The following is a 72,089-nucleotide window of genomic DNA, read 5'->3' as shown; positions in this document are numbered from 1 at the left end:
AGTTAAATGGTGTTTGAAATAATTAACATTGTATAGCTGCCCTAACTGAAACTATGAACACAGGACAGATTTATAAAGAGAACTTTAATTGATCTGTGGGCAGAGGATCAGAGGTGCTGGGCATGCAACGTGCAACAGACTGAGCATGGTTTACAGTTTCTCCATACCCGAACGACTGCTTTCACTTCCATGTATCTTTAGATACTAATTTTAAAATCTTTTAAGATACTTTTACCTTTAGTATCCCCATTATACAAAACATCAGTTCTTAGTTATTCATATCATTTTAATGAATTACTGGCTTTTAACTAATAATAATAGTGAACTTTCATTTCTTTTTCTGATTTTATGTTAGTGTTAGTAATTTTGTATTAATACTTATTTTTCTTTTTGTAGTTATTGGGTACTTCCCTATTGGGTATACTTTCAAAATGTTATGTTTAACAAAGTTGAAAACTAATTAGTGACATGCCCTCCACCACTAACACACATCAATCGATGCTATTTTCACATGACATGAATATGAATCTTGTGTGCATGAAAGCCATTGAAACACCACAAGGCTATTTAAGCTACACTTTTAATTACATGATATTGTAAAGTGTTAAAAAGCACATACATTATGTAATCTACTAACACATGTGATTGAATTCTGTTATCACTGTTATTTTTTAAAATACTTATTGCTACAGAAATATTCAAGAAATTTTTTTTTTTTAATTTAGTTGGATGAATTCACTAAAAAAATCTGGAATGCTCCAACATTTATGTCAGTTAACTTAATCGTTGAACGCACTTGAATATGACGCTATGCATGCATTTTCTAACTTGTTTCTTATTAAACTTCTCACATATAATTCATTTAAAAATATAATTATTTAAAAAATGTATCCATTACTGGATTCTGTTACATTGTAGTACAGAAAATATCTTTATCATTTAATTACAACATTACATTTTTTTATTTCCTCAACAAAAACTTGTCACCATAAAAAAACTCTTTATGAAATCACAATGTGAAAATAACGGGTTATTGTTTCCTTCTCGGTTTCAAACAAAACACTGCTCTCGAACATTTGTCCGAAACTGAGCAATTACATTGCTTGCTCTGTATGTTAAATGAATAATTTTAAGATTTTTTATTCTTAAGGTATTCATTTTTGGGTAAATTCATGACCTATTTCCATGTTGTGTTTCTGCATGAAGGAGAGCTACTCCTGCATGCCTTTTTAAAAACGTGTTTGTTTCCACATTTATTATCAGTAATGTTTTAATTAATTTTTATGTTCAGATTCCCTTACATATGTGTAACGAAACCTGTTGGAATTCCGTCAAAAAATAGCGAATTATTTTGTGGCTTCTGGTATCGTATATTTTTCATATAAATTTTGAATAAACATGAAGCTGGCAATTTACCTCACCAACAAAATGCCATTGTTATGCTAGTTTCTGAAAAAATAAGGGTTTGTGATGTCTGGTGCCTATGATTGTACTATTGGTCCATTAGCAGAATACTGTATATTAAACCCTGTTCTAGGAATTTGGGTGTGATATTTGATAGTAACTTCAAGTTGGATAAATGCACAAATATTATGTGATTATGTAGTTATGTGGTATATAAATTATGTGGTTAAAGCTTGATTTGTGTTAACTAAGATTAGGTCCTTTTTGTCTGTTGCTAATCTTGAAAAGGTGACACGTACTTTTATTTCTTCGCACTTGGACTACTGTAACTCATTATACACTGCAGTTACCCAGCAATTCCTTTCTCAGCTAGAACTGGTTCAAAATGCTGCAGCTAGATTTTTGACCATACAGTATGTCTTCTGTTTCAGCCTCCCTTCTTTGGCCTACATGGTTGATTTTAAGGTGCTATCATTTTTGTTTAAGTGAGTAAATGGGTTAGCGTCTTTCTTTCTCTCTTTAACAGCTTTATATTCCATCTCACCAACTTTGGTTGTCTGATCAGACATTTTAAATGTGCTTAATAAATAAATTAAACTATACTAAATTAAACTAGAAGCACAGGAAATAATTGAACACTGGATCTGCATCACACTAGCCATCTTGCCACCAGCGAAAAATTAGATTCTTATATAATCATCCAGGATAATAAGGCTAGTTTATAAAAGTTTGTTTCAATTGAATCTTGTTATAGTCCACATTGCCAAATATCTTAGAAAAGGCATTTACCTCCGATCCTCTCAAAAATCACCAATCATGTGCATCACAAAATAATTTGGAACCAATCAGTGACTGTGATGTCTTCCAGCATCTCTGAGGTGTTTCAGGTTGGCCCAAAATATGAACTGGAACACTGTGGTTTCACCTTCTTCTTAGTGCCATTGAGAAATGTTTTACTTTCATTTCCACATGTCATAACTGCTCATTATAATGAATGATTCAATCAGGAATATCCTTTACAGGTGGTCACCATGTTATGCATTTTGGAACCAGACAGAAGAGCAATTCATTTTTTCAGTGAACAGTTCATGAGAAATCCAAATGAACTATTCATTTCGATCTTAATCTGCAGTTAGTTTATAAAGAATGGCTGCATGTGAGTGAGTGAGGGTCCTGCAATAGACTGGTGCCTTCCACAGCTGCTTTATCCCCTACCCAGAATTGTATTAAGTGAGTTTGAGAATATTATGCTATGTTTTATATGGCTCTCTGACAGATAATGTAAGATGACAATTTTACTTAATTTGTGTATATATTTATTCATTCATTAGCCTGCTTATCCTAGGCCTGGATCGCAGGGAAGCTGGAGGTTATCCCAGCAAATCATAGGGTTCAAGACAAGAACAACACCTGAACAGGTCACCAGTCCATTGCAAGGTGTGTTTGTTTATTTATGTATGCATTTATTTATGCAAGGAGGCTGAAGAGGGACTACTTTGCAGTCAAAAACAATAAAAACATTATTAGGCTTAATTGGCTCACAGGTTTGTTAATAAGGCTCACATGATTAACTTGATTATATGGGTGACGTTGGACAGAAATTGTCCACAGAAAACTTGAGCTCAGTGTGGTCAGGTATTAAAACCTTAGCTGGCCATCATCAGTCAAAAATAACAACCCTGTAAGGGTTTTACCTCCAGCTCTGGTGTAGCAAAAGGGTTTATTGAATATGACTTGAGATTTGAGCAGTTTGATTTTACTGGGCAAGTGCAATGCTTGAAGCAGATGGTTTTGGATGAGGGAGAGGTATTTTTTGGACAGAAGAAAGTAGAGAACATTTTAAGAAAATTAAATTAGAACATTAGAACATTCTAGACGAGAACAGACCATTTAGCCCAACAAAGGGCCAGTTCTATCCACTTAATTCTAAAAAAACATCAAGTTGAGTTTTGAAAGTCCCTAAAGTCTTACTGTCTACCACATTACTTGGTAGCTTGTTTCATATGTATATGGTTCTCTGTGTATAGAAAAATGTCCTACTATTTGTGTAGTGAGAATTCAAACAAAATGACACCTTTTATTGGCTAACTAAAAAGATTACAATATGCAAGCTTTTGAGGCATCCTAGGCTCCTTCTTCTAAAATAAGATCAAGTCTAGTTGGCGCCCCACTACATTCATAATGGCTAACACGGTACAACACCCTAGTACTACTGTTTGTATGCAATTTACCCATAACAAGTTTCAACTGTGTCCCCATGTTTTTGATGAACTACATTTTTAAAATAACAGTCTTGATCCTTTCTACTAACCCCTTCATAATTTTAAACACTTAAGTCATGTCTTCTGTTAATCTCCTTTTGCTTAAACTGTAAAGGACCTTTTGTAGTGCTGCTGTGTCCTTTTTAGCCTGGAGACCAAAACTGTACACAGTATTCCAGATGAGGCCTCAACAGTGTGTTATAAAGCTCGAGCAGAACCTCCTTAGACTTGTACTCTACACATCAAGGCTATATAATCTAGCATTCAAATACCAATACAAATAAAAGTCCTGAGCTAGGCCATCTTAGTGGAATCCTGAAATCCTGTGCAGAGCAGCTCAGCTCAATTTTAAATTTATTTTAAGGTTTCCATTAGAACAGCAGACGGTCCCAAATCTATGGAAACTGGCCACAGTAATTCCAGTAGCTAAAACAAAACCCTAAAACCTTAAACTTACTTCAGACTGGAGGCTCTGACACCACTTGTTATGAAATCACTTGAAAACTTACAAAGCTAATAAGGAAAACTCAAGAGCTATTACATCCATTTCAGTTTGCCTACAGGTCTAATGAAGGAACAGAGAATGCTGTTTTGTCACTTTTCTTCATCTGTTGCATAACCTCTAGGAGGGCGTCAAGATTTACTCCTGTTTGTAGACTTCTCTTCAGCTTTTAACACCATCCAGCCCCACCTTCTTGCAGAGTCTTATAAGATATTTTATTTTGGACTTCAGTTTGGTAGGATGGCTGATTGACTTATTAACAGACAGGACTCAATGAGTGTAAGTCAATTGTTGTTTATCTGAAATGCTGTTCTCATCCTCAGGGCTGTGCTGTTTCACCTGATTTGTACATCCTCTCTGGTTTTCACAGTAAATTTGTAAACATGTTCATCTTCAAATTTCTTGATGACTCAGTGATTGTAAACCTACTGATTGACAAATAAATTAGTCATAGTCAAGTAGTAGATGATATTGTTAACTGGTGTGAGGAGTCTTTTCTACTCCTAAATCTTACAAAACTAAAGAACTAATAATCGATTTCAGAAGAAACACCATTCACCCAAGAGAAACAATGAATTGTTGACAATTATAAATATCTAGGAACAATCATAAACTCAAAACTGATTTTTAATGAAAATACAGAAGCCATCTGCAAAAAGGAATAGTAGCTCCTCTATTATTTAAGCAAGCCAAGTCTTTTGGTGTGAGTCCTACCATTATGTCATTTTTTTATAATGTATTGAGTCATCCTACAACAAGATAATGATCTAAAATCTACTGCTAAGGCAATACATTACTTGTTCAAAGCTAAAAATGAAAGGTTATTGAATGGCCAAGCCAGTCACCTGATTTAAATCTAACTTAGCATGCCTTCCATATGCTGAAGAGAAAACCTAAGAGGATAAGCCCCCAAAACAAGCAGGAGCTGAACATGGCTGCATTAGACACTTGGCAGAGTATCACCAGTGTAGATGTCTATGAATCAGAGTTAGCAAACAGTCATTGCATGCAAGGGATATGTGACAAAGTACTAAATATGACTGTTTTAATAGACCAGTCATTGCTATTTCCCAAACATCATGGTGCCCTTTAATGGGAAGGCTGTGTATAAAGAGTGCTGTCATTTTTACATGGTGGGACCTAAATGTTTCAAATACCTTTAAACGAAAGTCTGCATTGTGCACTTCAATCATGTCTGAATGGTTTGATTTGTAATTTTAAACTTGTGGAGCAGAAGAGGAAGTCAATGAAATATATGTCTTTGTCCCAAACATTATAGAGGGCTTTGTAACTCCATGGAAAGGCCAAACCAATGAGAAGCCTCCAGTGGTAAAGAATGTGAGGGGACTTCTGTCTCATACTCTGTTTAAGGTGGTTATATGATCACACAAGGTCTATTAATAAAAACAAATTGGGTACAGCAGAAGAAATCAGACCAGAAAAATGAGTTTAAAAATTGTGAAACCTTTATACAGTGCCTTTGTGCAGCTTTAAAACATTCTTGTCCTGTCCTGTTTCCTATTGCATATTCATATTCTTACAAGCACTCCACCTGATAAATAAAAGAGTGAATTTAAAGCCAAAAATCTTTGCAACAGGAGGGAAAAAGGGAATTAATGAGAGCTTAGTGAGCGTGGGTATGTCCATGAAAAGGCCCTGTGAGACTAGCTCCCCATCTAGGGTGGGTTTATGGCTTGTGGTAGACAATGCCCAGATAGGATTGGGGCCCTGCAACCCAGAGCTGGAGGAAGTCAGCTTGATAATGGACAGACAGATGGATGTGTCAGGGATTGGGTGGTTGTCACAGATTTATATTTTTCCATTGTTCACTTGTTATGCAAAAACACTCCTTGGGGAGTTTCTGTTTAAAAGCATGAGTCAGAATGTGAGTATTTAGGTCAAACTGTCTTGGCATTCACATTCTCAAAACACACAGATGTTATTTATTCAGTTATTTTTGACATATGACAGCTTAGTGAGTAAGAGAACTGAGAGTGTTGCTACATTTTGGAGGGGCAACATAAAATGAACTATTTTCTTTAGCTCTCAACCTCCATTCTATTTCAGTTGTCTTTTCCAAAGTGTTACAAGTAACCAAGGCAAATATCAGTCAGTCATTCTCCAACCTGCTATATCCTAACACAGGGTCACAGGGGTCTGCTGGAGCCGATCACAGCCAGCACAGGATACAAGGCAGGAACAAATCCCTGGCAGGGTGCCAGCCCACTGCAGGGCACACACACACAGTACACACTAGGAACGATTTAGAATCGCCAATGCACCTGTGACAATGTGGGTTCAGGCTCCACACTCCCATGGCTGTTGGAAGCACTTGAACCCCACACCTTCGATAATGAAACCGAGTGAGCTAGTCAATGGAGGCAAACGGAGCATCTGAGCAAGGGATGGTTGAAAGTGCAACAGTGCTTTTATTAAAAACAGTCAACAAAAAAAAGTGTTCCATGTAAAGTGCAGTTCATGCAATAAATAATCCATTAAAAGAACACGTGGAGGTTAAAATCAATAGAAAAACAATCCTTTAAAACGAGAGATAAAATCTTCTTTAGGAAGCAATCTTTAAAACAATAACAAACCGGTGCATCGCTTCGATTAGCGTCTCACCTGCTTATCCCGTTAGGGCTTAGCAGCAGGCAAGACGCCTCTGCAGCTGCCCTCCTGAAACACACGCATGAGACTGGAGACCTCCCAACCCTGGCTCGTATGGCACTCATCCCAGCCTCGGAGAACTTGGTTTCCACCAACGGCCAGGTCGCCCACGCTGGAGATTCCAACCACCAAGTCTCCCGACTTCCGCTGCCTTCCATGGCCTCTGCGCCAGTCGCCTTCCCTGGTCACTCCCGCTACCTGATCGCCAGCGAGCGACATCCAACTGAAACGCCTGGGTGTTGGCCCAACACCCAGCTTCCTTACAGCTGCCCTAGAGCGCCGATCGCGCCACCACACGCACACACCGCCTGTCCGTCTCTCTTGCACCGCATGCTTCCTCGCCTCCCTGTAACCTCCGGCCCTCTTTCCTCATCTCCTTTCTCCTCTCTCCATTTTTACCACCTCCCCAAAACCGACTCGCTTCTTTTTAAAATGACGCTGGCCATCACAGCTGTAGCATTAGCCACGGAGCAATCACGAATGGGCAGTTCCTCACCTGTGCACACGGTGAGAAACGCCACATCGACGACTGCCCCGCTCGCCACAACATCGCCTCACGGCCGCCTCGGGTGCGGTGATTTTTCAAAACGGCCTTTGCTCAGTGAGCTGTGGACCCATAACACCACAGCACCTAACCTGCATGTCTTTGGACTGCGGGAAGAAACCGAGCACCGGAGGAAACCCACAGGTAGAACATGCAAACTCCACGCAGGGAGGAACCGGGAAGCAAACCCAGGTCTCCTTACTGTGTGTCAAATGTTTCATTCTTTATTCTGTATAGCACCTTTCAAAGCACATCACAGCACAACTGACACAGAAGTGCTCAGTACCTAATAAAAGTTTTTTGGGTGATTGGGGAGGCAGGAAAAGATTATGCCTTCAAATGTCACTTCACAGGTAGTGTCCTACATGACTGTGCTCTACCAAAGCGAAATTCTAGAGGAAGTCAGTCAGTCAGTCATTTTCTAACATGAGGGTTTTGGAGCCAATTCCAGCTAGCACAGGGTACAAGGAAGGAATTCTAGAGGAAGAATGCTCCAAAATTAATTAGGCTTTTACTTGTTAGACACAAAATCCCCTCCACAATTGTTTGCCCTTTCCTGCATTTCCCTTGCAGCAGCCCTTTGAGAGGTCATGACAAGAAACACTTATTCAGCATACCACTAGTATATCAGTTGTTTGTTTGACCTTTCTCTTCACTAATAAATATAAATGCTGCTTTACTTCTCAGCAGTAAAATGCTTCAATTGCCATTTTCACCTAAATTCACCAATACTCCAGCTATATGTCCACCTATCACATCATGCTTCCTTTTTTCTAGTACCAGTGCTAATTACCTTTTCACAGATTTACTTCCATTAGAACCTCTAGGTGGCAGAACTGAGAAATGCCTCATTTAAGGTTTCTATCTGTCACACCAGGGTCTGTATTTTTCAATCGTCCCAGAATTACCCCGAGGAATTACAGTAAAAGTCACACTAGAATAAAAATATGTCCTATTTCAGTCCCACGCCCAGTAAAGAGTTGGAATTCATGTCTGAGAATGACTGATGTCTCGATTTTATGGCATGCCTTGCCATTTGCCATAAATTGACACTTATGATGGTGTTTTGTTGTTTTCTGATACAAATGCTGAGGCCTCACCATAAAGATAACAATAATAATAAAGTAGAGGAAGAAGAAGGAGAAGCATCAATTATTTTATTTTTCAGAGTGCTAGGCATCTGCTTTGAGGAGCACATGGCTGCTGATTGCTGGGACAAGGTCTGAGGAGTCAGAGAATGTATTTAATTGTACTAAACAAAAGCAATACACTAATAGTGGGTAAAATGCTGAAAAGAAAAGTGTTATCTTTAACTTTATGCCTTTTGGTGATCAGTTCATCTACTGCTTACTTAACTATTCACAGTAATAGAAATTTTAACCAAGGGGGCCCAAACACTTGCATGCCACTGTAGATGGTGACCGTGGTTTCCTCAAAGTCCAAAGACATGCAGGTTATGTGGACTGGTGATACTAAACTGGCCCTAATTTGTGTTTTGGGTGTATGTGGGTGTTTGTATGTGTGAGTGTTCAACCAGCAATGAACTGGCACCCTTTCCCGGGTTTGTTCCTGCCTTGTGCCCTTTGCTGACTGGGATTGGCTCCAGCACTCACCTCAACCATGGTCAAAGCAGGTTAAAAAATGTCTGACTGACAAGCACATCCATCCATCCATCATCTAATCCACTATACCCTAACTACAGGGTCACATGAGGTCTGCTGGACCCAATCCCAGCCAACACAGGGCGCAAGGCACGAAATAAACCCTGGGCAGGGCACAAGCCCACCGCAGTGACAAGCACATTACTTTTTAAAATCTATGCACAATATAAGTTATTTAAAAACAGAGAATCCGTAAAGTAAAGAACACAATTACATGTAAAAATGGTGAAAGTAAGATATTGCTGTACAATATCCATCCACTGCAATGGGCTGGCGCCCTGCCCGGGGTTTGTTTCCTGCCTTGCGCCCTGTGTTGGCTGGGATTGACTCCAGCAGACCCCCCGTGACCCTGTAGTTAGGATATAGTGGGTTGGGTAATGGATGGATGGATGGATATCCATCCATTAATTTCTTAACTTGCTTGTTTACTTCAGGGTCATGTTCAATTGGTGCCTATCCTTTCAGTTCTGTATGGCTTGTCAGTCCACACAGAACAAACTTATACGGAATTACGCTGAGCCATCTCAGCTTATGTGGATGTGTTTGAGATGTGTAAGGAAAACTGGCATACCTGGCTGAGAAGATGCAAATTCCATATTATTCCATATTAACGCGCCTGGGAGCTGGAAGATTGTATTTGTAGTTATTATTGTGTTTTCTTAGTAATTTATATGACTATAGTGGAGAAGAGGGTGTTTTGTACACTGTGATTAAATAAAGTCAACTTGAGGACTTTTACCTGGTGTTTGGAGTCGTGGACAGGGGTTCAAGGGAGCGAGAGCGCCCCCTATCTACCACAGTGGCGTAGTTGGCAGGATACTCTAGCGCCATTTGCAGAGGACCTGTATACAAATTTTCTGTGGGCAGTGAACCCAAGAAGACAACGCCAGGACTCACCACAACATCTCCAAACCCAAAAATCAGAATCCAAAATGGGGAAGAGGAAGGGCAAGCAGAGCAATATCGCCAGCGGGAGTGACCTGTGTGTAATGGCCGACGCCGGGAGGAGTTAAGGAGCGGCCTTTCAAGTCCGGAGAAACCTCCAGGATTCAACGAGCGCTCTGAGGTACGTGATGGGAACGTTATAGAGAATCCTTTTGTTATAACTCACTTTGTCCCATGCATGTACCTCGGAGAAGATCACCTGGAGGCTCCGCAGGGAAAAGAAGACTGCCCTGGAGACGACGGTGCGCTCCTGTCGGAACCTGAGCACAGGGGAAAAGACTTCCGCATGACGGCAGCCGACGAGGGACACGGCAGCAAACCTGGTGCTTTCTGGGAAGGAGGAGGTCCACGTCCCGCTGTTTGCGCCTTCAAGCCCGAAGGAACGGACTCGGACATTCCAAAGGGGAAGGGGAGGCGAGCGGAGCACCGCTCACAAATCAAAAAGGTAAGGAGGGTCAGGAAATGGCTGTTCGGGATGTCGTAAAAGAAAATAAGACAGACCACAGTCCGCTGAAGAAAGCGACCTGATCCTCGACCGCAGCCTTAGAGAACTCCAAGTCCAAGAAGCCTCCGGAGACCCGTCAGAGCACGTGCCAGAGGCGGGCTTACTCATTGGCTCTCGGCCAGCAGGGAAGACAGACGAGGAAGTAAGTCTTCTGCCGGTCGAAATAAATAATATTGACTTGCGGGAACTCAAGCGCTTAATCGAGCCCGTAGCAAGTTTTTACAAGTCCTGACGACCATTCAGAAGATCATCGGGAATTGGGAGCTGCAGCCAAAGAGCCGTTGGCAAAGGTGAGGGATTACGTGTGCGATTTGGTGGGGAGCCTCAGTATATCATAAGGTGGCGGTACAGGTATGTGAAACCCGTATCAGTATATAAAACAAGAGGGACGCAGTGTAAACCAGGCCCGCTTTTAATAAATAGCAGGTGCCAGTACACTACGTGCCCTACAAACGAGGTCGGTACGTTAACCGAGTGGTCAGTGGAAGGGCTAATCGATCCGGAGCAGCTAGACAGTGCTGACTCCCGGCGAGGCAGCCCTAAAGATGCCGCCACCGTAATTTGTAAAAGTAAAGGTGTGCAAACAGTAAAGGGTCTCTCTTACTTAATAGAGAGACTCAGACTGTGGACAAGCCCCAGATTAAGTAGGAGATCCGAAAAATAAAACGGGGTCTCCTGACAAAAAAGAAAGAGAGAAAGCACCGTTAGAGGCGGCAGGGGTTTCTCTCCCAGCAAGAGAAGGCGTGGACCTAACATTTCCTTATTGTTTTTAGTCCCGTAGGGGGGGGAATACCAGGAGGACAGAGGCAGTGTTACGGGTGCGAAGGTTGGGCCATATTTGGTGGAACTGTCCTTGGAGAGAGGGGACAAGATGTCGGTTTGGACTAATAGTCCCCTAGGTTCTCCAGGGACCAAGATGTTCAATTAATCAAGGCTCAACCAGAACGTGCTCTTGGAGGAAGACTTCCTCTCGGGGCAGGCCACTCCGAATCATTATAATTCGCCGCTGGGAGGGGAATATTGTGGAGGATGGCGGCCGCTTATCCCGCCAATACCCCCAAGCCGCCAGGTGGAGCCCTCCTTGCAGCATGGAGGTCCCCAGAAGACCAGCAAGGGCATCATGGACAATGTGGTTTTATGCACAGCCCTGCTGGATGCCATGGGGCCACAGGAGGGAGCTGCAGGGAGGACCGAGGATTTCTTCGTGTTCTATGACACGGAAGTTCGTCATAGGACAAGCGGCGGGCTTCGGGTTGAAGAGAAGAGCTTTACCTGACCCGAAATGATTGAGATTCACATGGACTGGGGATTGGGAACACTTCCGGTCAGGAGATATAAAAGGATTGTGGGAGCTCCCAGATGGCGAGCTGAGCTGGGTGGAAGGGTGGCAACGCGTCTGGGAGCTGGAGGATTGTATTTGTAGTTATTATTGTGTTTTCTTAGTGATTTATATGAGTACAGTGAATCCTCGTTTATCACGGTTAATCCGTTCCAGATTCTACCGTGATAAATGAATTTTCGCGAAGTAGGATTCTTTATTTATAAATCGAATATTTTCGCAGAGTATAGAAAACCTGTTTACGACCTTCTAATTACGTTTTGTAACATTATTAGAGCCCTCTAGACATGAAATAACACCCTTTAGTCACCATTACACTCGTATTACCCAATATATTAGACAAAATAAGAGAAAATAAGACATATTAGACGTTACAAATATCATATTACTAGGCGACGCCTTTTAAAGCGACTTTTATCCTCAATTTTTGTGCGCTCCATGTGTACATCAGGCATGTAAGTGTAGAAAATGAGAACATCAAATTGCCCATTCATAACATCTCCCGAAAACCTAAGTTTTTTATCCCCTCAAGTGCCTGTCCAAAGTCGTACAATGTCAGCCTGAATCTGTACCGCTAAAGACGGAGTTTCATGCACTAAATAAGCTATAGATGAGAATAAGCAAGCACCATCTCCTGATATTTACTATGCGGTGAGGCATTTGTACTCCATCAACATTAATTATTTCCAGAGACATAATTTTGTCTATTTTTCCAGCGCATCACGCACAAAAGCAAGGGAACGATGACAGCACCAGAACTCTGCTCACATCGCCGCGCGTACCTCAAGCCGCAAGTAGTAAGTCTGTAATAAGCGGAATACCACTACGCTTTGCACTCACGGGATGGAAGGACAATCCTGAACGCTTTTTTATAGTAGATTATTGTACTGTACATTTAATTGCACACAACCACTAACCTATGAAGGTATGACCTCAGTAGGAGAGTCTTCAGAGGTGGTGCAGTATCTTCAGCAGGTGCATTGTTGTCTTCAGTGAAGAAGTACTAGGAGTAGGCAGTTGGTGTCTGGGTGCGCGCTGAAGAACATCTTGATAGGCAGTTGCTGGCACTGTCTTTTCATATGCGTGAGGAGGCTTTTGTAGGGTATTGCCATCTTTAATCATATCCAAGAGTTTCACCTTCTCCTGGATAGTAAGCATCTTCCTCCGGCGCTTAGTTTTATTGTCAGAAGGCTTAGAAAAAGCAGCATGTTTAGGAGCCATCGTAGGGCTTAGATAAAAGTTCTCAGAAAGCGCATGCGTAGTGACGTAAGCATGTATGAGAAAAAAATCGCGAAAGTCGAAGCGTGATATAGCGAGGGATCACTGTATAGTGGAGGAGAGGGTGTTTTGTACACTGTGGCGATTAAATAAAGTCAAGTTGAGGACTTTTACCTGGTGTTTGGAGTCGTGGACAGGGGTTCAAGAGAGCGAGAGGGCCCCCTATCTACCACAAATATATATATATATGTATATATACTGTATACATATATATATATACTGTATATATATTTTACTTGCTTTAAAATGCAGCTTTCACACCCAACACACAATTTAGTATCATCATTTCTAAATACATATCCAGGCTGAGAAAAAGCCATTGAAGCAGTACAATCATCATCCAGTTCTTCAGTGGAGAATGCTGATAGAGACACTTCTGATGTGGCGGAGTACAGGTGACATTATTCTTGCAGACAGCTTCTGGCTGGTCTCTCACCATTATAAATACTCACACATTTTGCATATTCAGTGAGCTTTTATAAATCTTGCCAGGTATGGGTAACTACCATCTGAGCTATGTTATACTCTATATGGACTGTGCTCTTCTAAGATCCCAACACCACCTTTTTCCTATCGGTGCCCAGTGGCCCTGCTCTAATTAATCATAGCCTCTGCCTGAAAATGATGGGCCAGGCATCAGGTGATGGATCAGGACTGCTTTAATCAACCAAAATCCCGGCCAGAAAGAATTCACAGCCACATCAGCTGTATTAGGCTTACAAATCAAAATGATCAAATAGTTATTTTTCAATTCTGGTTACAGCACTTCACTACTGATTCACCAATCACAACACAGTACCCTCTAGAGTACGCTCACTTCACTTTGTCTGCTGACACTTTTGACAGTGTTCATTTCACTGAGAATTTCATGTTATATGCAATGTCCCTGGAATAGTTCAAGGAAGAAATAACTAAATAGGCACATAAATAAATATGCTGCAAATTTTTTTTAATGAAACATTTAATTATTTATCCTCACATATCAATTTCGTATGTCCTGGGATGACCCTATTTCTCTTATTAATCTTTATTGTATGGACCTGAAAGAAATGCCCCCAAATCCCTGCAGTAGCCCTCATATTTTATTCTACCTTTTATATCCACAACATCAGGCAACAAGATGACATACCGGAACAGGCAGTGAGGAATGTTACACATTTCTGTATTATGTATTATAGATAACATGTCCAAAATATAAACAGAATACAAATATGAGTGTTGGTTAAATAATATTAATAAAACTTGGGTAATAATCAGTTCATTTTTCGTAGACTGCCAGGTGGCTTTTCTGTCTTGGTATGTTGATTGGTCTCTGGTTCACCATGGTCCAACATTACACTCGGATGGAGTGGCATAAAAAGACAGCATGACTTGTCAGAATATGGCAGCTGAAAGTAAGAGAGACCAAGCTTCTTTGTCACCTATGTCTAAATGTTAGTCCATTTTCTTTGATGTACTCCCAGACCAATGGTATATCATAGTGTGCAAGGTGACTCCCTGCCTCATTCCATTCCTGTGTCAGTACCCCCATTCCATCCCCAGACAAATTGCAATTGCCCTTATCGCAGCCCACTTGTATTCCCCCAGGCTAGCTGGCCAGTTGGTTACAACCAAATTAATGCAAAGCCTTAAACCCCCCCAGTCCAGCAATTAACAAAGGTCTTACCTCATCTAATAAATCATAAATGTCCCAGAGCAGGGACAGACTCATACAGTTTCCCTAAATTTGAAAATTGGATGTTAACTTTGGGCGGCACGGTGGCGCAGTGGTAGCGCTGTTGAATCGCAGTTAGGTGACCCGGGTTCGCTTCCCGGGTCTTCCCTGCGTGGAGTTTGCATGTTCTCCCCGTGTCTGCATCGGTTTCCTCCCACAATCCAAAGCCATGCAGGTTAGGTGGATTGGCGATTCTCAATTGGCCCTAGTGTGTGCTTGGTGTGTGGGTGTGTTTGTGTGTGTCCTGCGGTGGGTTGGCACCCTGCCCAGGATTGGTTCTTGCCCTGTGTTGGCTGGGATTGGCTCCAGCAGACCCCGTGACCCTATACACATACATACATACACACACACATTATATATACAGTATACATATCTATATCTATATATATATCTAATATCTATATATATATCTATATCTATATCTCTCTCTATATATCTACACATACATACTGTACATACACACACACACACACACATTATATATATCTATATCTATCTATCTATCTATCTATCTATATATATATATACACACATACACACATTATATATCTATATCTATATCTATATATATATATATATATTGTCACACACGCACGCATGGGAGGCAGCTAAAGGGCTTGAGTGAAGGCAGTTCGGAGGCATGCCGGGTGTGGCAGAGTGCACTGACTCTTTTCTCCCTTGCCTGTAGACCATCCCCGGGATTTCACCTGGATCACCTGACATCACTTCCGGGACTGAGCCAATGGAAGTCGGCCACACCAGCTCCAGTCCCTCTGATGTCACCTCCGGCTACGAGCCAATGGTGGAAGACCACGCGCCGGATCCATACGACCTCACTTCCTGTCTCCCCCTTTAAAACCTGCCCCTTTTCCTTTGTTTCTTCAGTCTTGTTTTGGACTCGGTTGTGTGCACTTCAGTGCTCTGTATTTTGTTAAAAGAAAACGACTTTTGCAGCCAGGATACCACAATATATGGTGGCTGCCCCAACTCTTTATCTGTCAATGTCTCGCTCTTGTGACAATATATATAGCAAAATCCCAGCGCCAGCATGCAAAATACGGCCTTAAAAGTTTTATTAAGAAGACAATTAAACCTTTTTAAACTGAGGGAAAATATACCAATAATTATTTGTTAAGGATCTCTTTGTATACCACATTGTGAGTTCGGCCCTCCGGTTGTAATATGACCAAGCTGTGCGCTGAGCTTACTCTTAAGCATGCAACGTACAGTTGGCCATGTGAACAGTAATCTTGTTTCAAATCTCACAGCTTGGATTGCTGCTGTCATAATCGGTTTGAGTTTCATGGTTTTTTTCAATTGCTTACGACAGTATTTGTAGGACTTGTGTTGAAGAGACATTCAGCATCTGTCAAGCGTTGTAAGTATACAACCAGTTTCATCGATAACTTCACATCCAGCTTTTGAGAGTTTAAACATTCATAAACATCAAAGTGTCCACTACTGAAATCGTCACCTGTGAATCTAAGATGTTTAAGAGGCATTGGCGGTTGTCCAAAGGTGTAAAATATTTGGCCATTTCGGTACACTTGAAAGTGACAACCGAACAATTCAGCGGCAGCCATCAACTCACATGCAGATGCATAGGTGAAGGGCTTAAGCATTTCACTCTTATAGTGCTCCTGTGTAGTATAATTATCTCCTGTACCGTCATCAGTCCACACCTTGAACCTGTCCCAGTCATTCAATACATAAGACACAATGTTCCTCCGGATATCAAGAGTGAGCCTGATATGGCCGTGCAATATGTAACAAAGAGAATGGAAAAGGCAGGTGCCATCTCCGGGCATGGAAACCACTCGGTAAGAGACAGTCCTTTGATCGATGGTGATCACCTCGATAGACATGTTAATGCGGGTGCGGTTGGAATGATAAAGGAAATGGGTACCTGAACAATGTAAAGTAAGTCTAAAATACCTACACAATAACTATAATCGTAATAAATGAATAATAAAACAGCTGAGAAGCCGTGGATTAAATAAAAAGGCTGTAGTTATCAGCAGGGAGATGTGAATCCCGTGGCGAAGCAAGGAAGAAAATGTAGAGACTGGAGCGATGGACAGCCTCATATAGGCAGGCAGCCAACAACGTGGGAGGCGTTGGGATGGGGGACCCAAATGCCGCCTCACCTGGTGACTGAGCTGCAGGCTATGGACGTATATATGTACATAAGTAGGATTCAGTTAGCGTTGGGAACCCGTGTACCAAATTTCTTGAAGATGGGCCCATAAGTAACAAAGACTGTTGAAAAGTTCAATATGGCGGCTGACAGTGGCATCATACCACCGAAATAAGTACCAAATTTCAGCCTTCTACCTACACGGGAATTTGGAGAATTAGTGAAATTTCGTTGGAAAGTTCAATATGGCGGCTGACAGTGGCGAAATAAGTACCATACCACCTACAAATAAGAATTAGTGGCGTTGGACATTGGTTTCGTCATACCACTGAAGTTAGCGCAGGGAAGCCGCCTACCAAATTTCGTAAGAGATGGGACCATAAATAAGAAAGTTCAACATGGCGGACGTTGTTGACCGTTATGACCGTTACGCGTAGAATTTCGAAATGAAACCTGCTTAACTTTTGTAAGTAAGCTGTAAGGAATGAGCATGCCAAATTTCAGCCTTCTACCTACACGGGAAGTTGGAGAATTAGTGACGTTGGAAAGTTCAATATGGTGGCTGACAGTGGCGTCATGCCACTGAAATAAGTATGTACATTGGTTTCGGTTAGCGCAGGGAAGCCGCCTACCAAATTTCGTAAAGATGGGACCATAAATAAGAAAGTTCAACATGGCGGACGTTGTTGACCGTTATGACCGCTACTTGTAGAATTTCGAAATGAAACCTGCTTAACTTTTGTAAAAAAGCTGTAAGGAATGAGCCTGCCAAATTTCAGCCTTCTACCTACACGGGAAGTTGGAGAATTAGTGACGTTTGCAAAAATTCAATATGGCGGCCGACAGTGGCGTCATGCCACCGAAATAAGTATGTACATCGGTTTTGGTTAGAGCAGGTAAGCCACCTACCAAATTTCGTGAAGATGGGGTCAGCCTTCTACCTACACGGAAAGTTGGAGAATTAGTGACGTTGGAAAGTTCAATATGGCGGCCGACAGTGGCGGTACGTAGGTTTCGTTAGCACAGGAAGCCACCTACCAAATTTCGTGAAGATGGGGCCATAAATAAGAAAGTTCAACATGGCGGACGTTGTCGACTGTTATCGACCATTATGACCGTTACGTGTAGAATTTCGAAATGAAACCTGCTTTACTTTTGTAAGTAAGCTGTAAGGAATAAGCCTGCCAAATTTCAGCCTTCTACCTACACGGGAAGTTGGAGAATTAGTGAGTGAGTGAGTGAGTGAGTGAGTGAGTGAGTGAGTGAGTGAGTCAGTGAGTGAGTGAGTGAGTGAGGGCTTTGCCTTTTATTAGTATAGATTCAAAAAATAAATGTGTATGCAGATTACTAAAATACAAATTAAGTTTAAAAGCAAAAATGCATACCAAACATAAGAGCAAAATTCTTTCTTTATATTGTAACTGTTTTAAGTCAACTGTTAACCATTGCTTTAGCCCCTGATAACAGATGTCCAGACCCAGATCTTTGAGAGACCATCTAATGTTCTCAAGTGTAAAGCCCCTGATCTTTGAGAAGCTGGCCCACCTTTCTCCATTTATGTGTTCTGAAGTGCATGAACAAGTCACGTGAAACTCCAAGGACGATCCACCCCCAATCTTCAAAAGTATGAAAACCAAAGGGAGAATTATGCCCACCTCCCAGAAATGTCAAGTGAGAGATTGGGTGCTAAGCCCCTGATAAGTGGTAAAGCTAGTGATGCACCTGCTGTCTACCAGCAGCCATACCACCTGCACTTAAGAACAGGTCATCCACCTGAAGCTGTTCGGGCCTGGCAAGTATTTCGGTGGGAACCCAACCAGGAAAAGCTTGGGTTGCTGTTGGAAGAGGTGTTGGCCTTGGGTTGCTGTTGGAAGAGGTGTTGGTGAGGCCAGCAAGGGAAGCATACCCTGTGGTCTGAATGTGGATGCCCCAGTGCAGCCACAGGGACAATGTGCTGTAAAATCCAGGGTCCTGACTGTCTATGGTCATTAAAGATCCCTGGGCATCTGTCATAAACAGCAGGGTGTGTCAAGATGTCCAGGCTAAATTGTCCACCATGGCTTGATCATTCTATCCCCCTAATCATCTCCTGTCTCTAATTGGCTAACTATCTCTCACCCCTTCACCACCTAATGGCTCATGTGTTGTAAGCATACTCATGAAAAATGGCTGCCATCTCATCATCCAGGTGAATGCTGCGCATTAGTGGTAGTTGAAGTGCCTCCCCACTCTCTATGTAAAGTGCATTGAGTAGTGAGAAAAGCACTATATTAATGTAAATAATTATTATTATTGTTAATATTACTTGTCCCCACCATGGACACTGTGGCATGGACAGGTGTTTACAGTTCAAGCAGAATGCACGTGAGGTCCTTAAATTATTGACGAACACCGGGTAAATAATTAATTACATTTCAATTTCTTTTTTTAACTTATTCAAAATGATTTACATAGACAGTGGAGAGCCACTTCAACCACCACCACCATGTGGTATCCACCAAGATGGTGCTCATTTTTTCCATTAAAGAGGCCTGTCTCAACTTTTTATTGTTTACTCAGTAAATCTACTGTACCTACAAACATCTTCCTTTAATCTCACAATCGTCCTGTGATTTTGTTGTTGTCTTACTTTACTTATGTATTAATGTTGTTCTATTTTATTGTTTTTAACTGTGATACCTTTATCACAAAGCTTTGGGTTTAAGGGGCTTCTTCTTCTTTTGGCTGCTCCTGTTAGAGGCTGCAGCAGATCCATCTAGAGCATATCTCTACTTCTCCAGGGTCTCCTCAACCTGCTCCCTACTATTGCTACAGATCACAATGTCATCCGCAAACATCATAGTCCACAGGTGTATGGGTGTGATGTAACCCTCCCCATTAATTCAGGCTTGGGACCGGCATGAAGAAACACACTGGTTTGTGCACCCCTTGTGACTGGGTTGTTTAAGGGGCTACTTATGGGATATTTTTTATTATAAAGTTTTTTTATGTGGTTATCGTGGACAGTGTTTAATTACTGGGACCTGGGTACTGAATTGTGTTTCTGCATATGGATGTTCAAATGACAATTAAAGATCCTTGATCCCTAAATAAATGTTCTTTCTGGAACCTTCATGTTTATGAGTCTTTTGAAAACCAAAAATGGTTCCTCTATGGCATCACTCTGAGGAATCTTCTGGGCACCTTTATTTTGAGTCTACCTTACTAGATTTACCACCTCCCTGCTGCACGCTGTCTCTTTGCATCATTTTGTGTTGCCCTTCACAGAACACATTATTACAAGGTGCATTACAAAGCAAACAGGAATGTCATCCAATGTGACAAGATGACATATGGGATCATTCACTGATCTATATTGCTAACACTCCAAAAAAAATGAAACGACTACATTTCTATAGATATGGGCCGGGGTTAAAAAGAAGCACCAAATACGACGAAGGCCCCCTTTCGTATTTCTCTTACATGCACAGAGTCCTGTTTATGTATTATTAGTATATCATGTGTGCACACGCAGTCACACCTCCGTACGCGCTTCTTCTCGATATAAACACAACATTCCGCAAGCATGGCTAACAGAATGCGCAGCCCCTCACGTTTGTTGATGGGGTCTGATTGCTTAAACACGAGCAGGCTTTAATCTCCAGGATTTTGACAAGCAAGCTTTACTGATGAGGGTTATACCAATGATAGTCTAGTCTGCCTTTTGTGTACTGCTCCGTCTTTGGTTATCACGTTGATTTTGATGTGTCCGAAATATCGACGTTTTATAACTACAGTACATGCATTAACTGAATCAATCCCATTGTTTGTCTGCCACGTTTTTGGAAATCGCCTGCGGGCGGGGAACAGGAAAGCCAGTCCTATAAACACTGTAAGAGGGCCGTGCCTGAGTGAGCCGCGCTCGCGCCGTAACGCACCCGCAGCAGCCAGACAGCCAGCAAAGAGCGACATGAGGGGCGCCACGGGCAAATCATTCTACTTAGCGGCAATCGCCCTGGAGGATTTTCTTAAAGAACCCCCCTTCGGGTTCACGGTGGAGAAAAGGGGATCTGGTTACCGATTCGTGAAGTACGACCCAGAGAGCTGCTGCGTGTTTATCGATGACGTCCAGACAGCCAAAGGAAAAGTTATTTTCCAGCACTCTCCCGGGAGGTAAAGAGGCCACGACATAGAACAACGCATTCGTTCATTCGCAACTCTCTTCAGCATACTGATGTGGATTTTTGCCTTCGTTTCTCTAGGTCGGTGAAGGTGCGATCTCCGGGAGAGTATACGCAGCTGAGAAAGAGGCTGACGTCCAAACTTATCTTCGTGCTGGTTTCAGCCTGCGGAGGTTCTGCAGGCGGTTCAACGAAACGAAAAGCCAAAGGTACCCATTTTACCCTCAGCTATGTGATTTTTTTTTCATTAAACATCAGAAACTCTAAACAGTATGGGTTTTGTTGTGAAGGAGAAGCAGTGGGGGATGGGGTCTGGAAGACAACGTAAAACTACTGCAGAAATACAATTGGCACTGGCAGTCCCAGGTCAGTTGGTGTCATAGGTGAATATACACAAGCAGCCCCAACACCTTTTATGGATACGTGTGTATTTCATTGTAATACTAATATGAGAACTATAACAAGAACAGTATTGTCTTCTTCATTAGTAGCAATAATAATAATAATATTATAGTGTAATGCAACATGGCAGTCATTAAGTACAAGTACTAACTGCTGTAATTCTACACATCTGAGGAATGTGGCACAGTGCAGGTAGTGATCGATATGTCTGAATAAGTCACTTCACTGGAGGTTCTTTCAGGTGAGTGTAGCACATTGCATGGCAACAAGAACCTACACCATTCAGTTTTACACATGCTTTATAATTACTGCATGACTGCTAGTAAATACCCAGGGTTGTAATGCTGAACATACACACACATCTGAAGACACTTATCGACAGTCAAGGTCCCAAAATGGTACCTGATGGCCCTTTGTTCCTAGGGTCAGAGGTGGGAGCTCCCGCATTTTAATTCTTTTCAGATCGCTGCATTGGCTCCCTGTAATAGAATGTGTTAAGTTCAAGTCCTTGATGCTTGCTTGCTTGCATTAGCACTTATGTGTACTGAGACACTTGGGAGGTCCCATGCTTCTTCTCAACCACTTAGGTCTGCTTATGAGTGGCATCTGGTGATGCAAATTCTATGTGGAGTCAAAGCTCAATCCAGACTTTTTCCATGTGTAGCTGTTAGCTGGTGGAATGAGATGCCCACCACCATTTGAAATTCCGACTCCCTCAATGTCTTTAAGAAGCGTTTGAAGACTGTCTTGTTTGGTAAATTTCTGTCTTACTTTGTAACTAAGGGATTGTAACAGTATTTTATTTTGAGCTCCTCACTTGCAAAGATCATTTTTAGATCCTTGTCCTGTCACGCTTGTTTCCAGACAGTTCCCCAGACTGATGTTACTCAATTATGTTGACCTGCGTTGTAAGTCGTTTGCATCTGCTAAGCAAATAAATGTTTAATGTAATATAAAGAATTATTATAGAAGGACATTTCTTTTTCCTACTAACACACAGCAATTACCTCTGCCTGCAGTGAGGTTATTTCAAAACGCCATTATGGAAGCCAAATAAGAGAGTGCATGGCTGTAATCTTCAGTTAGAGCTAATTAAGTTATATGCCTCTGGACATTCTTCTGCTGAATCAATGCAATCAAGAGGGGTAAAAATAAAACAAATCCACTAACTTTTATAGATTTAACTTTTTACTTCAGGCTGCTTACTTTGATTTATTAGAAAGTTCAGTTACGCTGTAAGTGAGAGGACAAATAACTTTAGATGATGTTAACAAGCTACTGGCCCTACCCTCACTTAGCACTACTGTTACTAATTCAGAAACCTAACATAAAAATATTTGTGATGTCATCTTGACATAACCTACCTTCACCTTATCCCTCTTCTCTTCGTCCTCCTTCTTTTTTTAAAAAAAAAAGGCATAAAATTGCTTTAAAAATGTTGTAATTTTTAATAAAGACATTTGCTCTTTAGTTAACTTTTTTCCCCAATATTTAACCTATTATTATTGAAATTTTACCTAGACTTGTACTGTGTTCCATTTACCACGGAAGTCAGATGTCGATGCTGGGAATGACTTCATAGCAGAGTTGACCAGTAAAACATTCGGAAAAACAATTTGGACACGTCAAAGAAAACCCTTTGTTGTGCTTGCTCTGTCAGAATACAGACAACTACTGAACAATGCATTCTGCCGTATTTTGCGCATTCTTAATACCATAGCAACATGTCCACAGACACAAGTTGGACCGTTCTGTGTGTATGACTGATTTATTGAGACACAAATAGACAGAAGTGTTAATAAACAGCATAATACTACAGCTTACATCATGGTATTACCCTGTCGCTCCAAGGGCTGGTGCTGTTTAATAATGTCTCTTCTCTTCCTCCTGCACTTTCATTGTTTTTTTTTTTATCATGTGTTCCAGAAAGTTTTCAATATGAAATTATTTATATTCACAGTTCAAAATGTCCATTGCTTTGTCTTAGAGTGGCATCTCTCCATTTATGTTATGATGTCCGTCGACATCCATGACTCTGAAAAAATTCTTTATCATCCTGGATATGATTTAATAAATGGCCTGGTCTGAGTGAGTGAGTGAGTGAGTGAGTGTGACTGACTGAACCCTGACATGGTGCCTGGGGTTGGTTTCTGTCTTGCTTCCAGTACTTTTGGACCTTTCAGCCCATCAAGATTTTTTGTTTAGATAATAGCTAAGCTATCCCCAATATCTGAGCCAGGTACTTCATAAAGATTGTCAAGGTTTCTGCTCCAACTACATGTCTTGATAGGGTGCTCCAGATTCCCACAACTCTTTGTGTAAAGAAGTGCTTACTGGATTCCTTCCTAAAGACACATCCACAACTTCACGGAAGAGACTGTAACAATTGACTAGGCCCATAAACCATGACAAATTTGAAAATATTCCTCAGTGCTGGTTTTCCTTGGCATGGGTAAAACTGTAGATCATGGGTGCTCTTATTAACAAGCACAGTGATAATGACAATGTTAATAGATAGATAGATGTTTATTCGTCCAAAGGGAGGTTAAATACACAGAAACTGAGAATATTTTGGCAGTCACTCATGTAGGATCTTTCATTTCCACAGTCCATTAATCACAAGAACCTAACGACTTTAGTAAGCTAAAAGGCAATGGTTCAGGACAGCCCTTGCTAGCAAAGGGCGGAGGAAGTTTTAGTTGTGTTTGCATCAAACCATAGCAATTTAAGAAATTCTTTATAGTAAAATATCTGCTAATTTTTAAAAGGTCTCTTTTTTAATGTCAATAATAACTTCTCTACTTATGTGGAGTCTGCTTAATTACATAAAGTAACATTAATAACCAAGCTTCTCAACCAGCAAAAATATTCAAATTACATTAGCATTGCTTCAGTTAGCAGATTACCAAAACTGAAAGAGCTGCACAGATTTTATTGTGTTATTAAACTGAGATATGGATAGCTCAAGATGGATCAAGTTGTAAAAGTCCGGTCACTTTTGGCATGAGCAGACACCAGTGTGAAACATGGCTAGAAATATATTGTAGTTCCCAATTCCCGGTGTGCACTTAAAAGATGTTTGTGGCTTCATAGGAATATTTTATATAGAAGTGTCTTAGAAAAAAACTAGAGGCGGAAAACAAACCAGTGACCACATTAAATATAATACATTGACTAGAAACCGAACGTGACATCAAATATGGAGGCCAATCAAGACAGGCACAGCTTAACTAAGGATTTTCAGAGTGCTTTGGCCACTAGTGGGATCTTAGCCATGGAAGCTCCTTATGACATACCAGTTTAAGTTTTTAGTGTAGCACTGCTTATGCACGTCTGTCAAGAGGTTTGATGGCTATTAACTCTTCGTTTTTTTTCCCCAAGGAGTGTGTGACATAGATAGAGTCAGTGCGTGTATGTATGTTTCAGCATCACTTCCAAACAGCTGGATTTTCATGAAACACATGTTTCTCATTGGTCGAATAAAAATACCGTAGGGTAAAATTAACCCTAACCCACCCCCTTCTGGGTAGGGTGGGGGGGTGATCTTGTGGTCTTTTATGCATGTTATCATCCAGTTGACACTCAGAACGACCACCAGAGGGCGAACTGGAGATGACTGCCAGCATTTTTTATGTTTGAGCACCTCTGTTGCTTTTGAAATTAATTAGAGTTGGCCGGTTCCAGGCATCAACTGGATGATAACATACATACAAGAACAAGCACATTAGTGAGTCTTCATTGCTTGTTAATTTAGTTTTATTTTTAAAGTTGTTTTTTTTTTATTATATTTTTCTCAAACAGTTAAAAAAAAAAAAACACTTTATTTTCCTCCCGGGCAACGCTGGGTATTTCAGCAAGTTAAGATAAATAGGAAAGACAATATATAAGGCAAATGGCTAGAGTTAAATACAAAGGAACTACACTATAAAAGATCTTGTTTAATAGATACAGTATGTAGTTATTAAAGGCACTATAGTACGATAGGTGAATGCCATGCTTAGAACATTTACAAGTTTGAAATATGAGAGGTGCTAATTTGTCCAAAGTGTTCAAATCTGAATCAGCTGTAGAAGAAGAGGACCAAACCCAAGGCATCACACATGCAAAGCCCCGTACTAAAGTGGGGCTGCTTCTTTTACATGGAACGTGGGAGTTACTTCCGGTGTTACAAGACTGTCCCTCAGAAGTACTTCTGGGTAAGGCTGAAGCCCCACAAAGTTGGGACTGTTAGTCTTTCACGTCCCCCAACAGGTCTGTTCCATGAAACTATAGTTCCCAACATATTCTGTTCGTATCTGTAGAGGTAACATAACCCAGTGGTACTGCTACCTAGCATTTTGGGGAAGAAAATAACCCAAATAAATTGTCTTTCCCTGTCCTTCTATTAAATTTGCCTCGTGGTGGAGCAAGGATGCTTATTCAGTTCCAGCCGAGATGCCAGTCCCTGCTCATCATCCATCACAACTGTGTATTTGTATGTTTGTCCATTCTTTGTAATTTGTTAGTGGACCACACTGATGTTGCTGTGCCCTCCCTCCCTTTATATTGAAATCTGACAGAAGGGTCCAGCAGTGGATCATTGAATTAGAGTCTTGTGAGTATTGCTGTTTATTAGTGTTTTCTGTGATTTATTTGCTTTGTTTTCTGCATTTTGGCCTTTTTATTGTGTTTTGGGATTAGTTCACCTTGGATTGCCTTTTTTGAAAAATCTTTTTTCTTTTGATAATTTTGTTATATTTTTCAAGTTTTTTAGTAAATATCTTTGTTTATAAAGATTCATCACTACATCTTTGTTTACAAGCCAGAGGTTTATGGTTACTCCTTCCCTTGCTGAGGATTGTGGTAAATATTTCTGGTACATTAGTTGCATATTTAACATCAAAGCCAGATCCTGATTTTTGGGCCTGTGTAGGTGGAAGCCTGCAGGTAGTAGATGGGGACTTGCTGACTTGGAGTGAGAATTTTCTGGGTAGAGTGGTGAGGATCCTGGTCTGTTTTCTGGAACATTTCGGAGGCCTCACAGCCCATTCGCCATATATGTAACACAATCCCCTGGATTGACGCTTGCACATCCTATCACTCCTCATTACCCCACATAGGCACTCACTGTGTTTAACAGGTACAATATGTTGGTGTCCCGGGATATAACCGAGATCTAAAGCCTGACACACCTTGGTCCCCAAGAATAACGTATGACACATCTTCACAGGGTCCCCACATGCTATCTAGACCTAAAGGCCGATACATCTTGGTCTCTGAGAATAACGTAGACCAGGGCTTCTTAAGCTTTTTAATCTTAGGACCCAAATAAGAAAATCAATACCATTCTGGGACACGAGGAAAGGTTTACAACCATGATGACAGCAGAGGAATAAACAGACAAATAACAATTGCTTTGTGACAATAAGCAGTAAACGGTGTTGTTTCCTTTCAAGCACATTTCTCACATGACTATAACTGAAATAGAAGTAGAAAACAAACAGATTAATAAAACAATAATTATCATTGAAAACATGGAATAGATTCCTGAGGTGAAGTATATCACTGCCAGAGTAAGTACTTAGTTTATGCTTTTGTAAAGCTGAGAAAAGTTCATTTTTGGGGTTTAGTGTTAGGAGATGACGGTTTTTAAAAGAACAGTATAAAAGGTCACTTCGTCAATTGATTCATGGTGCCGGACAAGGAATAAAGCAATCAAAAAACAATTAATTGATGCAGTTTATTTACCTGGTCTTAAATAACATTTAAAAAGATACAAATTCCATCATTAACAATACGTTTTTCTAAATGAGTTTGCAAATAGTTCAACATATCATGCTTTTCATTTAACACTTCAAAAAACTGAGTAAAAAAGTAGCTCCTAAAAAACATATGCAGTGTTTTATATGGTGACAGGATAAATCTTTATGAATAATTTTTTTGAACGGACTAGTTTGAAACGTTTTCTGTTACTGAGTGAAGTTGTGCTGAATTCCTACAGCTTGTCTCAACCTTTGTATATTTTCTGCCATTCTTATAATTCTCATTGGTCCAACAACCATGTTCTTCACACTACTAGCAGACTGAAATTTATAAAAGCAATTTGTAACAGTGTTGTGAGAAGGCATTTGTATTGGTCGAAGCACAATGAACATAATGCAGAATTGTCTTGCCCCTCTGCTACAGAATTAGATTCAATGTATGTTGTAACAGTGAACATATAATGAAACAACGACCATTTGTCTATGGCCACTGAACCTACTTTTAGTATAAAGCATACAGTATATACCACACATCCTAATCACTTGTAAGTCATGGCATTCTCAGTACTTGTCACATCCTTGTACTGCGGTCCCTTCACCTGTGACATTCTAACATCTCGCCCCTTTTCTTAGAAGTGTCTTTGCTTGTTAGTGTAAGTGCCATCCATGGTGGATGGACTGGTGTCATGACTGGGATAAAAGGTGAATCCTTGCCTGGCCAGGAAGCCGTAATGGAACGAGAACATGAAAGGAGGCACATCCCAGCCAGGATGGTTATTGATTCCTGTCCCAGTTGTGGTAAAAGAATGATAGATGGACTGAGAGATTCGGAATGACTCATACCCCTCAGGTTTGAGTGGGACTTGTAGTTTTGAAGGATGACCCGGTCAGAGTCCTAGAGTGCTGCTGGGGATACTGTACACCTTCCTGGTTTGGGAGGTTTCTGTATGACCTGTGAGTGCTTCCATTATGTGAGGCCATACTTAGTTGGAGGAGGGCTCTGTCCTAAAAGAAAGCCAACTTGCTTCAAGAATTGAGTCAAGATTTGGGAGGCAGCTGGAGGAGCAAAAGAAGGTATTGTGTTCATTGGATATTGTGGCGTGGACTTTGGAAAATAAGAATTACACTATATTGGTGTGATTGTGTCTGGGGGTTGGTGGTGCAACCTGGAGGTTCCATTAGACATCTCAGTTTGATCATTTTGCTGGTTGTGACAGGGTTATTTCTTAACTCCTTGTGATCCGTCAACAGCATTGTTTCTCATAATATTTTCCCATAGTAAACAGTCTGCTAAACAGAGGGAGATGAATCGCTCAACACAGAATTAGTGCTTGGTTAAACTCGGCTACTTTTATTACATAATCATGTGGTGCCCTGTCACATACTTGTCAGTGACCCAATATGGGCTGTGACCCATAGCTTAAAAAACACTGAATTAGATAAATGAAGGCTAATACCTGTATATCTTGGGCAATGACACTTAACCAAGGAATGATGCATTATTCCTATCAAGCTCTCCTCTGTTGGGGTGTTCCCCTCAGCCTGCTGACCATCTATCTATCATTTCAGTCACTCAAGATGTATAAAGTATAGAAAATTAAAAGCAAAGTAGTATTTATGAAGAATACAATAATAGCACAAGAAAAAATCTAAATGAAATAAATCATAGAAATAGAATAAAAAGTAGAAATTAGTAGTTGTTTTATGATGTGGAAACAGAACATTAGCAGTGAAGGAAACATCAGTGACTGAGGGTGTTGTCCCAGTAGCTTGTTTAGTCAGCAGTCGAGCTGATGCATGGAGAGCTTCTTCAGTGCTCAGGTTGATAGTCTCTCTGATGGAATGGAGTCTCTCCTATCCTCTCTCTCTCTATCTCTCTCTCTCTCTTTTCTATCCCTCTTTTGTCTTTATGCCAAATGGCCCTGTGGCCCTCTGCCTAAAAGCTTTTATCATGAAAATTGCTTTATCTGTGGTATCTCCAGTTTCCTTGTGAAAAGAGGTTATCCTGTCTAACATTTGAGTTATGGGCTGTCTGGTTATTCTAATCTAATATTATAATGTGAATTACACACTTGGATAATAATGAATGAATGAAAATGTGCCTAGATTTAGATAACATAAAGAGAAAAATATACAAAATATATTGGATTAAAACAAAGACAGAAAGCATTCCCACAGTGCATTGCGCTGTGCCTGGGGTGTTCATTTACAGGTCATCACAGTCCGTCTGAGCATAAACTTGTCAACAAGTTAGGCTGCAGCTTGCTTTGAATATTGTCCCTGCAGTCCCAAAATGGTGATTGTCCACTCCATAGCACAGTGTTTGGAAAATTATTTAGATATATTTATTGCCATTGGATTACAAGCAGGTTAAGTGACTCACTCTGGCTGACAGCCCAACTGAAAAGCGGAAGCCGAACCAGCAGCCTCATGCTGCTTTGCTTTGCTACGCCAGCGAGTGAGCGATTTAGCACCAAGCCAGCAGACGCTGAGGTCACTCTCTTTGCTCAGCCCTGCCTGCTCTCACTCATTCAATCTAAAATTTACTCGTATTCAGTTTTTAACAATTTCAAGCCTTTCAGTCCATTTTAGGATCATGAAGTAGCGCTAGCTAGGAACCCACACTGGACTGTATGCTAGTCCAACATCAGGTACAAACACGCATTAACTTACAGCAGACCAATTTCAGGTCAGTATTCTGGAACTTTTTGGTTTAACTTTAAAGTCACAGTGTGGCTGTTGTGTTGCCACACAGATTTATTATGGTTGATGTAATTGCTCCTGCCTGGAATAGTCAGGATCAGGTGGCATTGCTGAAATACACTATGAACTCGACAAAGAAGGGAAAGAAAGCTGTGGATGGAAAGAAGTACATGAGAGCTTGTTTCTTTGTGAGTTTGAATCGCTGGAATTCATTCTCTATAGTTTATCATAATCTCTCTTTAAATGAAAAGCATCAAGTGTGGAAGATTGGGCAGTTAATCCTGTTAAAAGCCCACTTTTCGAGTGGCCACTTCCTTAATACGAGTGATAGGAAGGGAAGGGAGTTGTATGACAGGTGACAAGGATGGGTTTCTCAGGCTTGTACCTAAAGGGCCTAATTTAACACTATGTTTATCACTGGGACAGGATGTGCAAAGTTTATCCTAATGCTACTTGATATGAGAAATTAAAACAGTGTAGATTTTAGAGGGTTTTGGGGTGTTGTTTTTCAGTTATTACTAGGCCTGGGAAAGCTAAATCCCTAATTTCTGCGATTAATGTGGCCAGTTTAACGCCTTAAAAAATATATTCTCACATCCAGGACCGAGAACGAGGCAAACGCATCAGGCAGGTCTTTGCTTTTCATATAATTAATTTGTTAATTTATTTTTTTCACATTCCGAAACAATTATAGAAAAATGTTAAGTGTGTACCCATAGAATTACATACACATCCAGTACCGTATTTATATACTACCTTTAACAATTTTATAAAATTACATTTTTTATTTAAAGGTTTAAAATTTCATATTCTGCGGTTCACAACGATACGCCACATGCCAATGCATAGCACTGGTGTCCTGTTTCTTGATTTATATATACTGACATAGGTGTAGGGGGGTGGGTAAGGGGGCTTTACGGCAGTTCTGGTGCAATGTTAATGAACAGTTACAAAGGAAAATTTTCGCTGTCTCCTTGTTTTTTTTTTATTTCATGCTTCTGTAAGAAGATTAAATTAATGTCATATCACAATATCACATAAGTGCTAAATAAGTTACCTTTGAGTGGCACTAAAACCAAAACAAGTCTATGGTACCTATGTAATTAACGTGCCGGTCTGCCGGGTAGCGTACAATGCTGACTGCCCAAGTATAATGACAAAGTTTTACAAAACAGAAGTGTAATGATTATCTATACCCATTATTCCATTTTGCAGTATCTTTACTAATTTATGCAAAGAACGCAACATAACCAACCAAGTAATGCACTGTCCCATTTTTTTAAGCAAGATGTCAGCTACTATGATTTTTTTTTTTTCTTAGAGTGCCAGGAGCAAAGATGTAAGTAGTGTTTTCCAGCCACTTTTCTTTGGTGGCACAATTTTTGTAATCCAACAAATCGCAAGGCACGCCACGATCCCACCAACCAAAAAAGCATTAAATCTCTTAGACTTGCTGAACTGCCTGAAAGGACGAGACAGGAGACGGCAAAAAACGGCTCAGAGATTGCTGTTTGCTGTGCGAAAGTCACTGGCTAATACACACCCAGGAAGATGGACCCCCAACATGTCTCTTGGCTACTAAAGAGCACTAAGTGCTGTGTCTGCAAAACGGCGATCAGGGTGCTGTTTTTATGCCGGCTTCTCCAGGTAGACCCATCCTGCTCGGCTAGGTCTTGACCACCTGATGATTGTATTTCTCTCAGTTTCGACCCAGGGGCACTACACTGTTATTACCACAGCACACAAATTGAAAAACACATGTAGATTATAGTTATTGAGGGTGATGAACAACGGAGGAGAGTATTTGTGGAGTTTTTACACCGGTTTTAACGTATGCCCGTTTATTCTTTCAGTTAAATTATTCTTTAGCAGTGCATTCAAAGTCAACAGTCGTTTCGATCGTTTTTTACTTTGACACGTCTGTATTTCATTTGCTGTGCCAGTCTGAGAATTAATACATTGGCCATGTTTTCGTATTGCCTTCTTTTTCAACTTGCCTTTTAGGAAGGCATTCAAATTCAGGTTGTACAGGTACTTGCTCAAGTTGTATTTTGTTAAAAGTTCAGGTTTAGAGTCATTGCTTAAGTTTAAACAATGACATTAATTTTTTAAATTCCTTTGTGTTGATTCTACATTCATTTTGTGATTCAGTGTGTATTTACTTCATGATTTATGTATTAATTTTATAATATCTTTTAATGTTAATCACAATTAATTACATACATTTATGTGATTAGTTTTTTGTTTTTTTTATTGATTCTCAGCCCTAGTTAAAGTGGGTATAGAAAAGAATCATCCCCTTCGAAATATTCCCATTTTTTTGCTTTACAGCCTTAAATGAAAACACACAAAAAAAATATTTCTTCCCAGCTTTACTTACTCAATGCAACCTCTAACATCCAAGTGAAAGATATCACAGCTACAGTTCAGAAAAAAATTTACAAAATCAAAAACAAGACCTACTGAGATTAATAAAGGATCACCCTCCAATGTCAGTATTTTGTTGAACTGCCTTTTGCTTTAATGACAGCCTTGAGTCTGTTGGAATACTTCTCTATCAGCTTTGCACATCTAGATTGAGTAATATTTGTCCATTCTTCTTTACAGAACTGTTAAGTTCGGTCAGATTGGATGGTGAGCGTTGGTGGACTGCTAACTTCAAATCTTTCCACAGATTTTCAATAGGAATTAGGTCTGGGCTCTGAGTGGGCCACATGAGGACATTCACTTTTTTCTCCTTCAGTCACTGTGTGGTCAATTTTGCTGTGTGCTTCGGGTCGTTGTCATGTTGAAAGGTGAACATTCTGCCCATCTTCAACTTTCTGGCAAAGGGTAGCAGGTTTTCCTCAAGAATTTGGCAGTACTTTGCCCCTTCCATTTTTTCCTTCTACCCTAATGAAAGCCCCAGGCCCTGCGTCAGAGAAACACCCCCACAACAGGATGCTGCCACCTCCATGCTTTACTGTAGGTATGGTGTCTTGTGGATGGTGAGGCCAAATAGTTCAATTTTGGTCTAATCTGACCATAAGACCTTTTTCTACTTGGCATCAGAATCTTCAAGGTGCATTCCTGCAAAGTTCAAACAAGCCTTAATGTCTCCTTTCTTGAGAAGTGACTTTTTCCTTACTATCTTCCCTAACAAGCCATCAGACCAATTTCAGGTCAGTATTCTGGAACTTTTTCAGTTTAACTTTAAAGTCACAGGGTGGCTGTTGTGTTGCCACACAGATTTATTAGGGTTGATGTAATTGCTCCTGCCTGCTTCTAGCAAAGCTCAAACAAGCCTCAATGTGGCCTTTCTTGAGAAGTGACTTTTTCCTTGCGGCCCTCCCAAACAAGCCACAGTTGTGGAGCTCTTGTGAAATTGTTGTCACATGCACACAATAACCACTCATTGCCATAAAATCCTGTAACTCCTTGAAAATGGCCATTGGCCTCTTGGAAGCCTCTCTTACCAGTTTCCTCCTTGCTCTTCTGTCCAATTTGGAGGGACAACCGGATCCAGGGAGGGTCCTAGTAGTACCAAACACTTGCCACTTCTTTATTATGGACTTTACTGTGCTCCTTGGGATTGATAAAGCCTTTGAGATTTTTTTGTATCCATCTCTCCTGCCTTATGTCTGTCCACAACTCTATCCCTGAGATCTTATCAAAGTGGCTTTCCACTCCTAGTCAGTTGTTTGCTGTCAGTTGCACTACCGAGCAAGGGAATGAATGCTCCAGGAACAGCTTCACTAATCACACTGATTACAGTTGATCACAGGTGGAAGCCAGTAACCATGGTCTGCAATGGAAATGGTGGTTACTTACACATGATTGAGTTTTTGGGTGATCCTTTATAAATCTCAGTATTTCTTGTTTTTTATTTTTTTTAAATCTTCTGAACTATAGCTGTGATGGATATTATAGATTGTATTGAGTAAGTAAAGCTGGAAAGAATATTGGTTTGTGTGTTTTCATTTAAGGCTGTAAAGCAAAAAAAATGAGAATATTTCGAAGGGGGTGATTCTTTTCTATACCCACTGTATTACATGAAATGTTCTATTGAAATTTACATATAAATTGACTCAGTTTTATTATTGTGCATGGGAAGAAGGATAACTGGAAGGTGTGGGATCCCCAGTGCCCAATGATAAGGTTTGTTAGGACCCAAAAGTAAAAGATTGCCAGGTAGAGGAAGCCAAGTGGTCATTAAGGCAGTTGGGACAGTCGATTACAATAGGACATTAGAGTCTGTCCGAGCATCACTGAGCTCAAAGTGAGACTGGAGGAGGCTTCAGTCCATCACACACCACATTTCTGCACTCGCTTAGCGTTACCATTAACTGCCTTTTAGGATGCCATGTCTTGTGGGGACCGGAGTAAATAGTGGAACATAAAGATGGAAAAAGAAGCTGTAGGTTGTACAAAAAAACATTTCAAGCAAGATAACATATAAAAGTTTTGGCAAAGCTTTCTGTTTTCCATGGGGATTATTTGGACACATTAGGCAGTGACAGTAGGCAAGATGACTTTTTTTATTACATTCTTTGCCAGTGTTGCTGAGGGAGATGACTTTTTGATTGGCTGCTGAAGAAAAATAATAAAACCATAAAAGTCTGTCCTGAGGCAAACAATTATTGGAAATGATGGTCATTTGAGGGATTTATAGGGAACAGTTCTAGCAAACTAATCCCTAGTGTGGTAGACGATGACAAGAGTAGAAAAACAATGAGTCAGTGATACAAACTTCAAAAACAATGAGTCAGCATTGTCAGCTTCAAAAGAACGCATCACAAGGGCAGTTCAATTTCATCATCTTCGTCCCAGTGTGTTACAAAATAAATGTTTAATAGAATAAATTAAGTTTTTGTGGCCGAGGACACATTTTGAGGGTGAGAATGGCCATCTAACTTGAAGTTCATCCTGCAGGATTCTGTGGTAGACTTCCACATGTAAGGTGGAATGGTACTGAGGTGGGTATCACTGCTCCAAAATCCAAAGCCTGGATGTTGCATTTGTTGAATCTGCATGTTTTCCTTATGTCTACATGACGTATCCTTCCCACATCCAAAAGACCTAGACATCCAAGCAGTGTGGTGTACTTATTAAGGCTTTGGACTTCAAACATTGAGGTTGTGGATTCAAACTGGTCTCCTTGTATGACCATGAGCAAGTGTGACAGCCCAAGTTGGCTGCAGCTGCACTGTCGATAATCATGACTGAGGATGAGCTCAACAACAACAACAACAACATTTATTTCTATAGCACATTTTCATACAAACAGTAGCTCAAAGTGCTTTACATATTAAAGAATAGAAAAATGAAAGACACAATTATAAAACAAAATAAAGCAACATTAATTAACATCGAATAAGAGTAAGGTTCAATGGCCAGGGGGGACAGAAAAAACAAAAAAACTCCAGACGGCTGGAGAAAAATAAAATCTGTAGGGATTCCAGACCATGAGACCGCCCAGTCCCCTCTGGGCATTCTACCTAACATAAATGAAACAGTCCTCTTTGGATTTAGGATTCTCACGGAAGGGCTTGATGATGATGATGGTCACGTAGACTTCTGCCTTTTAATCCGTCCATCATTGTTGGAGCATCATGAAGCTTTGAGTAGGTGGTGGTGGCCTGAAGAAACCGGAAAAAGAAACAAAAAAGAGAGTAGGGGTCAGTACCGATCAGCTCGGTAAACACACATGCAGCTTACTTGTCCACAAGCACTAACGGAGTTTATTCAGCATAGAATTTAAAGTGCAGCCAAACAAGTGCAAAACAGTGTGATAAATGAATACTTCATAAAATTAACATAGAGTCTCGGGACAGGTAAAAATGGTCTCTTCTATGAATTAGTTAAAGTCAACACAGGAAGGTAAAAATCAACAGATGGTCTTTCATTCTCTTTCCTTGTCCTTTTAAACCCCGGGCATCCCACGGGCATCCCTTTCGATCCATCACGTCAACAGGTACCTGCCCACCCAGACTTGCCACCTCATTTGGTCACCGCAACTCTAGGGACTCTAATAGTCTTACAATATTCTAAGGCTAATTAGGGTGGGTGTGCATGTGAGTGAGCCTTCCAGTGATAGACTGGCATGGTGTCATGGTTGTTTTCCTGCATTGCACTTAGTGCTGCCTAGATGGGCTCAGGCTTGTAATTGGTCTGAGCAGGCTTGAGAATGCTATGGTATGGCTATTACATGTAGACATTTCAAAAAGCGCAATATTTGTCACATTTTCTACCTTGTTTAATCCAGACCAGGGTCATGGGGATGCTGGGGCGTGGGGCTGTAGCCTATCCCAAGAACAAACCCTGGGCATGGTGCCATTCCATTGCAGGGTGAACTAACACATTCAGGGCTAGTTTAGTGTCTCAAGTGCATCTAACCTGCATGTTTTTGAACAGGAAGAGCAAAAAGCCTTGTGTTAATAAGCCACATCTACAATTTTTTTAATCCTCTGGTACATGTTACGTGTTCTGTGATGTTATATCTTTAGTTGCTATATTAAATATTATGTTCTTACAGGTTTGTTTTAGTTTACCAGATGAATACAATGAGGCCCAGTCATCTAACTCCCTACCCACTGCACACTATTTTCTGTATTGAATGAGCAGCCTGTCGACTCTGAGCTACAAACCCACAATTGTGGCCATTGAGTGCTGACTGATTTCTTGGCTTAGATGACAAACCTGAAACAACTTGCATGAGTTTGTAAAGCAAACATCTCATAAAGTAATGCACTGTTTACTTGTTGTTTGCAGGGCACATTGATTAGCATTATTCATTCATAGATAGATTCGGAGTCCTGAGTTCAAGTCCTGGGCCTTGTCTTTGTGGAGTTTACCCATTCTTGCTCTATCTTTATGGTTTTTGTTTTCTTTTTTTCTTTTGTTTCACATAATAAACTGTCAATTGTCCTTGTGTGTGTGTGTGTGTGTGTGTGTGTGTTTGTCAATATGTCCTGTGCCAGAGAGACCTCTCCGCTTCTCATATTGTGTCCAGGGCTGGCAGAATATCCACTAGCCTTCTTTGACTCTGAATTGGACAAGTGGGTTGATAAAGAATGAGTGGGTTTTGTCTTAATATTCAGGGTGCTTGAATAATGGCGGTTCATTGTTAAAGTTTTCACCCATCATTGCTGGAGTCCTGGTTTCATTTTTGGCCAATGTAGCCACTGTTTTTAAGCAGGCACTATGGGAGAAGTCTAGACTATTGGAAAATTCTAGTGAAAAATTAAAAAAAAAAAACAAAAAACAGCAACCGCATATAAAAATGAGAATAGCAATGGAGGAAGATGAACAAGAATCATGCATTGCTGTGGCTACGACTTTAAACTGTAGGATTACCAGTTGAAATCCCACTACTTACTCACTGTATGATATTGGCAAGACTTTTAACTCGCCTGTGCTCTGACTATAAAACCAACATATTTCCTTCTCACCCACTCGGCTCTGCTGATGATCAGTGTCTGGTGGCATCAAATCTCAACCCAGACTGTGTACCTCTAAGCTGGTTGGATGAGCTGCCCACCGCCATTTGAAATTCTGACTCCCTAAATGTATCTAATAAGCATTGGAAGATTCTCTTGTTTGGTAAATTTCTGTATAACTAACATTATTTTTATAATAAAAGGTTCTTGTAACCAAGGACATGTAATTCACTTGCATTCTATTCTGATCTCTTCACTTGTGTGATCAGTTTTGTTTCCTTGCCCAGTAAAACTTGCTCCTAAACAGTCCCCCAAGCTGTTGCTCGATTGCATTCACCTCTTCTATATGTTGCTTTGGTTAAAAGCATCTGCTAAGCAAATAAATGTACACATGCAATTGTAATGGAGTACGGAGCGCAGTGATGTCCTTACTTACACCTCCAACCAGCATGCAACAAGTCAACACTCACTAGTGCTATGATACACAAGAATTGGTTAAAACATATCACTGTGTTTTATTTAACATAAAACACAAATCAGCTTACCTAAAGGACTTCTTATCTGTACTTGTGTTTCTACTCCCCATTACCTGTGACTTTGTGGAAAAAATCATTGAGAAGAACTTTAGTACGAATTAGAAAATAAACACCCAGTTACGTTAGCCTGCATCTTATCGAGTGTTTGTTGCTTGTACTGTATTTGCTTCAGTGTTAATGACTGACATGTAATGCGGTGTGTTGAAAAAAACAATAAGGTTAAAAATGCACCAACATCTCCTCCAGCAGCAACCCAAGCTTTCCTGGTTGGTCTCCATTCCAAGTATTGGCCGGGCCCAAACATGCTTAGCTTCAGGTTGATGACCTGTTCTGAAGTGCATGTGGTATTCATTCACACTAGCCACTTACAACAGACATATTGACATGGAAACGATATTTCTTTAGGGACAATGTATAGCAAATTGAATGCTGTTTTGTATTGATTTGAATGGAATATACATTAAATGGTAGAACAACTGAGTAAAGATCTATCTGTCTGTCTTTCTATATGTGTATCTGTCTATCTGTCTGCTTGCCTGCCTGTCCATCCTTCTTAAGGTCTTGTCACACTAAATGACAATTCCAGCTATTTTTCACTCGTGGCCTTCATTTACATAATCCTAGAGAGGTTGTCAGTGGTGTACTTCCATGAAGCTAGTCGTGTAATGTGACCTGCCCAGCAACTCTGTCCAACTACAATAATCCCTCGCTATATCGCGCTTTGACTTTCGCGGTTTCGCTCTATCGCGGATTTTATATGAAAGCATAACTAAATATATAACGCGGATTTTTCGCTGCTTCGCGGGTTCTGCGGACAATGTGTCTTTTTACTTCCTGTACATGCTTCCTCAGTTGGTTTGCCCAGTTGATTTCATACAAGGGACACTATTGGCGGATGACTGAGAAGCTAACCAATCAGGGCACGCCGTTAAGTTCCTGCTTGCTGAATGCAGTGTTAACCAGGAAGTCTCGTCTCGCTCATTCAGCATCAACGTATTTCGCTGTGTAAAGAGTTGTGCTCTTTTGTGTTTATCTTTGTGCATAGTCAAGCCCTTCATTATGGCTCCAAAACGATCTGCTACTTCTTCAGGGGCCGTGCCCAAGCTCAAATGGAAGATGTTAACGATTGCCAAAAAGGTAAACGTTTTGGATTTGTTAAAGGCTACGATTCTTTTTATTTAAAAATAGGAAAGGAATATAAGATCTACGGCCGCAGTGTCCTTTTAACCAGGGTGCAAAACAAGTTGTAAGTGGATGTAATAAGGCAGTAGTCTGGATGGAATCTGCTTTAGGGATTTGGATTGAAGACTGCCAGAAGAAGAACAACGGCGGTGCTACACAATCGCCTGAAGTGGCTCCTTTAAGGGCTTTAACGCTCTCCTTTGTTGTGCAGTAAAATAAAACTCATTGTTATCGGACAAGTCATCGTGTTATTGTTGGTGAGTAACCATAATTAATTTTCTACTTACAGTACTTAGTACATGTACGTACGTTTAGTGTCACTGTACACACATTTACTGTATACTATTTTTGTTGCATTGTACGTATTTATTGCTGGTGGCCTGTCTATCGTAATGGCTGTAACATATGTGATATCGGAGACACTCAAAATCTTTAAAATAATATTTAGGTTTTACTGTATATAAACAGTGTGTTTATATACATAATTTCAATGAATCTCACCTAATATCTAAGAGAATACAAAGGGATTATGCTGTATAACTCTGCGGGGAATATTTATAAACAGTGTGGGAGAGTTTATAAGGGCTTAAAATATATAAAAATAACCATAGAAACATATGGTTTCTATTTCACGGATTTTCTAGAAAGCAACCCCCGGGATCGAGGAGGGATTACTGTATTCTGCTATTTTTTGACAAAATCGATCCTGTTTGATTTTATCTGTAGTCTTGGGTGGGATGTGTGTGCACGAATGCTCATCCAGAAATGTAATTCATTTAATGTAGCAGCAAGGAATATGGAAAGTGGACGTTTTGGAACTCACAACCAGAAAAGAAGCTTATCTGTCTGATGTCTTGTCTTTTACATACCACAACAGAATTGGGAAAAAAAAAGGCTGAACTCGCCATACCTGTTAAGCCTTTGTACAGTGCCAGCTCCAGCAGCTGTCAAAAAAGGGGCTGGCACGACTGCACTGGAAGTTTGGCACTTAGTTGGTAAATGTGACATAATGATTTTCAGTCATTTAAATTAATACAGCCTAGTGATGAGATCTAGAGACAAGACTAGAAGTTGTACCATATGACTTTAGCTTTAGTTAAATGTCATTGATTACATAAAATTATAATAATGAAAATGGAAAAAAGCAACAGTAATGGGTGGCACGGTGGCACAATGGTAGCGCTGCTGCCTTGCAGTTAGGAGACCCGGGTTTGCTTCCCGGGTCCTCCCTGCATGTAGTTTGCATGTTCTTCCTGTGTCTGCGTAGGTTTCTTCTGGTTACTCCGGTTTCTTCCCACAGTCCAAAGACATGCAGGTTAGGTGCACTGGCGATTCTAAATTGTCCCTAGTGTGTGCTTGGTGTGTGTGTGTGTGTGTGTGTGTGTGTGCCCTGTGGTGGGCTGGTGCACTGCCCAGGGTTTGTTTCCTGCCCTGCACCCTGTGTTGGCTGGGATTGGCTCCAGCAGACCCCCGTGACCCTGTAGTTAGGATATAGCGGGTTGAATATTGGATGGATGGATGGATGGCAACAGTAATGTTTTACATATTTTGCTCTTCTCTCCTCAGAAGCATACTAAGTTCACAGTTATGCTGATGGCCTTTTTTTTTATTGAGCGCCATTAAATAGTTCCTAGCTGCATCGAGTTTGCATGTTCTCCCTGCATCTGCATGAGTTTCCTCTGGGTTCTCTGGTTTCCTCCAACTGTCCAAAGACATGCAGGGAAGGTGAATTAACAATGCTTAATTGGCTGTAGTGTGTGTTTGCTGTATGGGCAAGAGTTTGTTAGCCTTGGCAACAGCAGATCCAGCTCCGCTCCTCAGGGCTCTGTCCTCGGCCCTCTGCTCTTCTGTATCTGTATGCTTCCCCTTGGCCATGTCATTCATAGCTGTGGACTGGGTTATCATTTTTATGGAGATAATACTCAATTCTATTTCAATGTTAAAAGTGAAACTTCATCAGAGCTTTCTCCGCTTATAACTTGTCTCAGTAAAATTACAACCAGGATGGAGCAGAAGTCTTTAAAATGAAATTGCAACAAAACTGAACTCCTGCAAATTGGCACTAAAGCACAACTTGAGAAAATGAGCTCCTTCTCAGTCACTCTTAACGGTGATCTCATCAGACCTTCTAATGCGAGGAATCTTGGTGTAATTTTTGATTCCTCCCTTTCTTATTCCGCCCACATAAACCACATTAAGAAACTTTCCTACTTTCACCTCCATAACATATCCTGTGTTTGCTCATTCCTCTTCTTTTCTAATTCTGAGAAACTTTTCAATGCTTTTATCACATCCTGTATCAACTATTTTAAATCTCTAATGACAGATGCCGCTTCTAATCTTATGTAACATGTCCAGTTAATTCAAAACTCTGCTGCAAGAGACCCAACATGGACCATCCACAGTGAGCATATCACATCCATCCTGCTCACAAAGTCAGGAGGCTCGAGGCTCTTGAGAGACTAAGCGAGGAGTCTGAGTGTCTGGGTTTCCGAGTGTCTTGATAAAAACCAAGATCCAGGCTTTTAATGACTTCTTGGGCATCAAAAGTGTGTCTGTCTGCAGAGAGAGTGTCGACCTTGTTGAGAAGTTTACTTAATTGGCAGTGACATTCATGTCTCTGGTGGCTCTTCCAATGAAGCCAGAAGTTGGTTTGGGAGAGCATGGGCGGTCATGAAGTCTCTAGAAAGGGGGGTGTGGTGCTCCCAATATTGTAAAAGGACGAAGGTCCAAGTCTTTAGAGTCCTGGTGCTTCCTGTCTTGGTATATGCTTGCAAGACATGGATGCTGTCCAGTGACCTTAGACAAAGACCGGACTCCTTTAGTACTGTGTCTCTTCAGAGAATCCTTTGGTACCACTGGTTTGACTTTGTGTCGATGAGCGGTTGATCATGGAGTCTGGAATGAGGCCCATTACCTGCATTATGAGGGAGCGTCAGTTACGGCACTATGGCCATGTGGTGCGATTGCCAGAGGTTGATCCAGCTTGCAGGATTCTCATTGCAGAGGACCCGAGTGGCTGGACCAGACCAAGGGGTTGCCACGTAACACTTGGCTGCGGCAGATAGAAGGTAATTTCTGGAGGAGCAGACTGGACCATGTGTCTGCCTGGGGAGTTGGCAACTGGGATCCTGAGCTGTTTCGTGATGTTGTGGGTGCAGCAACGTGCTGTACCGGTACATGCTCCCCAGCCTGACCTGACCTGACTTGCTTTGCCTCCACTTGCTCCCTGTGTCTTCCAGATTTGAATATAAAATTCTATAATTAACCTACAAAGCTTTAAATGGCCTCGCACCAGACTACATCAGTTACTCCTGTTTGTCCACTAAGGTCCTCTGATTCTGGCAGTCTTGTTGTGCCCCATACTAACCTGCACTCTATGGGTGACAGGGCCTTCAACTGTATAGCTCCCCAACCTTGGAATGACCTCCTAAATTAATTGGATTAGCTGACCCCATTCATTCTTTTAAAAAAACAACTTAAAACTCATCTGTTCAGGAAGGCTTTTAACTTTAACCTGACATTCTGCCTCTTCTTTCAGTCTTCCCCTCTGTCCAGTTGCTCAGTGTAACTTGTGTGTGTGTGTTATTTCTCAAATAATGTTATTTGTTAGGCTTTCTTTTAGTATTGAGTCTAGTATTTTACTCTGGTTTATTGTCTTTTATTCTATTTAATGCCTTTGTATATCCTGTTTCTATCTGTTTTGATGTTCTATACATGAAACCTCTATATCCAATGTTACATATACCTGCTGTTTCTTTATGAGATTCTATGAAGCGCCTTGAGCATAGAAAAGGTGCTAGATACATAAAATGTATTATTATTATTATTATTTTAGAAGTGGAGGCTGATCCAGCAGTGTTTGGAAAGATTCTTGTTATGTATAGGAAGTCATAACATTGATCATATTTATCCTGTACCTTAATGAAATATTATCTTCATTTTGAGTTGATTTTAGTTTTCTGCTGTCCAAAGATAAGCATGAAAAAATAAGTTGAATGTCTTTTAGTCAGTTTTGTTATACAAAGATTTTTTTTTTCTCCCACAGTGCTTAAACATTATATTGTTGTCATTAATGGAAATAACCCCTTCATTAAGTGGGACCTGGAACGAGGACTGGACCACACTATATCATCAGTGGCAGGGGAAAGCTACCGTGTTAAGGTATGTGCCTTTTAGTGTCACGCCAGTGGTGTACCGTAGCAAAAAGTGAGGTCAAGTGCATTGGACTCGGAAATACATAAAACAGCTACACTAACTTCTGTGTGATTGTAGTGGAAGCCTTGCTGTTCCTTTAATAGCCGACTGGGAGAGAGACTAAGCGAGGAGTCTGAGTGTCTGGGTTTGCCAGATAAACGTGGCCTTCACTGTTTTACATCAATCAGATGGTTTCCCATGTTTGTAATCTTTCACTTTCTTTATGCCTTTGTTGCAGAATTAATCCGAGGTTTGTAGACTTTTACAATGACAAGGCAACCTTTAGATATTATGGTGTGAATGTCACATCCCAAAGATGTGTGAGTTGGGTTGATTGGTGACTCCCATCTCCAGTTTGGGAGCTCTTAAATGTGACACCATCGGCAATGTCACTGATGAGCTGGACTGTGAGACACAATGAAGCATAGGGATGGCGCAAAAGCGCTTTTATTAAAATCAACAAACCAAAAACAGTGTCCAAATAGTGCAGTGCTTCAAATAAGTCATTAAATAAATAATCCATTAAAAGCTAGTGAAAAATGTGGAGGTTAAAAATCATATAAATAGATCAATAAAAATGAGGTATAAAAACAATGGCTGGAAGCAGTCTTTTAAAACAAAGCCTGGGGCCTTCTTTTACTGGTGATTCCCCTGCTTCTCCCATCCAGGCATCAGGGGAGTCACCCTACACCCTGCAGCAGACCTTCTCACTCGACTGGTCTGGTGGCCTCCTGATCCCTGGCTTCATTCAGCGCCTGCCAGACCGCGACTTGGCTTCCCCCAACGGCCAGGATGCTCACACTGGCGATCTACTCCAAATCTCCAACCCCCGCTGCCATCGCTGCGGCGAGCCAACCTTCTCTCGGTCACTCCTGCTCCATACAAGCAAGCGCTCAGCTGGAGTGACCACTACCATCGGCCCCCAGGTGTCGGCCAAACACCCCGCTAGGGCTCATCTCTCCCAGCTGCCTGCATACATCTGCGAGTCAGTGCTCGCTTTCTCTGTTGCACACACCGGCTCCCTCACTTCCAGCTGCCTTCATCCTTAACCTTCTTTGTTCTTTCTTTTCTTTTTCCTCTCCCTTCCACACTTGCACTCCTATTATATATAAAGGAGACGTGGATCAGGTGTAGCGATTAGCAGCTCCCGGCATCAATTATGGATGCGGACAACTCCTGACCTGTGCACTTAAACGAGGACTGCCCGCATCATGAAGCACCCAGGAACCGCTCCGGCCACACTACCACCCCCCCTCTTTAAGCCGCGAGTGTGGCGATTATCTATTTAAAAATGGCCTTTTCAATTTGAGCTGTGGACCTGCTATACCACACTGTTCAGCACGAAAACATGAAATTAAAAAGTTTTCTTTGGCATCACTACAAACTAAATGGGGAAATTAACAAATAAACAAATATAATTTTGGGGTGTAGACTTCCATTAATACAGTTAAGAGTTTCAGGGGGAGGTGGCGCTTGTCTTGGAAGCTCTGCATGCAAAAGGAGCAGGACACTAGTCCATTTAAGTGGAGTGTTTCTTTGATGCAGTTTAGTGTTTCAGGGGAGAAGGAGTTTGCAAGGCATCTGTGAATTATGTGACACGATTAACATGTGATTTTTTTTTTTTTTATGGGTGTTTTTAATATTGTTTGCAGTTGTCCAAATTGAGTCACCATAGACCCCTCTCATATCAGAAATTGTATTGTCTTGATTATGCATGAGAATATAAGATTAAAACATTTTTTTCAGGCATCACTACAAACTACTGTACGTGGAGTAAGTAATATATAAAAAAATGAAATGCCATACCAAATTGCAAAGATACAACATCATTTTTCACTGTTACTTCTTAACATTGTGGCACAGGCAGGTTAAAGGACTTGAATTGGCAGGGACGAGGATTAGAACGGCATGCTCGTTCTTTGAAGCCCAATGTAATGCTGCAGAATTATCCTTTAGCAAAGCCATCCTTGAAAACAGCTGCCTAGCACCACTAGACGGCACCTGCTGAGAGCTGTGGAGGCGTCTTCATGGACAACTGCCAGATTACAAACACTTGCTTAATAATTTCAGTCATTCAAAGCATCTGCTGCAAGATGTAATTAACTGTTACATTCCTGACATTTAGGTAAGAGTGTTGGCTTTACTGCACCTCTGTTGTTTAACGACCTGTGAACACAACAATATTTTTAATATTATTTGAGATTTTTCTTATACAGGTTTTCACTTTATAAACCCATGTTTCACATTAATGGATGGCAGAGACCCTGCTGCTGTTCCAGCAGAAATAAAACATGGATCTCGGGACGCGGTTGCATGCACAGCCATACTGAAGTGTCGTCTGTTGGCCTGAACACAAATTCAGATCAGTGGACTGGAGTAGCATTATTTGCAGGTTATGTTGTGCTCCCCTTTGATTTGAAGGGTATGTTGTGCCATGTTCTAATTGTAGACGAATTTCCTGTACTGGCTGACAACACAGCATGTTTTTTCCAGGTATTATTATTACTACACAGATGAGTCATTTTTGGATTTGCTTTAAGAGGCATAACTGACTTCTTTGTTATGCATGTTATAAACTCAGTTATTAGACCAGCAATGCACTAAGTGACTTAAATGTCTCAAAAACAAGAAGACCGAAATAAATATAACAAAACATGCCCATTATTGCAAGTGACTGAACCAGATAGAACAGGCTAGAAAATGGGTGGATGGCTGAGTGTGTTTAAAGGGCATCATCATGTGCTTAAGGTGGACAGCAAAACATACTTTTCTTAAGTTTGAAATTTATGTGAACGGGCCAAAAACAATCTTGCTAACCTTTTGCTACCAGTATTAGGATTAGTAAGAACTGCTACTATATAAAGTTGATGCAGAGAGTATTCCGTACCCTTCACTTTTGAACACTCACATTGTGTTATAGATTTGATTTTAAACTGATACATTTGACGTTTTTTCCCATCAAGCTACACTCCATAATGACAAAGTTTTCAAAAAGGTTTGGAAATGTGTTAAAAATCAAAACCTGAACTCTTATTTATATAAGTATTCAGGCCCCTTTACTTTCTCTACACTTTATTGTGTTGTAGATTTAATTTTAAATGGATATGTTCAATATTTCTTCCCATCAATCCACACTCAGTAACTCATAATGACAAAGTGAACACATGTTTTCAAAGAGGTTTGCAAATTTATTAAAAATCAAAAATCTCTTATTTATTTTAAGTATTCAGACCTTTGCTGTAGCAGATAATGCTCAGGTGCATCCTGTTTGCTTCATATCTCTTTGAGACATGTCTACAATGTGATTGGAGTCCACATGTGACAAATTGAATTGACTGGACATCATTTAGAAAGGGACACGCCTGTCTATATAAGGTCACACAATTCACAATGCACGTCAGTACAAAACCAAGCCATGAAGTCCAGGGAAATCTCTCAAGACATCAGTGATCAAATTGTGGTGAGGCATAGAAAAATTCTAAAGCTGTGAATGTTCTCAGGTGCACAGTGGACTCAATAAATGTGAAATGGAATAAGTTTGGAACCACCAGGACTCTTCAGAGTGTTGGGTGTTCAGCCGAACTGAGTAACTGGGCAAGAAGGGTCCTGGTTAAATAGGTGACCAAGAACTCAATGATCACTCTAGCAGAGATACAGAAGTCCACTGCTGAGATGGGAGAACTGGTTGGAAAGAAAACTATCTCGGCAGCACTTCATCAATCAGGCATTAATGGTAGAATAGCTAACTCCTGCTTGGAGTTTGCCAAATGGTGTTTAAGAGACTGAGAGGATGAGGAAAACAATTCCCTGGTCTGATGAGACAAAAGTTGAACTCTTTGGGCAGATCTCCAAGCACAATGCCTGAGGACCACATATTGTTCACCACCTGCCTAATACCATCCCTACATGGTGGTGACAGCATCATGCTATGGGGTGCTTATCAGTGGGAGAGACATCGAGACTGCTCAGAACTGAGGGAAGGATGAATGCAGCCAAATATCAAGGGGTCATTGAAGAATACCTGCTCCAGAATGTACTCTACCTGAGGTAGAATGTGTGAACTGGAGTGACAGTTCATCTTTCAGCTGGACAATGGCCCTGTCCTATAGCCGAGACTTGAACCCCATAAAACATCGATGGAGAGACCCGAAGATGACAGTTTATAGACACTTCCTATTCAATTTAAGGAAGCACGAGAGGATCTGCTGGGAAGAATGGGATAGAATGACCAAATTCAGATATGCAAAGCATGTGGCGACTTACCCAAGAAGACTCAAAGCTCTAATTGCCCCTTGTACAAAGTACTGAATTAGGGGTCTGAATATGTATGAGAGATTTCAGTTTTTTTGATTTTATAATAAATTTTCAAGCTTTCCAGAAAACACGTTATCACTTTGTCGTTATGAATTATCGAGTATAGATTGATTGCCAAAAATGGCAAAATTATCTATTTAAAATTAAATCTACAACTAAATAATGTTTGCAGAAAGTGAATAGGACTGAGTACATTCTGAATCCACTTTAGTTATGGTGTGTGTGGCACTTCTGCATAGATTAGAGTCTGATTCTAAACATGGTCGTGGTTCATGTGAAGTTTACACATTCATGTGGATTTACTTCTAAATCCCACTGCAGACTCTGAATTGATACTTTTGTGATGGAGTGTGGGTATGCGTGTGAGTGTGAACTGCAATGGACTGATATCCCGTAATTGCGGATGGATGGTTGTGGTGCAGAATAAGTGTTTTCTGATAAAAGCTATGCTAAGATGTGTCCAGTCCCATTGAAACTAAATTTCCCAGGCTCCTCTGAATGCTACTGAATACTTGATATCTGCTTTTACTTTCTTCATGCTTTCACATTTAACCCACTATTTAAAGTTAAACCCTCTGTTAAAGTATCACAAATTCTGGCCTACAGCATCCACTGCACTAAAGCTCAGTTTTAGGGTAATTGAAATTTGTAGTTTTCCACATTAAATAACCAAGAGACACCCATTTTTGTATCTGACTTGATTTGTTTATTGTAAAGACAGTAAAATAAATGTGTTCAATGCACTGAAATATGTAGTGTAGTGAGCCTGCTGCAAAAAGAGGACACCCTAGTAGTCGGCAGCCCAACTGGGAAGAGAGGAAAATTCTGCTTCAACTCTACTGGCTAAGATGGCTGCACTCTGCATTCTGAATCCAGTGACCCCAGTTTGTGTTTCACAGCACTGAGCGAAGATGTGCAACCAAGAGGACAGCCACTAGAGTGCAATTCTACCTTTCTATAATAGATAGATATCTAATTATTTATTTATCCCAAAGGGGAAATTAAAATTTTAGAGAAGCTCCAAAAATAAATATGATAAAAACAAACCCAGCACACATTTAAAAAAAAAAAACTTCTGGCTTCGGTAACAAAGAGTAGTCAATACAGTCTTGTAGATGGCAGTAAGATGAAGTCAGACCTGCTCAGATTGTGCCACAAGTTTATATATATTTGGACAGAGCAGCGTTCAATTAAGGGACAGGCCTAATAGGCATTGATTCCTTCTTTGAAGTCCTCACCATTGCAAAATGTTGATACAGAGGGAATTATTTCTGTTGTGGAGTCAGCCAGGATGATGTAACTTACTTTCCCTGGCAGTGACATGGACAAATTCAGTACACATTTCAATTCCTGGATCACACATTTAGTTTTAATTATACTGTGCTCCCTTTTTCATCACTGCACATTCACAAAAATCTCCAGTCCTCTTTCTACCTGTCCAGCTTTAAAATAGAGCCTGAAATAAAAGGTGTAAGCCAGTTCTTTGCAGTTCCCAAATATGACAGTACCTGAGCTCGCCATAACTCGTTTAGTTCTCACTCCAGATCTTTGTCTCTTACCTCTCCAGACGAGCATGCAACCTTTGTTCTTTTTACGGGCCTTCATCCTTTTGCTCAATTTCATTTACGGACAAGTAGCTCTTCTGACAGGGCATAATGGGGTTCTTTTAGGCAGCAGTGATTGCAGTGCTACCAAGCAAATGCGGGAATGTTTAATACATCCTACTTTACATTTTTTTTAGAGTTTTTAATATTCTCTGATGTCATAGACATTGGCAGCCATGAAATCTTTTACTCTCATCGTGTGATATTTCCAAAGTTTGCAGCTTGTTCAAGAGGAAGTTCAGGCAGGCGGTTGCACGGGTCTGTGTTGACAGCTAGCATCTCTTCATATTAGTTTAAAAATTCATTCAAAAATTTATGGTAACAAGCCAGAGGCCAAATCTTAATGTTATTAATTAATTACGACTAATTACATTTAAGCAATCAATAATACTTCTAAATAAATTTAAAAAGAGAACCTCTGGGGACTGTACTTTCTCCGGTCCTGTTCAGTCTATATACATCAGACTTCCAATATGACTCGGAGTCCTGCCACGTGCAAAAGTTCGCTGATGACGCTGCTATTATGGGCTGCATCAGGAGTGGGCAGGAGGAGGAGTACAGAAAGTTAATCAAAGACTTTGTTAAATGGTGCGACTCAAGCCACTTACACCTTAACACCAGCAAGACCAAGGAGCTGGTGGTGGATTTTAGGAGGCCCAGGCCCCTCATGGACCCTGTGATCATCAGAGGTGACTGTGTGCAGAGGGTGCATACCTATAAATATCTGGGAGTGCAGCTGGATGACAAATTGGACTGGACTGCCAATACTGATGCTCTATGTAAGAAAGGTCAGAGCAGACTATACTTTCTGAGAAAGTTGGCATCCTTCAACATCTGCAGTAAGATGCTGCAGATGTTCTACCAGACGGTTGTGGCGAGTGCCCTCTTTTACGCGGTGGTGTGCTGGGGTGGCAGCATAAAGATGAAAGACGCCTCACGCCTGGACAAACTTGTTAAGAAGGCAGGCTCCATTGTAGGATTAAAGTTGGACAGTTTAACATCTGTGGCAGAGCGACGGGCATTAAGCAAACTCCTGTCAATCATGAAGAATCCACTGCATCCACTTAACAGTGTCATCTCCAGGCAGAGGAGTAGCTTCAGTGACAGACTTTTGTCACTGTCCTGTTCCACTGACAGACTAAAGAGATCGTTCCTCCCCCACACTATGCGACTCTTCAATTCCACCCGGGGGAGTAAATGCGAACATTAATTTTATTTTAATTCTTTTCATTTTTATTACTATTTAATTTAATATTGTTTCTTTGTATCAGTATACTGCTGCTGGATTATGTGAATTTCCCCTTGGGATTAATAAAGTATCTATCTATCTATCTTTAGATGCTTCGTCAGGAACATTTGTACCGATCTCTCTTTTGGGCTCCTAAAAAAACAAAAATGATGTTTTATGATGGATTTTGTGCCATTTGTATTAATTCATGTCTGCTTTTCAATCTTCCCATATTTTTTTCTTGTACAGTTTGTTTGTTTTTTTTTAAACTGCATGTTTTTCTCGCTCCTGGTACAAAGTAGCCCTACCCGTTGATTCTGTCAGAAAAAAAGATAAAAGTAAAAAAGTTTCAGTTATCTCGCGGAAGACACACGTTTTATTAATGACACATAATTATCTAAGTCTGTAACAACCTCCCAAATTGCCCATCATGATCGTCCAAAAAATGCCCTGAAGGGTATAAGCCATCAGGTCGACCTGTCACCCAGCGCGAAGTGGAAAAGGTGTTTGAATTTAAATTTTATTTTACTCTTGATCCACATGACCGATTGTGCTGATTTTTTCAAAAAATGTGTTACTTGCATCAAGACATGTGCAAAGTATTGTGCAATTTGGCTTTATATTTTTAAAGTTATTAATATTTTTTCAGTTTTAACTGCCCCAGTTACTAATGTTCCATATTTTAAATCTATAATAAATCGTGATTTTAATTAATGGTGACACTTAATAACCTTTAGTAATTGAAAAAGGGTGTTTTGATGTACCATCTTTCCTTTTTAAATCGTAATTATCTTCTTTTATCTGCTCAGAAAGCAAAAAAATACTTTCGGGAGCATTTGTATCTTTTATTCTTAATTAAGCATATTTTGGAATAACTGATCAGTTTTTAACAGCTGGGTGTCGTTTATGTATTAGTAAATGAATGTCTCTGAACGTCCTGATCGTTTTGATGGTCCGTGGTGAGCAGAAAACAATCCATTCAAGTAGCGGCACTTCAGCAAAAACTCGCAAGAGATAATGCATGTTGAGACGGCTTTATGAGCGCTCATTTCCCGGTGGAGCGCCCCCTAGATGGTTCTATTTTTTTTTTCTAGCGGCACTTCATCAAAAACTCGCAAGAGATAAACACGTTGGGACGTCTTTTTAAGCGCCCAGCGCCCGGTGTAGCACCCGCTAGATGTTTCTATTTTTTTTCTATTACCGTTGTACTATACTGTACATGATTTTAATATTTAACCCTTTTCAGAATATTGCGTGATATGTGTAATGAGTGGATATTTTTGCCTGTTTATTTTAAATGTCTCTTATTTTTACTGCTTTGTTTTACAGAAGCAATATGTTTTACGTAATGGTCGTGCAAGAATATATATATTTTTTATTTTATTTTAATAATAAATATAAGTCGCTATATGAAATATAAACTGATATTTTTGATACGCAGAAAAATAGATTTTAGGTATGAAGAGCCTTGCTTGGACATCGAGAAATGGAGCTTTTTCACATATAAATAATATATATATATATATATATATATATATATATATATATATATATATATATATATATATATATATATATATATATATATATACATGTTATATATATATATAACAAACGTGTTAATCTTGCTATCCGAAGTGAATGAAATGACAGCTGCTGCAAGTTTTCAAGCACACTGGATGAAGACCTGCGAAAACTTGGAAGTTTCACTAATCTTTGACATCATATATAAGGTAAGATTATTCACGTTTTGTGCTTTCTGTACATTGCTTAAGTGTTTTTTTTTTTTTTGTACATATTTAACTTGTGCATGTAATGTATTATATAATTAAGATGCATTGTGATGTAAACTAATTAATCAAATTTGTCCTTTCATTCTTTTACTTAACCTGCTTCCTATGGTCTCATTAATAACAGTGCACTGTTTAAAAATGCAGACATATATGCATTTGAAGCATAAGGTAAAGCTGTAACAAAATTCAATACTAATCAATTTTTCCATCCAGCCACCTTCCTAACCGACTTATAGGGCAGGACACAGCTGAAGCCTATGCCAGTCCTTCACAGGGTGAACACACACACACACACACATCAGGGCCAGTTTAGTGTTACCCACCCACCTAACCTGCATGTCTTTAGACTGTGGGAGTAAATCCACATGAACATGGAGAGAACATGAAAACTCTGTGCAGGAGCACTTGGGACATAAACCTTGGTCTCCTTGTTATGAGGCAGGAGCAGCACCACTGAGTTACTCTGCCATCTGATGATATTCATTATAGAAAAATGAATTCTCTAATTAAATAGCTTAGTGGTGCTGAGGAATTGCAGCTAATATAGCCTTAAAGAAAAGGCATATGACACACCAGTGAAATATGAAAAAGCTTCTGATATAAATCTTGAGCATAGAAACAATCAGTTTTTTTTTCTTTTTCTTTCTATAGTTAAACAATTTTTCTAAAATATGCATTTAATTTGAGGATTCTACTTAATTGTAATTCATGCTTTTCCATGCTAACATATTTTGTGCATTTTCTTTAACCCTTCTGGATGGCATGATTGTTCAGCTCGGTGCCACAGTGGCAGTGCGGCTTTCTTGCAGTAAGGAGACCAGAATTCTCATTGCAGGTCCTCCCTGTGTGGAGTCTCCATGTTCTCCTGTGTCTGCATGGGTTTCCCCAGGTGCTTCTCCCCCACAATCCAAAGACATGCAGGTTATGTGTATTTGCCAATACTAGACTGGTCCTGGTGTGTGTGTGTGTGTGTGTGTGTGTGTGTGTGTGTGTCACCATGTCAACTGAACTGAACAGATGCTGTTCCTGCCTCTAGTCCTTGCTTGCTGGGATAGGCTCCTGCTACCTGCAACCTTGTCCTGGTTTAGAAAGTGGATGGTTAAATGGATGACATGATTGCTTTGTGAGATTTATACAGCAATGGGGTCTGAATGTTATCACAAGTAGGGTCTGTCAAATTCAGATAAACAATCAATGAAGTAACCCACAAGAATACAATATCTTAGTTAGGCCTGAAGCCTTTCAATACAAAACAACTACTGAAAGTACAGTGAGTACAAACAACGTCACACATGTATGTTAGTGAGTTAACGTGTTCAAATACAAACTTTAAAGATGACAGGTTCATTCCGAACTAACAACATATGACTGTAAAATCATGAAATTCAGAGGTCAGACAATGTAAAGATGACCATCTGATTAGAGAGCGTGCTGGCCTTGTAGAAGAGCAGGGCCAAGACGGGCTGATTCTGTACCCTTTTTAATGGAAGAGAGAAATCGATCTTTAAAACAAATCACATTTCTTACACTGCCTTAAGAAAAATGCTTAAATATTACATTGTACAAGTTAAAATGACTGTGATTGTAAACTTGAATAAGCAGGTTTTGTAAATGAGCGAATGAACAAATAAAATAATTTAAATTTCACATATTCTTTAATTTGTCAGGAAATGGAAAGAACAGAAAATGAACAATATATCTCATTGATTTTTTCAGCTGCTGTATTCTTGTACAACACCATAAAGGGGATCTTCAGGTCTTCAGGGGGCAGTGTGATAATGGAGAAGTGCCACCACATCATGGCATCGGGCCCAATAGTACAAGAGAGGGTGAAGAAAGGTTTAGGCAGCTGCCCTGAAGGAGGGGAGATGGCAGAGACGTTCAGATCACTCACAGTCTGACAAGAATGAAATCTGAACGCAGAAAAACAAACGTGAAGTACCTCAGGATCACAAGATGTCAGCTGAATGTGTGGCTTTAACATCCGGTCAGAGTCTGTTACTGAGAGTTTGAAATGTTTATTTCACTGATTCATTATTGCATTTTGAATGAGATGTTTAATTATTATGACAATTGTTTTGTTTAATAAAAAAACTACACTGACATTTGTACTTGTAATATTTTGTTCAATAAAAATATTTTTTCCTGAATTATGTTTTTGTATTATTTGTTCTCTGTTATTTTGTTTGTGATTACATTGTTTGATGGAGTGTATAAAGCATTTACTTTAGTCTGGTATGGACTATTTCATTATAAAATATACATTATTTTACAAAAAAAACAAATATGTTTAGTGAATGGAGGAGGGTTGTTGTGAATGTACAGTAGAGTTTTATTTGAAATTTCAGTTTTACAAATTTGACTTAAGAAACTACTTTGTGAAAATTAAGTTTGGATGGTGACATGGTGGTCTTTGCCTTATACTGTAATAATACAGTTACTATTCTCCCTTATGTTGCCATTTTTAAACATAGTTTATTTAAGTTTAAATATAATATTTTAAGGATTTCAAAACTTAGAAATACTATTCTGCATTTTTAAACAGAATAGTTATTGCCTGACATTCTGTGATTGCACTTCTATATGTTTTGGGTGTACAGCACCAGTCAAAGCACAAGGAAAAGAAAAGTCAGCACAACTGATGACCACCACTGACCAGCTGGCCTTTGTAACTCAAGGCACTCTGAGCACACATTACAGGGAAGAAGAAAAGAAATTCAAAAATCCCACTAGTTTTCAGTAAGTTGGATTAATCAATAACTTCATATAACCAGGTGCTGGCCACATTTACACAAGGCTTGTCTCCATTAAAGTTTTAATTCACTTTTTTGCATTTAAAACTATTTAGTCTGAGTTCCAGTGGAGTGTTACATAGATAAAGCAGTCTCAGTGGTCGTGTGGTGGGCCTTAGAGAGGAGCAGAAACAACTCGAGACACAAATCAGAATTGTGTTAGGCCTCTGACACGTCACTGTGCTTAATAAGAAAACCTTCATACTTTGTTAGCAATCAATCGTTATTGCTAGGATTCCTTATATTAATTCTTTTACTTTTTATAAAACTCACATTAATTTACTAGGCCTTTGATTTCCTTTTTTTCATATAAAACTACAATATTGTTAATCATTATTAATATTTTCTGTAGTGACCTAATCCTCCTGACAAATTTCTCTTTCTTCAAATTGCATCTTCTTGCAAGCCTCAGAGGGGAAGCAAAATTTACCTTTAGTTCAAATTGAAATTACTTAAGCAACAACATTTTTAAAAGCAGAAATACACCAATTCAGCCTAATCAGCCTGTCTTTGTGAGACTTCAGGATGTTTGCAGGTGTGCCCTCGATCACAAAAATACACAAATACAACATGGAATTTACCAGCACAACACACTGACTTTTAAAACTTGAAGCCTCACATCTTAGCTCATGTATCAGACATCAAGACCTGAACAACAATCCATCAGGATTAGAGCTCGGCCTAACAGTCCACCTCATCTTATCTTGGCAGTGAAGAGAATAGGAAAGAAGGAGAGGGTGCAGGAGTGACATTAATGACTCAATATAAAAGTTAAATATGTCTGTATAGCTAAAAAAAGTCACATCTATCTGTGTATTAAAACTGTAGTGTATCCAGCATGAAGTATTATGGTGCTATAGCCTTTCAACAAACAATGTGCTAAAACCAGGAACCTACTAAGGTTAAGATTAATGTTTAAAACAAATATAAATAGAAAAATATTTTTTAAAAAGTCACCTTTTTGTGTTACAAAAGTGCCAATTGTGTTACAAAATAACCATTTTTTGGCTTGTTACTTAAGAGCCTGACTTGTGTTACAAAAAGGCCCTACAAGCTACAAATGTTCCCTGTGCTGTGGTACAAATGTGCCTTAAAGTTACAAAATGTCCCTACTAGAGGTACAAATGTTCCCTGTAGGTTACAAATGGGCCATTTAGTAGTTACAAAAAGGCCCTAACATCTATCTATCTATCTATCTATCTATCTATCTATCTATCTATCTCTGTAAAGGCTGCCACGTGGCATGGCACCTGGATGAACATTCATGTGAAGAATGCTAGTTAACCAACCATATGAATTTAGTTGATTCAGTGAGTGGTCTCTTCTGAGTAATAGTGCATTTCATTGAGAGCATTTTTAGTGTGAATGGCCTGAGTGGTGAACACTTTATATTCATAGCCATTGTCCTTGTCTTTCTATCTCTACAGGTTGATGTAAAAGCTGCTCTGAAAAGATGGGTGGAACAAGAGCATTTTGTTATCCGTGTTGGCAATGAAAAAGTCACTCCAGTATGGCAGAACACTAGCTTTGCTATAAAATATTCCGTAGGAGCGCTCTTCGACTTCCCCTTCTGGCTTGGATTTAGTAAACGATCCTTCAGCATTGGAGGAAAGGTAAAGGCCTCTCACACCATTCATGTTTATAAAAACATTGCACTGTTGCTTGTCAGAACTTTGCAAAATAATTCATAACATCATGTTAACACCAACAAAAGTGAAGGACAAAGTAAATCTGAAGTCTCCTGCTGTGTTTATTTCCATTTGACACGCCAAGGAGAGAGGGAAGAAGGAAGTTGACTGACTTATGTGTTGGTGACAACAATGTATGATGTGAGAACCCACATTTTTATAACTGGGAAGCGGCACGTGATGGGATGCTAATTCAGCAGAGGGCACACTCACTGTTACAAAGTCAGTTTAGAATCACCGATTACCAATACATTGGGATTGGAATTAGGAAGTTAAAGGTAGTCGGTGCCTGGAACAGTTAGACGCACGAAGAATATGCGAGGTAACCCTAAAAATAATCGGGCAGCTGCTGAAATAACTGTGCAACTATACCAAGATATCTATATGCCATTTTAGTAAACATGTAAGTACAAATGATTAGAAGTGTGTTTCAAGTTTAGTTTTTCAAAGTTGTCTTGCATCTTCATAAAAGCTCACAAAGCTCACATGAAGCATTTGATAATAATGCACACAACTTACACAAATATGAATGGAGTTAAATTAAATGTAAAATTTCACAATGCGTTTACAAAGAATCCGCCAGCTAGCAATGATTTTTAGTTAGTAACAAATAATGTTACCAAAAATCAACCTTGTTTTACTGACAAAAGAATCTAGTATACCAAGTAACTGCTAAATATAAGCACAGCCTATCGTCCCAGCACTCTTCTAACCTTTAATAATTCAGTTAAATTGCTGGAAGCAAACATGTAACAAATGTACGTCCATTAACTAAACCCACTGTGCCCTGAACTGGCGATCCACCCAGTACTTGTCTTGCACGCAGTGTTGCTGGGATAGACTCCAGCCCTTCTCATCCCCCATTATATATGTGACTGTGTCATTTGGGTCTTGTATCAGTAACTAACATGTCTAAAATGATCTCTTTCACAGGTGTCCTACTTCTCCATCTTGGACAAGCAGAAGGTTTTTGAAATGCAAGACCTTTTTTCCAGCTTTTTCTGTCCAAGTTTGAAAATGACATAAAGAAACACTTGAAAGGCTGGTTCAGTTAACTTTGTTTTATCTTGTGTTTTAATTTAAAGGAACCAGTTCTTTCTAAGAGGTCATTCATTGTCCCGCATGACATTTGCTCAGCCTGGAGCTACAGGTGTCAGTGTGGTTTGGCCAGAGTGTTAGAGGCCAAGCACCACTGGATGTGACAGCCGCAAATCTAACAGCTTAAGGCTTAGGCATCGAGACGTTTTGACTCAAGTGGAGGAACGCTGTGGTGCAGTGCTTCTATGGTACTCTAATACGGGGGAAAGCCAGGAATCGGCTATAAATCAGTCAGTCTTATCTTAATAATACACGTAAAAAGATTTTATCTGTGTCTGTTACACATCTAGCCATATATATTTTGATGTAAAATAAATTTCTAAACTTGATGCTTTTTGTTTTGAAAGGAATATCAGCTCCAAAATAGCATATTAAATATGCAAACTCTTAAAAACAGGTTATGATAATATGATAGGCAGTTAGTTATCAGAAAATTATGCCATATATAAAATAAAAGTAGACAGTCTTGGAGATTGAACACTTCTGTATGTAAATGAGTGTTTGTGTTTTGCTGTATGTAACGTTTCTCTGCCTTTATTCACTGTCTGGGCTATTCTTTGGCCCATTTCTGTTGCTATTTTAATGTTTTTCAGACTTTCTTTAATAAATGTTCGAGTTTGTGGCCATTTCATTAGTAAAACAGTTTTATTCTTCTCTCAAATGTTTCTAAAGGGACTTTACTAATTTAGGTATTTCTCCTAACATTTTCAATTGCCAGGTTTTTCCTCAATGTGCAACCTTCTGTGTTTGAATTTTTACTTTTCATACTTGTATCATGAGGTGGAAATGCTTTCAAAAATAAGGCCTTGAATAGTTGTTACTAATCATTAAACTTAATACAAACTGCAATCAACTGGAAAAAAAATCTGTGAACTCTTTAATTGGTGTGACCACCCTTTGCGTTCTCTTAAGTCCAGATGTATGCAGTTTCTGAAGGTCCACACATGGCCAGTTGTTCCAAGATTCTTAGAGAACCCGCCTCAGTTTCACTACAGGCTTCGGCTGTGTTACTTGTAATCCCAGATTGACTTGATGATGTTGAGATCAGGTCCATGCAATCTATTGCAGGATTCCCTGATCCTCTTTTTTCTGTAGATTGGTCTTTATGATTTTGGCCACATGTTTCAGGTCATTGTCGTGTTGAACAATGAAGTTAGAACCAATCAGATGCCTCCCTGATGGCATTTCATATATTTCTCGGTGTTGAGGGGTCATCAGTTTTGGTCAAGTCACCAACTCCGTTTGTGGAAATGCAATCACAAACCTTCAAGCAACTTCCATCATGCTTCACTGTTTCCTGCAGCTATACATCCATGTACCATTCTCCATCTCTTTCATCAAACAATTCCTGTGTTTGAGACAAAAAATTCAAATTCTGACTCTTCGCTCCAGAGCACCTGCTGATAAGACTTCTCCAGACTGTAAATGTGTTCACCAGAGTTTTTTTTTGTTCTGCCAGTTCAGAGCTGATGGCGGTTTTGGACATCTTCTGATTTTAATTGGAAGTAAACTTGATGTATAGATGTGGATATATTCCTTGATATCCCTCTGTGAAAACAGAAGAACCCATAACTGTCTCTGAAATAACTTGAAACTGACAAAAGTTGACAAGAGTTGTCATTCAACAGAATATTTCAAGTAATAACACAAATGAAAATGGCATGGACAAAAATGATGCAGCCCTTAAACTTAATATTTTGTTGCACAGACGTTCGAGGCAATCACTGCACACAAGCGATTCCTGGAGCTGCCAGTTAGACTTCTTGTGATGGTGCAGGTCGGCCTCACACTACTGGGTCCTTCTGGGGAGCCTCTTGAACCCGCTGTTGCCGATAACGTACTTGAGGGATGAGCCAGCGGATGAGGACACTGACATCAAGCAAGGGGTAGGTACATAAAAGTGCTTTTATTTAAAACCAGTCAAAACCAACCAGTGTTCAAAACTGTAGTGCTCTAAATGTTCCAATAAATATATAATCCAATCAAATGAAGTGATGGCAGAGTTTAAAATCAACCAAATACATAATCCATTAAAACAAGGTTAAATAAACACAGTGCAGGAAGGAGTCTATAAAAACATGAGCCCTGGTGCAACCCCTTAAAAGCCGATGTCTCCTTGACTTAACCCTAAGTGGGTCCTTGCAGCTAAGGAGGTGCCAAACTAGCAGTTCAGCCAACCTTCTGCACCATTCCTAGGCTCGGCCCCCTGCAGCTGTCTGTGACGGGCAGCTAATCAAGCCTCCGACTCTTGCTGCCAGACTCACACCCCCGGGGTCCACGGCTCCACCTGCAGGACATCTCACTGAGACTTTCAATACCCCTGCAGCTCCCACAGCTTTTTTCCCGGCCTCACGTGGGGTCACTCCAACTAAGTAGCCCGTCATTATCCGGCTCCCATGTTGCTCAGCTGACCTCCTTTAACCCCTGAGCGTCAGCCATATGCTCCCTAGAGGTACCTCCTTCTGGCTGTCTGCTTTCTGTCTCTCTTGTCTGCATGCATCGGCTCTCTCCTGTCTACCTCCTGCCTTCTTGTCTCCCATCATTTAACCTTTTTTTCCAATCGTCTCTGCTGTTCCTTTCAATTCTCCCTTTTCGGATTCTCAAGCCAGCTCATCCTTAAAGGCCACCTTAGGCATCATTTCTCAATTGCACATCGCAGGAAGCCAATGAAGAAACTGAGACAGATTGCACCCTCATGTGCAGATGTGTCTCGCCCCAATTACTCCACCAATCCCTTGTAGCTGCGTGAGCATGCATACCCACAGAGATCAGCCTGGCCAATTAATCATTCATTTATTAAAATAGCCACTTTTTTTCTGAAATTTATTCTCACTATACCACACCTGTCCACAGATAGTTTGGCTACTTGTCTTGTGTCAGGTTTAAAGGGACTCTTCTCCAGACTGCATGTTTCTGTTCTTTCCATAGATGTTCATTAAGATTCAAATCGGGGGTCATAGAATGCCACTTCAGAATAGTCCAATGTTTTGTTCTCAGTTGATCTTGCGTGCTTTTAGCTGTGCGTTTTTGGGTTATTATCCTGTTGGAAGATTCATGATTTGCAACTGAGAGAGAGCTTTCTGACACTGGGCTGTACATTTCACTCCAGAATGTCTTGATAATCTTGAGATTTCATTGTTCCCTGCACAGACTCGAGGCACTCTGTGATGGAGGCACCAAAGCAGCCCTAAAACATAACTGAGCCTCCTTTATGTGGAATCCTCCTGGGTCATCTTCCATTGAGTGCACTGTCAGTCAAAAAGTAATGGATGGTGTGATCAGACACTGATGGACCTTGACCTTGGAGGACAGTGTGCATTTCTTTGCAAATTGTCCTTGGCTTTTTCTCTACCATTCTCACTATCCTTCTGCCCTTTCTGGGGTTGATTTTCCTCTTGCGGCTGCATCCATGGAAGTTGGCTACAGTCCCATGGGCCTTAAACTTCTTAATAATATTTGCAGCTGTTGTCACAGGAACATCAAGCTGCTTAGAGATGGCCTTTCAGCCTTTGCTTTTAACACGCAATTTTCTTTTGGATTCCTCTGGTTTCTCTGGTCCATGAGCAGTGTTGGACACACGATGAACAGCAGGGTGACTTTTCTCCTTTCAAATAGAAAAGAATCACTGATTGCATGATTGGTGACAGCTAGTTTGAAAAATGACTCAAATTCATTTATTTGGGATCTTTTCTAGGGGTACCCACAAATGTGTCCAGGCCATTTTAGAAGATTTTAGAAGAGCAGAATAAGCAATACTTGATCTCTTTTCACACTTACTTTGCTTTACTTGATGAAATAACAAAGGCATGCAGGTATACAGCACAGTGTAATCACTTGTCAGGAGGCATACAGCAGTTTTTCTGTCAGCTGTAATGGTTTCAACAAACTTGTCCACGTCTGTATTTCTTGCTTGTTGTGACAACTGTGTTTCTGGTCCTTAACCCCCTTGTGCTTCTGTTGATGAGCTGGAACAGCACATCTGGAAACTCCAGTCTGCCATGAAGTTTCTGCCTGGGACAGACTTTGACGATGCAGAATGAGCGCCTTTTGTCTTTTTGCAAATGCTCACTTTTGCCATGGCATAAGATTTGCAAGTTAAACTGCCTACCATGTCTACCACAACCTCACTTTTTGATCTGGTTGTCCTTTGTCCACTTTTATTCCCTCCTCACATATCTCTGTTTCAGTTTATCACTTTGGTTCAATCTCCACTTGATAGCATCAATCAGTAGCCGCTGTTTGTTAGATTTGCTTAATCCAGCACTGGGCTGCATCTCTACAAGGGTTTCATGTCTTTGGACTGGAGTGTGAAAGGCCAGTTTTTAAATAATCCATTTGACCGTATCAGTCTCCCTGGGTGCAATCATGCAGCTGAGGGGAGTTGATGAGGTATTTGGGGCAAGTCGCCCCTGCACATGAGAGTATGATTGTTCTCAATTGCTTGATCGGCTTCCTGTGGTGCATGATTAAGCTGCTGCAACTACGGAGCCGTATAAGTACGGGCAGGCACAGAAAAAGTAAAGGACGGAAAAGAGGCAGAGAGTGAGAGTAACATTGGGAAAAAGAGAGATTGGATGAGAGAGGTCAGCACGGTCAGAGGTCCTGTGTAGAGTGAAGGATTGGCGCTCGAGGGACGGATTGCACCCACTGACAATGTGTAGGAGTGGGTTCGATCGAGGAGGAGTCTTCCCTATGGATCTAAGGGACAACTACGTATGCGAGAAGGAAGACGGGAGGAAAACTGACCCCGAGCGGTCTGGCAGACGCCGGTGGAGGCAGCCAAGATGGGGGTCATTAGCGAGAGAGCCGTGACTGCTGAAGTCTCTTCAGTTGAGAAACCGTGGGTGAGCTGGAGAGACTGGGAAGGAGCTGTGTTTGGCTGGTGTGGCCCCAGTGACTGCCATCAGGTTTTTTATTCTCATATTTTAGCCTTGTTTTAAACATTTGGATTTTTTACCTTTTTATGGATTATCTATTTATGGACGTTTTTGAGCACTGCACTTTAATTGGACACTTTTGTTTGGATTTGTTTTATTGAATAAAAGCACTGTTGCACTTTTCCACCATCCCCAGCTCAGTTTGATTTGTCCCCATCAGTCCAGCTCATCCAGTTACATTACAGACAGTGTTGGGTTGGAGAGGCTCCCAAATCTGGAAGATGGAACAGGACTCGCATCATCACATTGAGGTAAAGTGCTCTGTTATTACAGGTATGTGGGTTTCTTTCTTAAGGACATTTAAATATTTCATTGTATTACTTGACTTTTAGCAGTGGTGTGAAGGTAAGCAAAATAACACCTTTTATGAGCTAACTAGCATGGAGTGCTCAGTGTACACGTGACATTCCCCTGTCAATCACACATTTAGCTCCGCCTATTTTCAGAGTAATATGCTGGCTACAACAATGCAGTTTGCATTTATGAGCACCTGTGGTTTGTTGCTGTGATATCGAGTACGATTCCCATATGCATGCTTATCTACATTTGAGGCACTGATCTTTATGTGTGTACCGATTTGCATGTATACAGCTTGTTCTTACATTACCTCACATGGAGTGGTGGACTAATGTATAAAATTGCGTATAACCTCATTCGTTGGTGCAAAATTTGAGAAATTCTTGTTTGTGACATGCACAAATCATCACTATTGCATAGCTGTCATTTTTTTCTGGCCAAAAAGCATTACGTTACCAAAACTTTCATTTCAATCAAACACAATTGGCATCTCTGCGTAAATGGATCAATCACATGATGTACAAGATTTGTTGCCCAGCGTTTCCAAAACATTCCACCTTTCCCTGAGTGTCTGTGCCAGCCTCTGCCTGAACGCCAACTTCTGCCAGCTCCTATTGAGTTAGGCCAGCTCATACGCGTTCCCAAATCCAGGAGAAGTTAGGAGTAGTTTCCTAAATTAGGAAAACTGATAAAATGCTTTTTCTCCTAACGCCTAAGGAGAGGAGGATGAAATTTACATCACTCAGATTTTAAACTCTGAGCAGTTTCCTTACTCTGAGATGCTAGATAAATAGAAACACCGGAGATAAAGATTTGAAAGAACTAAGCAAGATAATTGGCAGGGAAAACAAGCAAAAGACTCACAATGTGAAATAACAAAACTAATGTTGTTGGCTGTGCAAGAACAAGCAATAAATCACTGTACACGGAGAAGACACATATTTTTAGGAAGTCATTACGCACTGGAGAGATTGAGAAGGACTGGAAAATGGCAAATATCATCCCATTATATAAAATGGGTGACAGGGCAGATCAAAACAACTATAGGCCAGTAAGCTTAACATGCATCACAGGAAAAATAACGGAAGGAATTATTAAGGATAAGACTGAGCAACACCTGGCAAGGACAGGAGTTATTCTGAACAGTCAGCATGGGTTCAGAAGAGGGAGGTCGTGTTTTACTAACATGTTGGAATTCTATGAGGAGGCAACAAAAGGATACAATCAAAGTGGAGCTTATGATATTATTTATCGGACTTTCAGAAAGCATTTGATAAGGTGCCACATGAGAGGATGGGCATCAAGTTAAAAGAAGTGGGAATTCAGGGTGATGTTTTTAGATGGGTGCAGAATTGGCTCAGACACAGGAAGCAGAGGGTGATGGTGCGAGGAACCTCATCAGAACTGGCCGATGTTAAGAGTGGTGTTCCACAGGGGTCAGTGCTAGGGCCGCTGCTATTTTTAATATATATATATAAATGATTTAGATAGGAATATAAGTAACAATCTGGTTAAGTTTGCAGGTGATACAAGATACGTGGATTGGCAGATAATTTGGAATCTGTTATATCATTACAGAGGGATATGGATAGCAAACAGTCTTGGGCAGATTTGTGGCAGATGAAATTTAATGTCAGTAAATATAAAATATTACACATAGGAAGTAAAAATGTTAGGTTTGAATACACAATGGGCGGTCGGAAAATCGAGAGGATACCTTATGAAGAGAATTTAGGAGTCATAGTGGACTCTAAGCTATCGACTTTCCAACAGAGTTCAGAAACCATTAAGAAGGCTAACAGAATGTGTGTGGAGTACAAGTCCAAGGAGGTTCTGCTCAAACTTTATAATGCACTGGTGAGGCCTCATCTGGAGTACTGGGTGCAGTTTTGGTCTCCAGGCTACAAAAAGGACACAGCAGAACTAGAAAAGGTCCAGAGAAGAGCGACTAGGCTGATTCCAGGACTACAGTGGTTGAATTATGAGGAAAGATTAAAAGAGCTGAGCCTTTACAGTTTAAGCAAAAGAAGATTAAGAGGTGACATGATTGAAGTGTTTAAAATTATGAAGGGAATTAGTACAGTGGATCGAGACTGTTATTTTAAAATGAGTTCATCAAGAACACGGGGACACAGTTGGAAACTTGTTGAGAGTAAATTTCGCTCAAACATTAGGAAGTTTTTCTTTATACAAAGAACGATAGACACTTGGAATAAGCAACCAAGTAGTGTGGTAGACAGTAAGACGTTAGGGACTTTCAAAACTCGACTTGATGTTTTTTTGGAAGAAATAAGTGGATAGGACTGGCGAGCTTTGTTGGGCTGAATGGCCTGTTCTCGTCTAGAATGTTCTAGTGTTCTAAAGATGAATAAAAGAGCAAGCCTAGATTCTTTAACTGAAAGTCTGTTCTGTCTTTACCAAAACTTGGGGTCACAAACACAAAACATAGTCAAAGAATAAAGAAAGGATTCTGTTAAATCAAAGAATTAAACAAGAAAAGCGCCCACCAACAAAAAGAAGTTTGTTATCCAACCTTGGATACCAGGAAGTGGGTGGAGCTGACCTTTATTCCCTTGATTCCTAATGACAGGAGAATTTGGACCCCCAGACATCACCACCCATAGCAATGCCATAGAGTCCACTGCAAGAAAACAGCACAAAATGATGGCGTCAATGAAAAAACAAAATGTAAATTATTCAATACAAGAGAACCCCAAAAGACTAATAGCAGAAATTAACTTAATGTATAACAAAGCCCTTAACAGAAAAAGACAGATCAAAAAAAAAGAAAAAATAAATCCAGATAAACTTAATTATGAAACCAAATCATGGCAAGCAAGGCATTAATTCAAAAGCAAAGTCAAAGCATATGTCCTAAGAAGCTTCATGATATATTCTATTTTCTTTAATAATTGTTGCACAGATCTAAGACTGATCAGTTCATTTAGTGAGCTCTTACTGTCCTTCTATTGTTATAATTTCCTTGCTGTTTATTTTCTCAGTTTTATACGTGTTTCAGGGATAATTTATTTTGTTGTGGTTTATTTACACCTGTAATATTTTGTTTTTTTTTTTTACTGGGTTTGTAATGGGATAACTGAGTGAGTAACACATTAGCACATTTGGTATGTCAGACTTGACAAATGCAGTTTCTGATCTTGTTGCTATCAAATGAAAATCACTGAGCATGTCAAATTTAGTGTTTGCATGCCAACTGTCCAGCACAGTCACACTTGCCCCTTTTGTTTACAGCCAGTAATGTGCCGCTTGATGGAGCTGATGAAGGGTCAACATAAATGTGACTTCTGTCTCAATCTTGGTCCTTTTCTTTTTTCCACACATGTTCCTTATTCTTCATCGCTACATTAAAAGCATTGAACAATCATTGGTTGTAAACTCTTCTGCACACACAGCCCATCCTAACAACTAAAGAGTTTGATTTTATCAGAACAGATAGATAGATAGATGGGTTGATAGACAGATATGAATGGTGTGTCGCTATAGCCTTACTGGGATGCTAACACAGTACAGTGCAGACAGATACTGATCAGCAAGATACACAGTAAGCATTATATGCAAGCCGCAATGAGCAATATGTCAGCAGGTTTACAATGAGAAAAAAATATTTATTTTGTTGTCGGATATTTAGATTTTTGTTTGAGGTGTGTGATTCCTCCTGCAGGACCAAAATGGTGTCTCCCTGTGTGTAGGCAAGCTGACCAGGGAAATTGAGACACCTTCATAAGTACGGTTGTGGCTGCAAGAGGGGGAGTTTTGACAATCAATCGGAGAGACAAGAGAAAGAGTTAGGGTGTGAGAAGTGTGCCAGTCTAAAAGGTGTCTGGTGGATAAGCTGTTGGTTGCTGTTAAGAAGTGGCTTGAGGCTCATGAGAACCAAAAACAGATCCTGATATTTTTTTTTGTTAGTTTGAGGAGTTGTAGTTATGGCATGGACTGAAACAGAGTCCAGTTTTCTTTTTTGAACTGAAAGTGACTGAGTAAACATAAGGGTAAGAGCCATTGTGTTGTTTTATCCATTTTATTTTTATGTATATTTTTCTTCTCCCATACTATTAGCAGGCTATCTGCTTTAGCTGATGGCTTGTGACATGTATGGTGGCAGCAGTGGGATCAACTGGGTCCTTTGAAAACCTTAGAGAGGGCAGAGATGGCACCCAAGAAGGTTTCTGCATCCATTCCAGTCTCATTGTTGGGTGAAGAACCACAGATGCAATCTCCAGAGTCATCAGAAGCAATGTCCAAAGAGAACATACATTGGAAAGAATGTTCCAGCAGTTTCTACAAGCACAGGAGCACAAGGAGAAACAACAGGAACAGAGGTAGAAGTCATTGCAGCATCAGATCATGTTCCTAGCAGGCCATCTGTTTTAGTAGATGGCTCGTGACAAAAGGCACTATATAGTAGATAGATTGATAGATAGAATTTTATTTGTTCCCAGGGGTAAATTTGGATTTTTAGACGTTCTTTAGATAGTTAAATAAATAGGTAAGTAAGTGAAGAGAAGAGTAGACAGGACTGTTCCTTGTGGTGCTCCAGTGCTGAGTCACAGACTAGTTGGAGTGAGTCACTGGGCAAGTCATAATTACATGACTGGCCTTCATGGGAGTGCCCTATAACTGCCTGCAACTCACTAAGATAATGTAAATGAAGGCTACCATTGAAAATCACTGGAAAAGTCATCCAATATGACATGGCCTCAAGCCACTACTCCATCTTATTTGTGCTGACTCCCTCATCTGCACAACTAATGGATGTCCTGGCATGTTCTGCCACAAATTAAAATCATTACAAAGAAACTCAAAGGGAATATGCTGTTTAAATGCACTCCTCACCACAACTGAGCCACTAATACCATTTAATGTGGCAAAGAAGCACTTTAGATGTGTAGACATATTTGGATGTACACCATATGTGTTCTCATTTGCTTAGTGTCAGGATTAGTCATCTTATCTCATGATTTTTTTTCCACTTTTCAGTAGCCCAACGCTTGTGTGTTCTTTGCACCTCTTTAACCACAAAAGCACATTTTTAGGTGTGATAAAGTGTTTATGCACCCACAAGTTGGCCACAAGTTTCTTCTTTCACAAGTGAAGATGACCTACATAGACGCTGAATTTAACTTAAGACGTTAACATTTGCAACACTATAAGCTAACTCACATGCAGACTTAATTTATTCTTTGCTTCCTCATCTTAATGCCATTAGCTACAATTTATTACATTTGAAATTTACCTCAACAAATGTGCGAGTATTCATGCAAAAACACACAGAAATGAAGTTCATAGTATGAGCAAGGCCCCTAACCTGAAAATTGGCAGACCCTGTGCTGTGAACCCTAAAGGTTATGCCAAAAGACAATTTCTTCTCTGGGATTAAAATATATGTAATAAAAAAGTTGCAGCAGCACTTACATGAAGACCATACATGACGATGCATATTTGCAATGGCTTTAATGGAACCCCAATTCTAAAAAGGATGGCGCAGTATGAAAAATTCTAATAAAAACAAAAAGAAGTAATCTGTACATTCTATTCACCCTGCACTATGCGAAAAACACTACAACAACACATTATTTGATGTTTTAACTTGTGGATTTAATTTTTTTTTGAAGATATAATCTCATGTCAAATCTGATACATACTCCAAAAATGTTGGGTCAGTTGAGTGTTTACCATCACCATTTCTGTTAATAACATATATTAAGTGTTTGGGCTCTGAAAACATAAATAAGTCATCCGCTGACCCCATAACCCCTTCATCCCTTATGCAGGTCTTCAGCTGTGCAATTGTAAGGGGCCTTTTTGTTGCCGTATTTCGCACTTTACAATGCCTCACACAGGCAGGCCAATCTCCTACATGCACTTTCTGCTTATACAGTATGACCTGTAGGAGGCACTGGAGACCCCAGATGCAATTCTACAAACTATGTAAGTCCAGGGTGCAAATTACAGAAATACCTCCACACAGGCTTCTTAACATGATTTGCACAATCACAGTTCTCTCTTCTCTTGTTTTCTTTTCTTTGCCTCCACTCCTCCTAGGCAAGCGATGTCCATCCTTCACTCCCAACTCCAACTTGCCAGAATAGTTCGGCTTCTTTTATGGAGTACTTCCAGAAGCAGGGCATTGCCTATAGGAAGCACGTCCAGGTCAGACAGAAGGTCCACAAAGTTGGGACCAAAAATTCCTGCTCCATCCTCTGGTGGTACCTACAGAACCCAACAAGGCTGCCCCCATGGAATTACAATTCCCAGCATACCTTTCAGGTGTTCTTATTGGTACTGCATCTCAGGGCTACTGCCATCTAGTATGTCAGGGTGGTAAATGGCCTAAACAGATGGCCTCCCCATCCCTCAGTGACAGGATCTTTGGCCCATCCTTGCCAGGATGCCAGCATATTTAATCTAAGTTTGGAACCTCCTGCCAACCTGCCTTGCTTTTTGGCTTTTCAGTACAGTGGCCTGCCAGCAAGGTAAGAACTCATGCCCCATGATGACTCACACCATCCCATGCCTGCCATCCATCACAGCAGCTCTACACTTGTAATCTGGGCAGAATGTGGTTTGGTGTCTGGATGGCAGCATGTGTTGCTCCAAAACGAGTTAATCTCTTTCTGCATTAAATGTCCCCTCACAGATGGGCAAGTAACCATTGCTATGGACACTGGCACACCCCCATCCCATGACAGATGGTGGCTTTTGGACCTGATCTTGATAACCGCTTGGATGGTCCTTTCTTCTTTGGCCCGGAGAACACAACAGCTGTTTTTTTGAAAACGTTTTGAAATTTTGATTCATTGGACCACAAAATAAGATTTCACTGTTGCTACTTTCCATCTCAGAAGAGACCGAGTCCAGTTAAGTTGGTGGTGCTTCTGGACCATGTTGATGGTTGGCTTCTGCTTTGAATAGTAGGCTGGAACTTCCATCAGTGGTATCGACTCACAAAGGTTTACCAAAGTCTTTCCAAGCCTGTGTCTTTATATCCATTACAGGCGCATGATGGTTTTTAAGAAGGAGTCACAGATTAAGCACATTCAGAAATGGTTTTCAGCTTTGCTCTTCATGCACTGAGATTTGACCTTTAACTTCCTTTAACTTACCTTACCTTTAACTTTTTAATTATATTGTGCACTACAGAGGATGAAATGCTCCAAATCCTACCGATTTGTCTTTGGTAAACGTTGTTGTCAAAGTGCTGGAATATTCGTTGACAAATCTGTTGGTCAATTGATGAGTCTTCATCCATCCTTGCTCTTGAAAGACTAGGTATTTTTGGAGGTTCATCTGAACACCTCAGTACTGATACCGAAACAATACAGAAGCAAAAAATGGAATAACACCCTTGAATTTTGCACAATGGTGGTATTATATTGTTTTAAAATTTTGGTAGTTCAGTACCTTGTTACTGCTAGTATACAGTACAACACTACCCTGTAGCCTGGTGTGCCTGATCTCACAGGCTTTGTTGTTTGTGTTCGCCAAGGTGGCTGACCCATTTGCTTAAAATTTATGTTCCAGTAAGGATAATAAGCAAGTACCTGGAGACATAATAGGAAACTATTACACCAGAGGAGTGGAATAGCATTTTGACAAAAGGCTAGAATCAAGTTCAGGCCATGGGTAGGTGGTCCAAATACAGAGAATACTTAAAGAAGTAAGACTAACAAATCCTAAAATGCTTCATCAAAATCAGAATTAAAGGAACAGAGCCGAGAGTCCTAACGTGAACGTCTACGTGGAAGGGCCACTTAACTTCCTCACTTTTAAGAGAGAGATGAAACCAGGAAAACAATCCAAAACTTGGATCATATGCACAGCAATCTTAAAATAGCATCATCCTAATAACAGCAACACACTCAACACTGGTGTCCAATCTGGTGACTGAATGTAGGTGATGTTACCATCAACAATATGGCAGCTACCATTGGGGAAAAACATTTTGCTTTGTACTTGTCATAATAATAAATCTAAACAACTGAAGTAAAAATTGATCAGAACAGTTCCAGAATAGAGTCACATATTTATTAGCACATAAAACAAAGATTAAGACACCCACCTCCAGACAATACAACAAAGTCACCCCTTTTCATGTTCTCTTGATCTTTTTGTAGCTTCTGTGCCTTTGCTCATCTCACTGCCTCGCCCTAAAGTAAATATGGTGTTCTCTAGCAGGCAGTGGCCTAACCAACTCATAGGTCACTACTAGGAGTCACCTCCGGGTCAAGTAGTGAGGTCACTGCTCTACAGACTGCACCCTTGAGCTTTACTGTGAGTGTTAGTACCCCCTTTTTTGGCAGGCATCCTTTGCGGACCTCCACTTTCCCTATGCCCTCCTTCGTGTCCTTAGGAGTCCTTGTAATCGCCTCTGCTCTTCCTAACTGTTCAGCCGTGGAAAATCTATCCATTGGGCACCGTTCCTCTCTCTTTCTTCCTCGCGGGGCCATTGACTGCCTACCTCCTCACTATCAAGCTGGTTGACATTTCTGATTCCTTTCTTTTTTTTACATTCTCTCCCCTTTCTAGACTACTCCTTTATACTCCTGATGATGCAGTAATTAAGTGTAATTTCAACCCATTGAGAGTCAACTCCAAGGGTTCAAGGTTTCTTTATTTAGTCATGTTTACACAGGAAAACATGAAATGTGCCTTCTTTTTTACATCTTATAACAGATGGAATGAAATAAAACCAACAAATAGGGACAAGACAGGTTAAAGTTAGGCAGTTTGATAGTGAATATTTACACAAAAACCACTGCTATTTCTCCGATATTCCTTATTAAAAAGTTGTATGGCAATAAGAAGAAAGGAATTTCTGGAGCAATGTGTGTGGCTTTTCAAAGCGACTGTCCATCGTAATTTACTGAAGTTAAGTTTTACGTGTAATGGATGTCTGTCATCAGTTGAGATGATTTCCAGTTTATTAATGACTAACAAAATACTTGCGCTTTGCAGTGGAGAAGTAGTATGTTAAAGAACGTAACATGATTATCAATGTAATTGTCGTGGGCTTTAGTATTG

At 40.3% G+C, this 72,089-nt stretch overlaps 1 protein-coding gene across 1 annotated transcript; it reads left to right on the top strand.

Moving 5' to 3' along the window:
• Positions 1–20,548: 20,548 nt before the first annotated feature.
• On the top strand, positions 20,549–58,662 carry LOC120523975. Its single transcript, XM_039745730.1, has 5 exons — positions 20,549–21,109; positions 21,199–21,326; positions 43,148–43,263; positions 56,455–56,640; positions 57,649–58,662. The coding sequence occupies exons 1-5, from the start codon at positions 20,700–20,702 to the stop codon at positions 57,739–57,741; spliced, it is 933 nt and encodes a 310-aa protein (XP_039601664.1). The 5' UTR covers positions 20,549–20,699; the 3' UTR covers positions 57,742–58,662.
• Positions 58,663–72,089: the final 13,427 nt, after the last annotated feature.

Source organism: Polypterus senegalus, chromosome 2, assembly GCF_016835505.1.
Source record: "Polypterus senegalus isolate Bchr_013 chromosome 2, ASM1683550v1, whole genome shotgun sequence".
NCBI lineage: Eukaryota > Metazoa > Chordata > Cladistia > Polypteriformes > Polypteridae > Polypterus > Polypterus senegalus.
Note: the sequence above shows the minus strand (reverse complement) of the source record. Positions and strands in the feature narration are given on the sequence as shown.

Excerpts from the sequence above, each read along its gene's own strand:
- LOC120523975 (XM_039745730.1), top strand. The coding sequence starts at position 20,700 with ATGTGTCCGAAATATCGACGTTTTATAACTACAGTACATGCATTAACT. Across the intron at positions 21,110-21,198 it reads TTCCAGCACTCTCCCGGGAG|GTCGGTGAAGGTGCGATCTC; the intron begins GTAAAGAGGCCA and ends TCGTTTCTCTAG. Across the intron at positions 21,327-43,147 it reads AACGAAACGAAAAGCCAAAG|TGCTTAAACATTATATTGTT; the intron begins GTACCCATTTTA and ends TTTCTCCCACAG.